At 37.6% G+C, this 72,089-nt stretch overlaps 6 protein-coding genes and 1 pseudogene across 6 annotated transcripts; 2 read left to right on the forward strand and 5 right to left on the reverse strand.

Moving 5' to 3' along the window:
- The first annotated feature begins 878 nt into the window (after window positions 1-878).
- Window positions 879-1,838, forward strand: LOC102962374 (olfactory receptor 51L1-like). The gene has a single exon (XM_007089394.2). The coding sequence runs from the start codon at window positions 879-881 to the stop codon at window positions 1,836-1,838; it is 960 nt and encodes a 319-aa protein (XP_007089456.2).
- Window positions 1,839-6,185: 4,347 nt separating this feature from the next.
- On the reverse strand, window positions 6,186-16,951 carry LOC102962081 (olfactory receptor 52Z1-like). The gene is made up of 2 exons (XM_007089393.1): window positions 16,771-16,951; window positions 6,186-7,144 (listed from the first exon to the last, which is right to left on the reverse strand). The coding sequence occupies exons 1-2, from the start codon at window positions 16,949-16,951 to the stop codon at window positions 6,186-6,188; spliced, it is 1,140 nt and encodes a 379-aa protein (XP_007089455.1).
- A 7,840-nt stretch (window positions 16,952-24,791) lies between these two features.
- LOC102961791 (olfactory receptor 51V1-like) lies at window positions 24,792-25,736 on the reverse strand. Its single transcript, XM_007089392.3, has one exon. It carries the CDS (start codon window positions 25,731-25,733, stop codon window positions 24,792-24,794), a length of 942 nt encoding a protein of 313 aa, XP_007089454.3. The 5' UTR covers window positions 25,734-25,736.
- A 6,164-nt stretch (window positions 25,737-31,900) lies between these two features.
- Window positions 31,901-32,832, reverse strand: LOC102961517 (annotated as a pseudogene).
- Window positions 32,833-42,372: 9,540 nt separating this feature from the next.
- Window positions 42,373-43,239, reverse strand: LOC102961226 (olfactory receptor 51G2-like). Its single transcript, XM_015540756.1, has one exon. It carries the CDS (start codon window positions 43,237-43,239, stop codon window positions 42,373-42,375), a length of 867 nt encoding a protein of 288 aa, XP_015396242.1.
- A 9,917-nt stretch (window positions 43,240-53,156) lies between these two features.
- Window positions 53,157-57,060, reverse strand: LOC102960941 (olfactory receptor 51G2-like). The gene is made up of 2 exons (XM_007089391.3): window positions 57,054-57,060; window positions 53,157-54,151 (listed from the first exon to the last, which is right to left on the reverse strand). Exons 1-2 carry the CDS (start codon window positions 57,058-57,060, stop codon window positions 53,157-53,159), a joined length of 1,002 nt encoding a protein of 333 aa, XP_007089453.3.
- Window positions 57,061-68,992: 11,932 nt separating this feature from the next.
- LOC102960654 (olfactory receptor 51I1-like) lies at window positions 68,993-69,948 on the forward strand. Its single transcript, XM_007089390.3, is given in 2 exon segments — window positions 68,993-69,476; window positions 69,479-69,948. Coding segments are annotated over 2 exon segments (954 nt in total).
- Window positions 69,949-72,089: the final 2,141 nt, after the last annotated feature.

Below are 72,089 nucleotides of genomic sequence, written 5' to 3' on the forward strand. Positions count from 1 at the left end.
CCTGCATTGGGCTCTGTGCTGACAGCTCAGACCCTGGAGCCTGCTTCAGATTCTGTCTCCCTCTTCCTCTGCCCTTCCCTGCTGGTCCTCTGTCTCTCAGTAATAAATAAACATTAAAATTTTTTTTTTAATTAAAAATCAGAGTCAGAAGCAGTTATACTTTGCTTAAATAACATATTTTATTACAATGAGAACATTATATGTAAAATTACATAGTTCATTATTACAACTTTTAAAATTAAAAATTATTTTAATTAAGTCAGTTTAACCCATGTTTAGTTCTTGGGAATCTAGTCTGAGACAAGGCCTGTGGCCTCAATTATATAACTGCAGTTATGTTAGTAAGACCTGCTTATGGTAATACATACTGTTGACCCATACTTGCTTGAATTCTGTAGACATCTCGCATGCCATTCTACTATTATTGAAAAAGCTCTGAAGCTTAGGCAGAAAAAGGCATTGTGTGTAAATCATAGCAGGAGTCATTAAAAAAAGATTAATATTAACATCAATAGCTCTTGCCAAGAAAATTCTGGAAGAAAAATATAAAATGAAAGATGTCATCCTGAACAGGTTGTGTGCGTGCTGCTGTAGGTAGTCTTTAGAAGATTGTCTGTATTTTAAGAGAAGGTCAACGAGTCTGCATCTGAGAGGCAGGAGGGAAAGAGTTGTTATACAGTATATATTTTACTTAACCAACAATACTCAGCAATGAAATGAAGAAAGAAAAATGTAGGGATGAATTTAAGAGTGCTTACAGGAAAGCGCTGCAGTTTTATTTGTTTTGCTTTGTTTTCCTGACTCAGATGCTGATCTTACCATTGCCCTCCCCACTGGAGTGTGATCCTGAAAGTGGATTGTGGTTAAAAGCGAGCTCTATGACAACCTTAAACTCCAGTAATACCCTGTCCTCCACATTCTATCTCTCAGGTATCCCTGGCTATGAGGAATTTCACCACTGGATATCCATTCCATTCTGTCTCCTGTACCTTGTTGGAATCATGGGTAACTGCACCATCCTGCATATTGTTCGGACAGACCCCAGGCTCCATCAGCCCATGTACTACTTTCTGGCCATGCTTTCTCTCACCGACATGGGCATGTCCATGCCCACCATGATATCACTCTTCAGGGTGTTGTGGTCCATTTCCAGGGAAATCCAGTTCAGTACCTGTGTGGTCCAAATGTTTTTCATTCACACTTTCTCCTTCACGGAATCATCTGTGCTCTTGGCCATGGCCTTTGACCGCTACGTGGCTATCTGCCACCCTCTACGATATGCTACCATTCTCACCCCAAGACTTATCATGAAAATTGGAATTGCAGCCCTGCTTAGGAGTGCCTGTGCCATGATTCCACTTCTGGCTCGGCTGGCCTTCTTTCCTTTCTGCCACTCTCACATCCTTTCTCATTCATATTGTCTGCACCAGGACATGATCCGCCTTGCCTGTGCTGACACCCTGTTTAATGTTATATATGGGTTGCTTCTTGTTGTTGTGCTGTGGGGAATGGACTCTCTGGGTATTTTTGTGTCTTATGTGTACATCCTTCACTCTATATTAAAAATTGCATCACGTGAAGGGCGGCTTAAGGCTCTCAACACGTGTGCGTCTCACATCTGTGTTGTACTCATTTTATATGTGCCTATGATGGGGCTATCCATTGTCCACCGTTTTGCCAAACACTCCTCCCCACTGATACATATCTTCATGGCTCACATCTACTTATTGGTTCCACCTGTGCTCAATCCAATCATCTATAGTATGAAGACCAAACAGATCCGCCAAGGAGTCCTCTACCTACTTCTCCGCACAAAAACCGGTTCTACTATGTCTTAAGGCATGACCTTAGACATTGATGGCATCAATCTAAATGATGTAAACATATACTTATTTGTCCACACTAGGTATGCTGGCATCACAGTTGTGAACAAAATAGAAAGAGGAGATATAGAATCCACAGAGTATCAGGAGAAGTGCTTAAAGGAGAAAGCTGGGGTCCTTGGGACTATACAACTTAACATGTGCTTCATAAATTACCTTTAAATATCAGTATATGTAGGTGTTGAGTGTTTTAGAAATCATTTCCATCTATTCCCTTCCATTTCTAATCCCAACCCTCCATGAGCACTTACCCATTAAGTTTTCATTAAATATATTAAAACCAGGGGTGCCTGTGTGGCTCAGTCGGTTAAGCTTCTGACTGTTGTTTTAGGCTCAGGTCATGATCTTCAGTTTGTGAGATTGAGCCCCATGTTGCGCTCTGCGCTGGCAGCATGGAGCCTTCTATGTTTTCTCTCTCTCTCCCTCTATCTCTGCTACTCCTCTGCTCTCTCTCCCTTTCTCTCACAGAAAATAAATAAATAAATAAATAAATAAATAAAACTCATGTTTCTTTGCTTCTTGATACTCTGTAGTTGTTTGGAAATCTTATATTGCCCTTCTTGTTATAACAATGTGTTTGTATATCTGCTATTCTTTCATTCTTCAAGATGGAAAACATTTTATCTTGATATAAGAGCATATTAGGGTTCAAAGCAGAACTTATCAATCCTTATTGTGAATCAGCATCATATTTTAAAGTTTATACACATGTCTGCCCTACTAAGAAATTTAGTTTGCTCAGGAATAGAAAAGGCCAACTGCATATTTTTTTATTCTCTTAATTTTTAGAAATAATTTTAATTTTATAAAAATTTGAGACTCAGTAATTTTTGAAATACCTCAGCTACCATGATATGATGTCAATGATTATAATCCATTGAGTAAAATGTATCTTAATAATAATTTAGGACATACTATTTCTTTAAGTGTAAAAAAGTACTGGGGTGCCTGGGTGGCTCAGTCGGTTGAGTGTCTGACTTCAGCTCAGGTCATGATCTCAAGGTCTGTGGGTTCAAGCCCCATATCCAGCTCTGTGCTGACAGAGCCTGCTTCAAATTTTGTGTCTTTCTCTCTGCCCCTCCCCTGCTCACTCTCTCTCTCTCTTTCTCTCTCTCTTTCTCTCTCAAAAATAATGAATAAACATTAAATTTTTTTTTAAATAAATGTAAAAAAGTACTATCCTTGGTATTCCTGGCTATGAGGTATTTCACTTATGTATCAATATAACTCACTAGGTGTAGCTACTTATAAATTTGTGGTAGCAGGAAACAGCTACAGATTCAGGTCTCTTAATTTTATCTAGAACTCCTTTCAATATACAAAACTATCTTTCCTTATAATTCTGAAATTAGCTAACAAATGGCTGTGCATAGGGCTGTGTAGAAAACTTGCAAATGTAATTGAATTTTCTAGTTTGTCTGGCTATACTTGTGCAAAGGCAAAAAGTAAGCAAAGGGTACAAATAAGATTTTAAAAAATGTGTTATAGTTCCCAGTATTCGTGTATTTGTGGAAGTCTTAATAATAATCTATTTTTACCTATCTTGTTCTACCTAGTATAGGAACTGTGCTTTGAAGAGTTTGTTACTTGTAAAAATGAATATATGCTTGGTATAAAAGTGACACCAAGTCTTTATTGAATGTAAATGATTAAATAAATGAATCAATCACTGATACTTTGGATATTAAAGAAAATCGAGGAAAAGATTTGACATGTCATGAACCCCCATGTCATCTAATAAAAGAGATCTTACTAACTTAAAATTAGTGTTTCAAATTTCAGTCATATGGAGCACATCTACAATTTATTTCTGCTCCCTGGTTTTCACTCAACTATGTCTGTTTGCCCTTTTATCCTGTTTCTTGATTCTAATTGCCAACTGCCCCTGTCCTTTTAGCATATTCACCTTGAATAAAAAATGTCAACTAAAAATAAAGCTATGTAAACATCAAAATTAGATAATATTTGTTGTAATAAATAATTAAATCAAACTGATAGGAAAAATTAAAATTTTGAGAATGAGCATTACCATCAGCCACACATTGTATATGTAACATTCAACTATTGCTAATCATCTTTAAAATTAGAACTTCAAATTCAAAATATATTTTGACCTTTCCTAGTCTTTGTGCTCTAAAAAACGAAGTCTTACTAGTTTTTATTTGCTAACGGAAATATGTTTAAACTATTGCATACTAAATTTTGCATTTTACATGCCAATAAAACTATTTTAAATGAACACCTACATAGATAATCTAAATTTTGAGTTTACAAATTATTATTTACTATACTCACTTCTTAAATTTATTATTAGTATTACATTATATTCATAAAATATATTTTACTCTAAACATTTAGAAACCAGATATATTCAAAATTAAAATATTTATTCTCAGTAAAATACAGTTGGTAGGGAGATAAGTGAATATAACAATGAATGAATGAGTGAACAAGGTTGTATTAGGAGTTGAGAACAGAAGCATTATCCTATTTTGGAACCTTAATGAAGGCAGGAATTTAGTCTTCTGGCAAGCATCTGGTGCTCCAAAAACAAGAAGGTCTCTTGTTCCTGCCTAGAATTGCAACAATACGACTAAAGCATCTTTCTCACTTGTACGTGGATTTATAAATTAGGATACACTATTACTCATATTATCTTGTTTGACAAAGTCTTGAGTGGTTATTTGCCTTTTGAAAGCATTCTCTGCCTTCTTGCAGAATCTGTAAGATAACCAGAAGCCAAAATAAAAATTCATTTGTGTATTTGAATCCCCTATCATCAGGCAAATATGCAATGCAATTATTTTCGTAATGTCAAATGTTATCTTATAAGTTATACATTAATTATCTTGATGCTGCAGAAGGCTCTTGGTGGCAAAACACAATGGCAAGAAAAAAATAGTAGAGAAGATCACTATCCCTTTTGTCATCTAAGTATCTGGCATTTTCTTCTATACAAAGCATTGCACTGCAAAATACTTCATTATCCCACTTAGCCATTCAGTTATTCAATCTGATATCTTAAATAATAAAAGCATAATTTCCTTATAAAACGTATATTATCATAATTACCTGGTTACACATAGAATCTAGAAACAGCCATATACATTTGTAAAGAGAATGATAACAATATAAATATTTTCAAGACACTCCATTCAATTAATTCAACCACTAGACCATTTATTATGCTCATGATGCAATTTTTTATTCTCTTATGCCAGGGGTAGATTTTAGGTCTTTTATTAATTGACAGGTGAATATTCTCTAGAGGAGAAAAGGGATTACACGCAGGAATTATGACAGATAGATTTATAGATGATAGTTTGTCCCAGCTACTATAGAATGAAATTAGTAGGAATGTTTGGTGTGCAAAAACCAATAAACTAGAAAAATTGCAGGTGCTTATATAAAAGAGCCAAATGAATCCAGTGAACATAATCTTGACCATTTGCCATGATTTATCTTTTTTGAGAATTTCCCTGACACAATTTCAACGCTGTTAATCAGAATATTAAGTGCTGTAACAGATTGATGCAGTTTTAACAATATGACCCAATATGGGGCAATTAGCCTGGCTGTGTCCTTCCTGAGTCACAGATATTTAAATTGCTTGAATGTATGCCATGCCTCATACTGTTTTTCTGTTTACTTAATCTAACCAAAGTAACTTTCATTTGTGTGTAACCAAAATAATCTTTATTACACCAAGGTATTAAAGGAGATAGCAACATTTTCTGAAAGATAAGGGAAAGTTTTTTAAGAGGAAAGGAAAGAAGTATTTAAAGTATAGGTCTTATTTAATACATAAGGACATAGTAGGGAGTTTGTTACATAAAATTATTAGCATTTGACTTTTGACTAGGTAATGCATTTACCTATTTAACAATATTTATTAATTTTTTTTTATATTCTAGGTTCTGTGGATGTAATGATGAAGCTGGAATCTGAACTAAGCCATGACTCACAGAGTTTACATTTTGTCCTGTCCATAGCAAATTGACATAAAGGAGGAATTGTGTATTTAAAAAGGATGTTTAAGTCCCCTGTGCTTACAGTGACATTCCACTGATTTTTACCTCATTATGTTGAGATATTCCTTGATGGTACTGAAGCAGTTCCCTATTAGCTTCCTGTTTACCCTACGTCGTCGGGAAGACAGCATTTAGAAATGTGACTATTTTAAGCTCTATTCAGAGGTTAAGTGTTTTGGGAATGGATCTGCCCAGGTTGATTCAGACTTGACATTTAAGCCTGATCCCCATCCTGGACTTACCTATTCCTTGTTGCTTCATAACCTTTGAGTCATTTTGGTTTGTTACAGAGCCCTAGTACATGCATCCTTATCTCCTTTGTCTTTACTCCATAAACAATGGGGTTCATAGTAGGTGGCACCAGTAAGTAGAGGTTTGCCAGGAGGATAAGGACATGCTTGGGTACATGATCTCCAAAGCGATGGGTAAAGAAGGAAAAGAAGGCCAGAGTATAAAATATCAAGATGACACATATATGAGCTCCACATGTTGCAAAGGCTTTTGTCCGGGCTTCCCTAGAAGGTAGTTGGAAGACTGTTCTCAGGATTAGCCAGTAGGACAGGGAGATGAGGACAAAGTCTAGCCCTGTGGTGAGGAGAGCAGCAGTGAGCCCATAAATGCTATTGAGGGCAATGCTATTACAGGCCAACTTGGCAATGCCCATGTTCTCACAGTAGGTATGGTGGATGATGTTTTCCCGGCAAAAGCGTAGCCGGAGAATGAGGAGGACACCAGGAGTGACCACAGCCACACTCCGAGTCACCAGAGCCAGACCCACCTTGCTAATGAGAGAACCTGTAAGAAAGGTTGCATAATGGAGTGGTGTACAGATAGCCACGTAACGATCAAAAGCCATGGCCAAGAGAACAGCAGATTCAGAGAGGAACAGAGCATGAACAAAAAACATCTGTGTGAGGCATGCAGGGAATGTTAATGGGGAAGGACCCTGCCAGAAGATAAGAAGCATTTGGGGCACTGTCACAGTACAAAGGAGAACATCATTGAGTGCCAGCATGGCCAGGAAGAGATACATGGGTTCATGGAGGTTCCTGTCCCCAACCACCACTGCCATAACCAGGCCATTGCCTATCACAGCCAGAAGGTACATGAAGCTGAAGGGGATGGAGATCCAGATTTGGAAGTCTTCTAATCCTGGGACTCCAGTCAGCAGAAAGGCAGTGAGGTGAGTGGATGTAGAATTGGATATTCTTGTAGACAGGTGGCCCAAGTCTGTTACATGAAAATTAGAGAGAAAATAGCTGGAGTAAATATTAATAGAAAACACATTCCTTCATCCTAGTTAAGATCTAACCATTAATTCTGGGATAAGGAAGTAGAAACAGAATAAAATCATCTGAAAAAAATTATTAAAAATCTGAATGAGGGTGCCTGGCTGGCTCAGGCAGTAGAGCATGTGACTTTTGATCTTGAGGTCTTGAGCCTGAGTTCAAGTCCCACTTTGGGCTTACAGCCTACTAAACACACACAAACACAACAAAAAAAAAAACAAAAAAAAACACCCCCCCCCAAACCTGAATGATTATGGGCAAACCACTTCCCTTTTATGGGGCATCTTGTTCTCTCTGAAAAAAAAATATGAATCAGAACACTAAGTGGTAAACCTTTATTTTTGTAAACTTAATTGTTACAAACACATGATTTATGTATATGTCTTTTGAACTTTCAACTGTGCTATGTATATAGTTTTTGCCTTTCTAACTTGATAATAATTTATTAAATACCAAAAAGTAATTTGTATTTATTTTTTCTATGTAACACTGAATAGAAGACTTTGTCAAACAATATTCCATTGTTTGACAAAGTTAACGGGAGGACGTGGGTTCGATGGTCAACTAATACATAATGAGTCAGCATGAAGATTCCAATTCTTATTTTCCATCCTGATGGTGTGAGTGATGTTTCCTTGGTTTACTTTTTCTACAGTAAAGAAAATGTTTTATTTTGCCTCTCATTTCAACTCTTGAAGACAATAGTTTAATTACCATGAAATTTAAACTGCTTTGCTAAAGTTGTAGTGTTATTCAGACCCTAACAAGCACAAACATTCAAGGATCATGAAATGAAGTCAAGGAAGACGAAGACAAATGAAACTCCAGAGTACAGAATGTTCTCATTCAGAGCAAGACAGTCACTGAAGATGTCAAGGCCCATGATTATTCAATTCCTATTATTGAAAGACCCAACCGCAGAGTAGAGTGACTAAAATGTTCACATTCACAAACAAAAGAATAAGATCACATTTTAGCAACTTTAAAAAAAAATTTAATGTTTACTTGTTTTTGAGAGAGAGAGAGACAGAGCAAGCGAGAATGGGGGAGGGGCAGAGAGAGAGAGAGGGAAGCACAGAATCCGAGGCAGGCTCCAGGCTCTGAGCTGTCAGCACAGAGCCTGAAGCAGGGGTTGAATCCACAAACCAGGAGATCACGACCTGAGCTGAAGTCAGATATTCAACTGACTGAGCCACTCAGGCGCCCCCACATTTTAGCAACTTTTTAAAGTAGCAGCAGTTCTTACTTTTCACATATCAAAAAAAATTTGAATAAAAATAGATTTTGTAAAAAAAAAAAAAAAAAACACCTCAAATATCTTTTCCCAGGGCTTATAAAACACAAATTCAATTAGTCAAGTTTGTAATCATATGCAATACTTCTGGTAAAGGTACCAAGTATGTTTATAAACACTTTTTGACTGCAAATCATGAGAGGTTTCAAAAAGATGGATAATAAATGCTGTTTTCACTAAAAAGAACCACCAAAATCTAGAATCTGCAAAGGATCCACTTTTCATGTTACACCACCACGAGGATGGAAAACTACACTGTAGTGCAAGATGTCTGTCATCCCTTTAATTGTTAATTGAAACCCTTTTCAGATTATCCCAACCCTTAACAAAGAAGTAGGACACATTATCACATGAGTTAATAGATATTTATTCTAGGGGTGCCTGGGTGGCTCAGTTGGTTGAGCGTCTGACTTTGGCTCAGGTCGTGATCTCGCAGTCTGTGAGTTCGAGCCTCGCATGGGGCTCTGTGCTGACAGCTCAGAGCCTGGAGCCAGCTTCTGTTTCTGTGTCTCCCTCTCTCTCTGCCTCTCCCCCATTCGCGTTCTGTCTCTCTCTGCCTTTCAAAAATGAATAAATGTTAAAAAAAAATACATATTTATTCTATTGTCCTTCACACTGTCCTCACTCTCTCTCTCTCTCTCTCTTCCTCTCTCTCTCTTTCTCTATTGAGATGATGAAGAAAAGACAAAATTTTTCATCAAAAGGCAAACACATAGAAGAGATGAAATGGTTTTTAATGCAAGTCCAAGAGAGAATTTTTGAATGGTTGTTTTGGAGGTATAACCACAACTTTAATTAGCCTGGTAAGATTGAGGCTTTGCTTCTTTTATCTGGTTGTTTCCCAGCAGTGCCTGGCTTTGCCATGTAGCAGTCACACAGAAAATGTCAGCATATTTAAATAGAAGACATATCACATTTCAGCACGGGGATGGGCAATATGGCAGTAATGGTAAAAATAATAATTATATAGATGTATTAATGCTTACCATGTGCTAAGCATTTTCTTAAAACTCATTCTAATCACTTTACATAGATTATCCATTTTTTAAAAAATTTTTTTTAACGTTTTATTTATTTTTGAGACAGGGAGAGACAGAGCATGAACAGGGGAGGGTCAGAGAGAGGGAGACACAGAATCTGAAACAGGATCCAGGCTCTGAGCTGTCAGCACAGAGCCCGACGCGGGGCTCAAACTCACGGACCGCGAGATCATGACCTGAGCCGGAGTAGGCCGCTTAACCGACTGAGCCACCCCGGTGCCCCTAGATTATCCATTTTAATGGTAACAACTACTATATGAATAACTATTGTTAGTATCTAATTTTACACAGAAGGGAACTCAGGTACTCAAGGACTTTCCCAAGGTCACATCACTAAGGAGTATGTAAATCCTGTTTCAAAATCAGGGATCTAATTGCCGCACCCACAGTATTAACCACTAAACTATGCTAACTTACCTTTTAGATGCATGAGTTTTCTAAATCATTGGGAACATAAAAATGCAGATCTTGAATTTCCTCTTAGCACTGTCCACAGTGGTATCCTTAGGTCTTAAGTAAAAAAGTCATGTCTAGCTTATAGAGATTCAGAGAACATGTGTATACATATATATACCACCTGCATTTTACATACATATCTATAACAACAATTGAAATCACCTCGGGGCCAAGAAGTCTTTTGGGTATTTTACCTGATGCGTGATTGTTTTTGCACCTGAGACCCATAGTTTGTATATGGATTAGCTGATTAAACCAACCTTTCACACTTGTGAAGTTATATTTCCCAATTTTGAAATGCATTGTGTAATTTTCCATCTCAAACCAAGTACCTGAGCAACATCTCTGCACTTTTTTGTTAGTTCAGTATGTAGTCCTTGAGGGATACTATTGCCTGACTATTCTGGAACAAGGAAATCTTTTTTGATAAAGACCAACTATTGAGGCTATTTTAATACATGTCCCTACATGGCTCGGTCTCCTTTAGTGAGATATTTTGAGGTTATTCCAAAGGAAAAGCACGTCAGAATATTTGAATGTTTGAAATATTCAAAATAATTGAAATATTTTAAACATTGAAGATTTAAATATATATATAATTACATATATATATATATATATTACTTATAAAGCAGTTTTAAGTTTATAGAAAAATTAATCAGAAAGTACAGAGTCCACACATAATCCTTTCACTACAACCCACCCGGTTTCTCCTGTTATTAACACATCACAAAGGTGTGATCCAACAGTTATAACTTATTAGCCAATATTGCCACATTGTTGTTAGTTAAAAACAATAGTTACATGTGACCTCACTCCTTAAGGTGTACATTTTATGGTTTTGACCTTGTCAAATGATGACATGTATCCCCTGTTACAGCATCATACACCACAGTTTCACTGCTCTACAAATCCCTTCTATTCTACATGTTTACCCATCCTCCTTCCAAGCCCTTTGACAACCACTAATCTGTCTCTATAGTTTTATTTTTTTCACACTGTCATATAGTTGGAAACATGCAGTATTGGTGCCCTTTCATATTGGGTTCTTTCCCTTAGCAATAAGCATTTAATTTCCTCTGTGCCTTTTCGTGGCTTAATAACTCATTTATTTTTACTGGTGAATAATATTCCATTGTATGGAAGTGCTACAGTTTATGCATTAACCTATTGAAGGACATCTTGGTTGCCTTCAAGTTTTGATCATTATAAGTAAAGCTTCTATAAATATGTTGGTACCAGTTTTTGTGTGTAAAATAAGTTTTCACCTCATCTAGGCCAATACAAAGGAGTGTCATCACTGGCGTGTATGGTAAGATTATATTTACTTTTGTAAGAGCAGCCAAATTGCCTTCCAAAGCGATTTTAGTGATACAGTAACTATCAAAACAAATATTCCTCCACCTGCATTTTAAGGGATGGAGGGCAGTCTGACAGGAAAATACTCAAGTGAAATCCACACTATGTCAGAAATAAGAGGCTTTTGGGATCAAAATTACCATAGTTTATTTGTTCCCAAGGATACATGATCTGGGACCCATTTTCTCCATCTTCTGGCTGGCCATCAACTTTTATGTCACAAACTGGCCCCATACATTGAGGGCAGGAAAAAAAGAAAGAGGGAGCCCACTCTAGACAGGTAAGTGGCAGGTTTAATAAGCAAGGGAACTTACTTATGAGGCTTATCTTGGGTGGCCACAAGATGAGTAACTCCATACACCAGCCCACAAGAATCTTAAAAGTTCATATAGAGGCCCTTGTGGAATTTGGTCATGTATAGCCTCCAGGCGGTCTCAGCAACATGTGACTCTCTCAAGGCTATGTCCTTGGAACCGGTCCTAGTCTGAAATGGTGGGCAGAATGTATATTCCAAAGACAGTGGAGTGGGTGAGAAGCCAGCAATTGCTTGGGTCTAGCTTGTGGGTTAACCAGCCCTCAAGTTCTCTTGATGACCTCCTTCAAAAATATGAACACAACATTGATAATAAAACAACTATGTGTTTCATCTTCCTTGAACTACATCTTCCAGAATTTTTCTATATCATTTCATTATGTTTCAATAAATATTACATGTGGTTTATCTATCAAAAAAAGCCTCCCCTAGATTATTTACAAACATGCCTGAATCCTACATTCTTGTCTTGTGCATTTAGGCATATTTTTATGCAGCTTCCTAAGAAAGGGAAGACTAGAGGAAGAACAAGATTGTGGAGATTGGAGTTCAAGAATTCTGATTTAGAAGTATTAAGTTGAAATTCATATTAGATACTATATGGAGATGTCAAGTTGTATGAGTAAAGAAATATAGGGCAGGGATGGTGATATGCACTTGGAAATTATCCGCACATATTGTTTGTGGTCATAGGAATAAATGTGGTCATAGAAGGAAAGACTATAAATATGTAGAAGGTAAAGGCAGAACAAGAAATAGGGGCCCTACAGATCAGGAGAAAATGGGAAGATATGTAAGGAGGTAGATGATATGAAGTATCTCCACTGATTCCCTTTTTCCTACCTTCTACATTCATTTCAACAGACAGCTTTATTTATTCTACCTTTAATTGATCTCAAATTTCATTTTTAAGTTTATTTTGAGAGAGAGTGAAAGAGTGTACATATGTGTGCATGTGTGTGTGTGTGTGTGTGTATACATAAGCTGGGGAGGGGCAGAGAGAAAGGGAGAGAGAAAATCCCAGGCAGACTACCCCCTGTCAGTGCAGAGCTAGATGCAGGGCTCGATCTCACAACTGTAAGATCATGACCTGAGTTGAAATCCAGAGTTGGCAGATAAGTGATTAAGCCACACAGGAACCCCCTGAAATATTATTTTGAATTTGTTTATTGTTGATTTCTTCCCCTTCAACAGATGTTTCTCACATCATGGGCTTTGTCTGCTTTGTTTATTACACTGCCATTTGTTAGAATATTCCCCTATTACCTAGTGCTAAAAAATAGTTGATTTAATGAATGAAGGAGCTGATTTAATGAGTAAATGCAAGAATGTGAAAAAAGTCCATGTGCATGGTGGTGGAATAAGAGATCTTAAAACTTCTTTGCAGGGTAGTGTTCAGAGCAGTAGATATGTGTAGTTTTGTCTTTCTTTTTTCTATATTTCTGATATATTCCTATCATATTTTCATAAAGAATTGATCTTCTTCATATCTTTTCCTAATCAGTATAACAATAAAAATAAGACATATATCTAAGAACTGGAAAATGGTTAAATGAAGTATAAAACATGAAATTAATGAACTGTTTTGCGACCCTTAATATTGTAATTCCAAAAACTGTAGCATTAAAAGCAGTCTTTACTACATAATATTTTCTCATTGGAAATCAGGAATTATGAATGTGCAACCATGTAAAAAATTATTATGTAAAGCCAATGTGATTACAAATTTGAAAGAATTTAGTGTGAGAAACAGATCTGTAAAGTATTTTTGACCAACAAATACACCCCCACTGAAAATAGTTTTATTGGGAGACAAATTCTACTAAAGAAGTCATCTGTTTTCTTTCCCTTTTCATGGGCCATTAATAAAAATAGTGGGAGAATAACTCTGAGGATTTGGTGCTATCTTCTGTTCAAGAGTCTCTGCTCCAGCATAGTTGGGTTCCACAGGGAATGCATGCACAGCTGGGCCACTTTCTTGGCTTCCCTGAGGCAGTTCTAGAACTATTAATATAGTTGTGGTTAGCTGAAAAGGCAGTAGATTATAATAAAGTCAGGTCAGCAGCTTCTGATGATACAGGACAAGTAAGATCAAGGATAACACAACCACTTCAGTGTCTCACTTTATCACTAAAAGTATGGAACATGAGACACCGAACACTTCATCAATGTCAGCAGGGTCAGAGAACAAAATAGCATTGAAGATTCAAATGTTCTCTAAGGCAATAGGAGGGAGGAAATAATGGGATGCTGATTAGTATCTTCTGTGAAGGAAATTCCTCATAAAATTGACAAGATGCCATAAAATTGTGGGGTTTTTTGTTTTGTTTGTTTTGTTTGTTTGTTTGTTTTGTATCTTTCTCCTTATTCTATCAATTCAGGTCCCGAGTGCCACAACACCTTACCTCTCTTTAGAATTCTCCTTTTCTCCAGCAGCTTTACACTATTCCCATCTGATCTTGTATCTAGGAAAGGCAGGCAACCCACCTGAGGTTTTCTGAGGGTAAATAATGGCAGTGAAAACAAAAGACATAAAAGTAGCAGCCCCTTGACCTCCTATTTAGTCAAATCCTAGGGCAAAGCACAGACATCAACATTGTTATGTACAACAGAATCAAGGATAACCCAAGTTATTTAAATATTTTTTAATCAAAGATCTGATAATGAAGAATTCTAGGCTGTGATACAGAAACACCTGGAAAGAGAGGGGTTGTATCAGTTTACTCTCTTTATCCAATTCTGTATCCTCAGGAAGGCTACCTGCATATGTCATATCTGCAGTGCATAATTATTGTTGAAGTGAGAAGCAGGGACTTTGTGATCTACTGAAAAAAAGTCAGTTCCTATAGTGCCACAGTGACACAGAGAAAACAATTCCAAGCAAGTATTGTACCATGTTTAATTTCATGCTAAATATTTTAATTGCTACTTTGCATTTGTAAATTTGCTTAATTATCCATTTAGTTTTTCTTAACTTTGATAGAATCTTAACAGATTTTGCCCTGTTTTAAATAGTATGTTCTTATTTTTTTTAACTGTCCTGCCAGATTCCACTTTTTAAAAACTTTCATTATTTTCTTATTCCTATTTCTCTAGAGATTATTGTTGGTGTTATTTTGAAATTCTCAATTTAATACTTCTTTATTTATTTCTCTTTTTTATCATTTATGTAATAAAACCAAAGAAGTCTATGATTTTACTACAAACTAAGAATCGGAATTTGCCATCCAGATGACAATGTTCTCATATTTTACAATTTCATAGGACTGTATTTTGAACTTGATTTACTCTTTCATTGAAGAGCTGCTCTGAAAAGCAAATTTAATTGCACAATGATGGGTGTGCTTTACTTACCCTTTACATACTTCTGTCTCCTTTCTAAACTATTGTATTTGCTGAAGTAAAACTAATATTCAAAATACATATTGAACTGTATATATTCAGCCAATTTCCAATTTCATTACCAAGTAATTTGAGATTTCCTTTTTTGTCTGTTGTCTTATGCATTCTCAGAGAGAAAGATCAGCCTATTCTCAGTAGTTGCTAACTCCAAAATTGAGTGATATATTTATTGTCCCCCCACCCCTCTCTTTCTGCCATCCTCCAGGCTACTAGGGTCTAATGACAAAACTATTTTGGACATTATTAGGAATAATATAGATCTTAGAGAAACCATAATCTTTATATTATATACCCACAGTGACTTATCCTACCTGATATTCCATACAAATGTGAATCATTGAACTTCCAAATTGTTTTTAATTCTATGCTTTAACTTTTCAAGCTCCTCATAAGTTAACACCAGGGGAACCTAATCGCATGCAGGGCATTTTTTTTTTAAATGTCAGAATTATTTTCTGAAATTGCTACAGTCAATATCTCCATTTTACCACTAAGGAAACTGAGGCAGAGAAGCGCCATAATCTGAGGGGCAACACAGATTGTAAGTGGCTGTTTTAGGATTCAAAACTGAGCAGTACGACTTGAGAGTAGTTGTCTTAAACGGTACCATTTATCACCTGTCTTAGAATTTTCCATATGCAAGGATATTCCATCTGCACCAAGACAGTGTGACATATAGGACAATAAAATACATTTAGACAATCGGAAATATGAGCAAACAGTTAACATGGTGCTTTCAAAGGAGAAGGTACAAAATCACATGTCAGCCAACAAAGTGTGGTCATGTAGTTCCTGACACCTGATAACCCACTTGTTTAGAAAACAGAAATAAAACAACCAAGGGAAAAATTCTCATGATCCTGAATAACTTCACATTGAGAGAGGTACTCTAGCTGCAGAAGAACTTGATAAAAGGCAGAGAGGGACGAAAAAGAAAAAGGACTCAGTTTTATAACAAGGCAGGTTTCCTGTAGCTGTCTTGGAAAGTAACCCGGGGCTATAGCACAGCTTCACAATTGCTTTGTGCCATGAGTCAAACTGCAGGCCCCGTGAAGCTAGGCATTGGTGAAGTCCAAGTTGTCCTAGTGCAAGAAACACTCATGTTTAGGGGGAAAATAGTTCCTTCTATTCTTGAGCCACTCCTTTTCTGGCTCTGGCCTCGTCTGTGTTGTCACTCTCTTGTCCTTACCTGTTGCAGTCACTCCCACCTTTTCCTTTCACGTCTGTGCCAGCCTCCTGTCTCTCCAGAAACTCTTTCTGGCCACCATTCTTAGAGGTCTTTCTCCTGCCAGGAGCCTCCTGTTGTTCCCTTTCCCGACCTTACTTCATTGTCTATAGTCCCCAGTAAAGAGAGGAGGAGTCCCGGGAGAGTTGACGGTGTTTGGACTCTCCTTTTAGTAGAGTACGAAAGGATTTCCCCCAAAGCAGTCCTTTGATGAGCTATTCCCCCCAGCTATGGCCCCTTTTATTTCCACAGGCCTTGGGCTGTCAGCTTGCTTTCCAAGACCTTCCTTACACTCTCTCAGCAAAAATACAATGTTACAGTATTTATGTTGAGGGTCAATAAGGAAACTTACTATGCTATGTTTATGCAAGGCATTGAACATCTCTAAAACAGGTGATAGAAAATGGGAGCCATGGAGGATAAGCAGTATGAGTTGCACGTTCGTGCCCCCCAATGAGGTGTTAGTGTGCCAGCACACCCTCAGTCCTGGGTGTGGTGGGGATCTGCTCTGTGAAGCCAGCCTGAGGAGAAGTGGTTGAGCTTTGGGAGCTACATGCCTGAGGCCTGTGGACTCCAACTCTGTTCGTGGTCTTTCCCTGTGGTTCACAGTCTAGCAAGGACCTAGCATGTGCAGCAGCAGCATTTACTGCAGGCAACATTCTCCAACCTGCAAGAGACCACCTGCCCTTCCTACTCATCCCATCCAACTGGGATCTTCTTCCTCTAGCTTGCTGTACTTTAGACCATTAGGATTTACCACGTTTCAGTAAGTTCTACTACTGAGGCTGATGCATTTTTAGGAATCTTAGATGAGTTGGCAAAGGTTCACATTTAAATATGCTAATTACTGGACGGTGTAGAGAGTGGGTTAGAAGGGTTTGTCAGATGGTCTGGGTTGCTGGGATCCTTGTTCACTTTTTCATGTATTTTTGTTTTTTTAGTAGTAGAGAAACAAGGTTTCTAGCTTATGCTTTCCCTTACCCACTTATTGAAATATATATTTTTTATGTTTATCTCCTTTGAGAGAGGAGAGAGAACTCACATGAGTGAGGGAGGGCCAGAGAGAGAAGAAGAGAGAGAAAATCTCAAACAGGTTCTGTACTGTCAGTGCAAAGCCCAGTGCAGGGCTGGAATCCATGAACCATGAGATCATGACCAAGATTTCAATATTCAGCATGGCTTGACATGAACCATGAGATCATGTCAAGGTTTCAATATTCAACCAACCGAGTCACCCAGGCACCCGTTAATGAAATAATGTACTGAATATGTTCCTTTGTCTTCCCTCCACAATAAGTCACTGAGAGTCTTAAGAAGGTATTTTGCCCGTAATATCAAGGAGAAAATTCTCTCTTCCCATGTACTTTATTTTGGAAACAGACACAATTTTCTTATTCATCTAAAGAAACTTCTGAGCTGATCTGGAAATGAATATAAATAGTAATTCTTAGGCAAATAAAAATAAACAAAATATTAACATTTTTTTTTGTTGTTATTTTACTTGACCCTGGTAGGTACAGAGATACAGAACACCAGCCCATGGAACAAAATGTGACTATTTGGCCAGACTACCTATGATTCCCCAAATTCTGTGAGATCAAGAAAATTATGTGGTCCATCCCAGTTCATTATAAGATGGGAATCATTTACCTTGGATCAGGGACAAGTGGGGCCAGAAGACACAAGCACAAGCCAGTGTTCCAGGTCGCCACATCGACTATCACTCCTAATACCTCCACTTCTCCCTCAAGTCACATCTATTGTCCCATTGTTGCATCCACACGACTCCTGAAACAGAATGCTACAGGCACCAGTGACAGTCACAACAAAGTTTATTACAATGAGAGGCAAGGCCGACCGATCGGGACCAACACTCTTGATAAGAGTGCGGCCCCGAACAGCCGGGGTACAGAGTTTTTATAACCGATCACATCGTTTTATCATCACCTGGGAACAGAACAAAGAAACAATTTCCAGATGAGTTAGAAACAGTTGCCTAATGAGGTGTTTACTTTAGACTTTCTGCCTCTAAGTTGCAACCAGTGGATCTCCTTGACCCTGCCTCTGATGCTCTTTTCTTTGAACTTTTGCTTCCTTAATTGGTGAAGCCTAATTTACAAGAGTATGAGGCGTAATTTATAAGAGTAAAGCAAGGCTGTTATCTCTTAACCTTCAATGTCAACACAAAGCTGTTATTTTTCAAGCTAAGCATTAGCCCTACACTACAATTTAACCCTTACACCATAATAGTTACTTATGACCAGCTAAGGAGAAAGAAATAAGTCTAGACTGATTGAGTAAAATAGACTGCCTCTACACTACAGTAGCACTCAGGAGTGTCCTTGGCAGATAAAAGTGAAGGGAAACGCACCTGAGATTTGGAAGTTCCAGCAAAGGCAAATGTGCCCAATAGTTACAGCTTCAGGAGGTGTACCCGATCATCCTTTGGTGTTTAAAAAGAAGTGACCTGCGGTAAGAATATATGTAGACTCCCAGAAATTTGTGAAAGACTAATTGGTCAGGAGGTTGGACAGAGAAGTAATGAAACACTGGACAAAAGCGTTCCGTAGAAGAGACATACAGCTGACCCAAAGCAGAGGACACCCGAGTAAAGGTGTTTGTGTTTACAGTTAATATCCACCAGAGAGCTTCAAGCATGGAAGGAGCTTGAAACAACCAGTTAGGCAGAATGGTGTGGCCAGAAGCCTTCCTGTCATCGGTCACCCTCAGTGTTGGAACAAGTGTGAAACGTATGCAGTAGACATGAGGGTAGAGATGGAAGTTGTGCATGAATCCAACTGTGTGGGTCCCCACTGTCATCGATGCTGCTGAATGTGCAGACTTCCAGAAACAGAGCTGATGTGGACACCAACCAGCCACTTAGTGTCAGGTTAATTACAATGGACCTCTTTTGCCCTGAAAGAATCAGCAATTCATCATGATTGGAGTTGATTGTATTCAGTCAGTTACTTTATGGAATTGCCTTCTGTTTTTAGGACCTCAGCAAACAAAAGTAACTGAAGGTTTACAAAGCAATTGATCCTCCCAGATAGGATCTCATCCAACTTTGTAGCCTGGAGGTGCAACTCTGGGCTAGTGGTCATGGCACCTGTTAGTCTTCTTACATATCACATGACCCAGATGCTGTAGGCCTACAAGGGATGGAACAGCCTTGGAAGGTGCTGCTGAATTGCTAGTTTGGAGGTGATACCAGCGGAGATTGGGTGGCTTCCTCCAGGAGACGGCAAATGCCTTAAATCAGCCGATGGAGGTCTGTAGTGCCCCCAGATCAGGTCGGATTTTTTTTTTTTTTTTTTTTTGCTTTTGAACGAAACGTTCTTTTCTTGCCTCAAAATATCCTTTCCTTTGCGCCGAATATGCGGTCATATAAGAGGCAGAATCAGGCACTTGTGAAGTTACATTTTATTAACTTCAAAAATGGTTTCATTCTTAGCCATATCTTGATATGCTAAATATACTAATGATCTCAAAAGTCATACTTTTAGGTTTAATTATTAAATCTACCTTGTAAAACTTCTAAATAACTATTTCTAAAGTTATTTTTATTGTTTTGGTTTCATCTATTTTTATCAGCATTTTTTCCTTCTCTAACTTTTAACGTCTTGAAATCTGGTATTGTATTTTTATTTCTTCTTTTAAAAAAAGTTTAGGTACTTAAGACCATAATTCTGACTGGGAAAAATATATCTAATTGAAAGCCATATATATTCACATGTAAATTTAAGTTTCATGAAACACATTAATTGATCTTTGCTTTTCCAAATATATGAGGAAGCAGATTCCAAGCTCCGACCTGTCAACACAGAGCCCGATTCAGAGCTCAACTCATGAACTGGGAGATCATGACCTGAACCAAAATCAGATGCTTAACGGACTGAGCCACCCAGGCACCCCGGGAATTTTATTTTTTAATAGATATGTAGAAAAAAGAAAACATGCCTGGGTTGGGCACTAATCTAAGAAAAATTTACTCATTAGTTTCAGCATGTTTCTGTGTAAAAATAATGAACTCTATAATGGAGAAACAGGTGTGATATTCATAACTCTTTGCTTAAGAACTAATAGTCCTTTGAGACTTAATGTCCTCTTAGCTAAATTGGGAATGATAAACCATATCTATTTGGGGCCATATTTAAGCAAGATAATGAATCTAAAACACTTAGCAAAGTGAGCTATTGCATCTTAGGCACTTAGCACAATGCAACTTTGTGTTTTCTAACCCTCCCCTATATCCTAGGAAGCTGTGTTTCTTTGTCCTTGGGGCTTGGTAACCTCATAGCAGGCAGTTAAGTCAAGGCATGTGCTTCAGATTCTGTGTCTCCCCCACTCTCTGTTCTTCTATTGCTTGCACTCTGTCTCTCTCTTTCAAAAAAATAAATAAAAACTTAAAAATTTCAGAAAAAAAGGGGTGCCTGGGTGGCCTGTAGGCCAAGCATCAGACTTCGGTTCAGGTCATGATCTTGCAGTTCATGAGTTCAAGTCCTGCATCGGGCTCTGTGCTGACAGCTCAGGGCCTGGAGCCAGCCTCGGATTCTGTGTGTGTGTCTCTCTCTGGCCCTCTTCTGCTCACACTTTGTCTCTCTCTCTCTCTCTCTCTCTCTCTCTCTCTCTCTGTCAAAAATAAATAAACATAAAAAAAAAGAAGGCAGGGCAGTAGTGGACTTTGTAAAAGGACAAATGATGACCCTACTATGGAAAGAGATCTTTGCCAGGATATTTGGAAGAACCTCAGATAGAAGCTTGCCTTTGCGAACTATGCACAATTTGTCCTTGACCACAAACCATCTCAGAGGCTTTTATTTGTTGGTTGAGGTGATGATCCCAGTTACTGTGTTCATTCAGAGCAGAGCAAAAGGAAAAGGTTCCTTTGCTATTGACACTTAATTCCAAGGTATTTTCCAAATTCAATTTAATGTAACATTAATAATGTAGTGATTTTGCCCATTTTTTAAAAATATTGTTTAAGTTTATTTATTTATTGTTGAGGGAGATAGTGCAAGTGGGGGAGGGGCAGAGAGAGAGAGAGAAAGAGAGAGAGAGAGAGAGAGAGAGAGAGAGAGAGAGAATTCCAAGCCGGTCCTGCACTGTCAGTGTACAGCCTGATGCAGGGCTCGAACCCACAACTGTGAGATCATGAACTGAGCCAAAATCAGGAGTCCGATGCTTAACCTACTGAGACACCCAGGTGCCCCTGATTTTGCCCATTTTATTCACATTGCTCTATCCCAGTGTTTTTACTGTGTCTGGTGGTAAGAGGTGAATAAATATTGAATGAGAGTTATTAATTTGCATAATATAAAATGAATTAGTTTCTCCTTTATTTGAAGATCTTGCAGTAAAGGTCATGTAGAACAATTTTACATCTGAAGAAAGACATAGCACAAGTTCAATTTTAATGAAATTCAGGATGAGTTCTTACCATTGCTATTGGAGAATTAATAGAATTTGTTCAGTGGTAGGTATCTTTATTTACAATCAGATTGTTAATCTTTTAAGACATTGGCTTTTTGAATTATTGATTCTATAGCACAGTATATATAGACATACTTCCTCTTCCAGATTTTCTTCTTATATTTTATTGTTTGGCCTTTTGGATTAAAATTGAAAATAAATCTGCAGTCTAATTTTTGTATATGATGCGATGTTGGCATTAAGATACACTTAGGAGTATTTTTCCTCCATACAAATATCCAGTTTACTCAACAACATATGTTAAAAATAGCATTATTCTCTATTGCACTGTGTGGCACTTTGACATATCTAGACAGTTGTCCATTCTAGATTTCGTGTTTATCACATTGGCCATTTTCAGAATCTTTGCATCAAAACCACTTTGACAAAATGGATACAGACTTTTGCGTGAAGCACAGTGAAGCCTAGTAAGAGTACAGAGGTTGGCTTTAGTCATTTGAGGACCTGGAGGTATATTACAGAGTAAGGGAATAACTATGTACAAAACAAATGTCCTCATACTGAAAACACAGAACACTTGCTTCAATTAAAAATCTCCTAAAGACATGACATAATTTATATTAGTGTGTCTGTTCTTCTTAGTTGCTACAACTCATCAGGGGTCTTTATTGGCATCCTCTGTGTAATCTCTGTTTGAGAAGTTCAGAGAAGATAGAATTTACACCTAGGACTAAGTGTTTCTTTATGGGGAGTCATGGAACATTCTGGCTAACATGATTGTCTTCAATTTGCTTATATTACTGTTGTAAAGTTAATTGCATTTCAAAGGGATTTTTGGAGATATGATAATGTTCTACAACCCTTTGAACACTGACCAGAGTTATAGATTGACCTGGCAAAGTGGCTGGCTTAGAGGAAGAAATCAGATGAATAAATTTAGGGCAAGAACATTCCAGTTCTAGAAGGTTAAAGCATCATGGAACCTGCTTGGGATTCTCTATATCCCTCTCAAAAACAAATAAATAAACTTAACAAAAAACAAAACACTTTTCCATTTGGATTCATTGACATCATACTTCCTTAATCCTTTTATTGCTTCCTTTTCAGGCTATTTTTGGGGATTCAACTGCACCCTGTTTTAATGTTCAGGGTTTTTATTTAGCATACTTATATTATTTCCTTTACTTACTCAAGTTGTCTGCTCTCATAATCTCAAACACCATGTTTATGACCTTGATTTGCAAATTCAGTATCCAGCTCTACTCTTCTCATCTGATACCTGATACCTATATCAAACCCCAGGCTGGATATCTCTCCTTAAATGTACCTTGGGCAGATCACACACGTAAAAAAGAATATTTCTAACACAAATGCCATTCACCCACACCTTCCTTATAACAGGACATTGCTATAGGATCTCTGTAGTTTCTCATTCCAAAAACCTCAACATGATTGCCACTTCCATTTCTCTTATCCCTGACAATCACCAACCTTATGACCCCATCCATTAAACACATTTTATATACACTCACTTCTTGCAACTCCTGGAACTGACCCTTGCTCAGTCACTACTCTATCCTTTTATTGAGACTCTTTTATCTTGTCTTCTGCTGTCAAGTCTTGGCCTTCTCATTATTTGGTACAGGACTGATGTTCCTAACATAAATGATTGATGATCTCACCATTCTAATTGCAATACATTTGTAGTCACATGTTGCCCTAAGTATTAAAACTAAATTACAATCTCATCTTTTCTAACCTCGTATCTGTCTGCTATTCAGTTTTTACAGCTGAATCTCTTAGCCATTTATTCACCTGTTTTTCGTACAGTCCAGTGTATTCACAATTTGGTTTTTCTCTTTGTTTTGCCTGAAAATTCTTTTTCTTATATTCCTCAGGTTATTTATCATCAATCTTCAAGCCTCAATTACATATTACTTCCTCAGGGGAGTCATTACTCAAGTCCTTGTATTAGATTACCATCCCCTGTCAGGCTGCCTGTGCACTCTTCATTTCTGAATAGCATTTCTCAGGATGTTAATGTCAAAGTTTGCTTAATAATTTTTGTCTGTGTCACCTGTTAAACTGAAGGCGAATTGCTGATTTTGCTCCCCACTGTTTTCCTGTACCTGAGCAGTGTCGTGTCTAGCATTGTGTATGTGACATTTGGGAGTACTTACTAAACTCAGTATTTTCAATGGATATTTATCAAAGTTCCAGAGATACCTCAAATGCAGTGTGTTCAACATAGCTTCCACCATCTTATCACATAAATAATATTCTTTCTTTGTCACCATCTCATTGTACAACACACCATTGACTTGACTTCACAATCCAGAAACTTGAGCATCAACTATGAAACCACTCTGGTCGCCAAGCCATAAACAATTATTAGGTATGCTCATAGATCCTAAATATTCTCATACCCCTTATCATATTTCAGTTCTCACAGGCACCATCAGTTCTTAGTTGTGCTTTTGCTATAGTTTCTAAACTGTTCTCTTACAGATTTATAAAGAATTTAAAATGCCATGAAGAAATGCTAATGATAGAATGGTACAAAACAATGTAAAATGAAAAGTTTATATGCACTAAGGTCATGTCTTCATGGCACGGACAGACTCTAAGAAATAAACATTTGGAATAGAGGGATTATATATCTTTTAATTCCAAAATTCTTTAATGGGCTTGCAGTAAGTCACTAATGGGGAAAAAATAATAAAAGTGGGGGAAGGCTCAGCATCATAGTTTTAGATATTCCTCAGGTCACCTTTAGGAATGAAGAAAGTCCAATTTCATTGTGTCCTGTATTTTGATATAATGACCAATTGACAGAATAAACTAAACAATAGTCATGATTCCAAAATTTTAGGTAGACACGTGTCTAAATGGATGGACATGTGTCTAATGCATTAGAAAGCCTCTTGAGTTCTTTAATAATCAGGTATCATAAAAGACCATAAAGTTATAACATTATTATTCAACTTGTAAGTTGTTGCACACATGGGAAGTAGCATTACTCTTCTGATCTTAAAACATTCTTGCTGGTCAAACCCAAGGGTTTTACTACATTTTCAGGGAACACCACTTCTTCATCCTGCTTCGGATCTGCTGGGTCTTTACACTGTAGATGATTGGATTCATCAGGGGTGGAAAGAGAATATAGATATTGCCCATGAGGACATGGACTGAAGGGGTGAGATGCTTTCCAAAGCGGTGCACCATGGTGAGACCAATGATGGGGATGTAAAAGACCAGGACAGCACAGATGTGGGACACACAGGTCTGCAAGGACTTGAGCCTCTCCTCGCGGGATGCAATTGCCAGCACTGTGTGCAAGATGAAAACGTAGGAGATGAGAATAAGCACAGCGTCTAACAACAAGGTACAGATCACCAGAGCCAGGGCATAGAGGCTGTTAAAGCGGATGTCAGAGCAGGCGAGCCGGAGCAGGTCCTGGTGCAGGCAGAAAGAGTGGGAGAGGATGTGAGGGCGGCAGTAATGGAAGAACTTCAGGCGAATGATGACGGGGAGAATGGACAAAGCTGCCCTCATCAAAATGGCCACCATGAAGTGAATGACTCTACTGTTAGTCAGGAGGGATGTGTATCTCAGAGGATTGCAGATTGCAGTGAAGCGATCAAAGGCCATGGCAAGAAGGACCCCAGACTCTATGGAGGACAGACCGTGGATAAAGTAAGTTTGGGCAATGCAAGCATCTCGACTAACTTCTTGGTTGAGCCCCCACAGGACCCCCAGCACCGTGTGCACTGTGGACAGCCCCATGCACAGGTCAGTGAGGGCCAGCATGGCCAGAAAGTAGAACATGGGCTGGTGCAGGCTGGGCTCTGTCCGGATCACATGCAGCACCATGCAGTTTCCCAGGAAAACCAAGGTATAGATGGAGGAGAAGGGAATGGAAAACCAGGGATGGTACTGGTCCAGGCCAGGGAACCCCGTGAGAATGAATATTGAGGTATTGATAATGGAAGCAGAAGAAACAGGCATGATTATTTGAAGGTAATGTTCAAGACGAGATCAATATTTACTGACAGTTTTGTCAAACTGTCTGCTGTGTGGGGGCAGTTGAGTCTAACACAGGTCCTCACACTGTAGCACAGGTCAAGCTAACGTAGACGCCAGGGAAGCCCCCTCTCCGGGAGGAGCTACAGCACAGGACGGTCTCACAGGGAAGCTCCTTGGTATCAGGTCTCAGGTTATGGGAGCAAATCAATGTCCTGACCATTGTGGGCGAATCAGATCATGCCCTTCATTTGCTTTTAGTCCCTCTGAGCCGCTTGCAGGACACACAGCAGGTGACAGTGGCAAAGCTATTGAGAACATAGGGCTGCTCCTGCTCTGCTGTCCCGAGGAAGCCTCTGCACGCTGTCCTGTGGCCAGTGCTTGTGGCACAAGGAGTCAGAAGGCTCCGGTTTATGAGGAAGGAATGAGAGGATTGTGTGGACCGGGTGGACCCAGGCTCCTGGGAGGCACTCTTCCCTCTTGGTGGCTGATGCAAGTGGAAGATTCCACCTGGTCACTGCAGGCTAGTGGCTCCCTGGGATTGAGAGGACTGGGTAAATGGCAGAATTTTCCAGATCTTTGTCAGGGAGAGAGATTCACTGGGTCGACTGAAAATTCAGTACCTACTCTAAAGGAGATGGAACGAGGTAAACAGGGAGAAAGGGTGTATCAGTATACCAAATAATTTTGAGTCTCCATATCTATCTGAATCAATAAAAATGTTTATATAAGGCTTATTTATTTCTTCCCCAAATTTCACCTTTATTTTTCACTGAATCCTTAGTAAACATTTCTCCATTTTCTGAGCCCCTCAGAAAGGGTAACAATTGTGAAATATACCTAGAGGACTCTGTATAACATAGACCAATGATTTTGAGGAAAAAGACTGCCTCAACCTTATCCCAATTGAGGGAAAGGAATACTCTTTGGTCCAGCTGTCTCAGAATTCCTGTCTCACCTAAGGACAACAGGGACCACCATTCAAAGATTGTGCATTCTAAGCCAGAGAGGGGAAAAAAAGGAGCCTGGTGGTGGTAGAGGGGGAGGAAGACCACTGTGGAAATCCTTGTGGAGGTCACTCCTCTGAGAAACAGACCCAGTAAAATCTCAGATGCACTAAGATGTAGTTAGAAGATTATTGTATGCTTGCCTTCTCCATCTAAGGTCCCTTATCAGCAACCCAACAGTGGCCCAATGAAATAACAATTGATCACAGCTAAAAGATCTGAAAAATACAGATTTTCTCTAAGGAGGAATACATTGGAAAAATTAACGTCACAAGGGGTACGAAGAATGGGGACAATAGCTTCTCTATAGCTACAATAAACACAGCTCAGCTTCTAGCTGCTACAAACCTTCAGTTTGTAAAACACACATTACCTGCAAAGTACAATCAAGAGAAGTACAATAAAAAGAGGTATGCCTGCATATTGGTCTATATTATCCTTTTCTTGTAATGTCTTTGTCTGGCTTTGGTAGAAGGGTAATGCCTTTTCATAGAATGAGTAATAAAGTGTGCCCTCCTCTTCAGTGTTTGAAGAGTTTGAAAGGATTGGGCAATATAATTTTTAAGAGTATCAAATTCGGTTTCAAACTGACCTCATTACAAATCCCAGTTGTGCCACTTTCTAACAATGTGATCAATTACTAAATATCTCTAAGCTTCAGTTTTCACCTAAGAATAAAAAGTATTAGATTTTCATCATTTGAAAAATATAAGAAATATTTATAAATTACTTGGTATATTTTTGCCATTTATTTAATTGCTCAATAATTGATTAGTTGTCAGAATTTTGTCATGCAATTCATGTGACAGGCAATTCAGAAATATACCACTCATTATTTAATTTATCACCTCAACAATTTGTTCCTAATTTTTTATATTCCAAGCACAGGGAATGGAGCAATGGCCATGTTCTTAATATATCTTCTCTAACCCTTCTGTTCCATCTAATTAAAATTAAAAAATATATATTTATGTTGAATGTTTTCTCTGTCCATTTAAGCACAATTTGGGTCATTAGTCAACTAAATATGCTTAATTAAGTTTTAAAATAATTGCTTTTTAAATAATTTTTTAAAAAATTTCTAACAAGCAAATATGTCTTCAGTCACCTTACATACTTGCTTTTCTGAGTTTAGTTATTATCCTCAGCTTTCTAATATTTTATGCCTAAGAATGCTTCATGGCTCTTACCATATGAAATTTAACACTTGTCCTGTGCCCATATGAAAGTGGAGGAAAGGAGAAGTATAAAAGTTTTGCAAAGCAACTATTATTTTTTGGGGAAGATAGCCAGTTTGTCTCAGACTAAAGAGAGATAAGTATTATCCTCTTGTCTGGTACTTCTGTAGAGCTCCTTTCTTCTCTCATTCTCTATCTGCTTTCTTACAAAGGGTGGCTCATGGCACACCTTCCTGAAGGAAAACTCAAAAAGTCTCAGCAATTTCCTCACTTGGTGAGTTTAGGTAGCTTTTATCAGTGTGCCTTGGGCTCCTTTTGGTACTTTTTTAATGTATTCAGAGACAAAGAGAATATATGCTAATTCTTAATCTACCTGGAGGGAATTATCTGAAAACTTTTTGCAATATACCTTTGAGGGAAATCTAAATATCTGCACCATATAGGTCTACTGTTCTTGTTATAGAGATTTGGGAAGGGAATTTTTATTTCCATACACTCTGACTTCAATTACAGAATGACTATTATTACATTGTGTTTTCTTATATCTGTCCATCTATCATCTATCATCTATCTATCTATCTATCTATCTATCAAACAGATCCTTCTGTTCCTCACATGAATCTCACTTCTCTGCCTCCCATTTTCAGTTTCAATAGTGACTAATCACCCCAGATCAGAGTCCATGACATGGAAGGGTGCTTTGCTATTGGGTGATTTCCAGTTATAATCAACTATTTGAGCCAGGAATATTGTTCCAATGGTCTCCGCATTGTCCAGCTATTTGACTGTAGAAAATTAGTTTCTGAGACTTTTTCTGCATGGCTAAGCAGACACTTAGCTATTGGACCAACAATGAGGCCCTTACGGCAGCAAGGGACCATTCTATGGACAGGATTCTGTAATTCAGGGTGGTGTGCTGATAGGAACATATACCCGCATTAGCATGACTACTACTACTTTTGCATTTGAAGTAGTAGAACTGAGCTTACCTTATTGAAACTATCTGTTGTGAGACTTGTGAAGGAACAATCTTTTCACTCCCTTATCCTTCTTGGAGTCCATTAAAAGCTAAATACTTTCTCATTGACTTAATCTTGATTTCTTCAGTGTTTTATTCTCTGGCCACTGCTTATTCTTGCTTCCCTTGAAATCCTTGGGCAATAAAGTCCTTGTCATTGTTTTAGCTATCACCTGTATACTAATTATTAACACATACGTATTTGAAGTTCTGACCCTTTCCTGAGCTCTAGTTCAGAGCTATATATTTAGCTATTTTCTGTATATAATTGTTTAATTACCTGCAGAAAACTCACATTAAACAATGCAGAATAGAACTCTTCATCTTTTTTTTTTTTTAATTTATTCACTCTGTGCATGGGGGGGGGAGTGCATTATTTACTTTGTGGGGAGGGGGTGAGACAGAGTACATGGGAGGGGCAGAGAGAGAGGGAGGGAGAGAATCTCAAGCAGGCTCCACTCAATACAGAGCAATGAGGGGCTAGAACTCACAAACCATGAGATCATGACCTGAATCAAAATCGAGTCCGATGCTTAACTGACTGAGCCACCCAGGTGCCCCTGAACTCTTCATCTTCTCATCCATCTTTATTTATAGTGCCAGTAAAATATGCTATCATCTATGGTGAGGAAGCATAAGGCAAGCTGACACCCTGCAATCCACTCCCCACCCCCAGGTGGGATAAGTGTGATATTCCTCAGGCACTCCTGGCTGCCCAAGAACAAAGGAAATGACAAAAACAAATGGTTAAACTGATAAAGTCTCCATCAGTTTACAAATATTTTAGTAAATTACAAGAAAAAGGCGATCTTATCAATAGCCTAATCTCCGGAATCTCTCTACTGCTAGAGAGAAAAACAACCTTAGCTTGACAATAGCTAGGCCTCCAGTAATCTGTGAGTCTTCTTTAATGGAAATCCCTTTAAGAAACATCCTCTTGGGGCACCTGGTGGCTCAGTCAACTAAGTGTCCCACTTCACATCAGGTCGTGATCTCATGGCTGGGCTTGAGAGTTAGAGCCCTGCCTTGGACTCTGTGCTGACAGCTCAGAGCCTGGAGCCTACTTCAGATTCTGTTATCCCTCTCTCTACGCTCCCCCCCCCCCGCCCCCCCCACTCACGCACTGTCTCTCTCTCTCTCTCTGTCTGTGTCTCTCTCTCAAATAAAATAAACATTAAAAAAAGAAAAGAAACATCCTCTTGACTTCACTTCCTCCAACTCCAGGGCATATAAACAGTCACTCTTCACAACCCCAGTGCAGCTCTTTCTGCCCAAAATTATAATTTTGTTGTTTTGTATTTTGTGTTGTAACATCCATCCACTTACTACTTCCATCCCCCACTGTATCTCTAAGTTGCCCTCTTAATCTATTGTCAGTGCAAAAGCTAAAAGGGAAGGTTTTACAAAGTATGCACAAAGAAGTAGCCACAGCATTCAGTGCACAAGCTATAGCAATGAAATTCACATGTTTTATTTTCAAAGCATCCTTCATTTACAGTTACGTTCAAAACTGATGAGATTTTTAGAAAAAGCCTACAGAGAAGATCATTTTGCTTGAAATTTTTTTCATTCTTGGTATTTAAAAATATGTGTTGAAAAAAATATGTGTTGGTAACTGTGACCAGTTTAAGAGTTGGATAACCTTACCATTCTTGAAATTTCTATTGAGATGAGAAAAACAGCAAAATCCTAAAATTCCCTAAAAGCAAAATTAAGAAGTCCTCATAGGTTTGATTCTCACATACCTGGAATTACATTCATTGCCTGTGAACATTTCACCCTTGCAAGTGATACAGGCTGGCTTCGTCGGAGGACTCAGAGAGTGGGTCCCACAGTACCAGCCAAAAGGGTCATTGGCTTTGCACAGGATAGAAATCAAATGTGAGCTGGTAGGAAGTGAGAGCAGTTTATTGAAGACAGAGAGAGTGCAGATACAGACAGAACTTCTGGGAGACTCAAAAAGGAAAGGAAAGTGAGTCTCCTTTTTGCTTCGGGTGTGGGTTTTTATTGAGGGCTGTGCTTTGGTGCACGTGTCTTCTCAGGCATCTGGAGTGTTTAGGGGTTCTCCATAAATCATTTATGCCCTGGAGCCAGGCATCTTGGTGAATCAGTTTTCTTGGAAAACGTTCATGACAACCCACCTGGTCACCCCTTCGATGTCATCTATTGTGCTGGAAGCCTCCAAAGAAATCATTAACTCCTCCTTTACAAGGAGGATCTACATTATCTGTTTCATAAAGTGTGTGTAAAGTCGGGGTATAGGTCCTAGCAAGAACAGAAGCAGGAAAGGTAGCAAAAAAGCAATTTTTGTGGAGTCCTTTTGGTTTGCCTGTTTCACAAATGTAGCCCCCCTCCCCCCCGCAATCATTCATTTATTCAGCAAATACTAACCAAGTACCTAATGTATAGGAAAGGGCTACCTTAAGGAAAAGGGATGCAATCTTTAGCAAGAGAGAATGAATGCCTTTCTTCATGGGGATTATTTTTAGTGGGGATTTTCCAGAATGCTTCTAATATAACTGAATTCCAAATATACCCATCACTCTACTTGTCAAAAATTCTTTCTCCTAAACTCTGAGGCAAAGCCCTCATGTGCATTTTTATGCATTTGTAAAGTTCCTAAGTTGTTCTTTCAAACGTTTTCTATTTAAATTGGTAGTCCCCTTCGAGTCTTAGATATCATGAGGTTTTCCTCTAAAACAGTGGCTGTATCTTAAGTTTCATTTGTATTTCCAAGGTCAACAATAGTGTATTTTACAGAGTAGGTGCTCAGTGAATTTTTGTTTTATTAGAAATAAGTAAAGGAGAATGTGGTTATTTTTTTCCCATGCGTGAGAACTTCATAAAAAGACTGTGCTGTCTCCTTGTTACATTCTTCTCCTCACAATGGTATTTTATATTAAATGGTTCATTACACAACAACGATGACTTTCCCTCTCTACCAAAGATTTAATGAGCTTGAGGGTCTCTGATGCCAGCCCCACCCAGCCAGAAGAGGCTTAGCATCCTCAGCCAGATCTGCTTGGTCTTAATGATGAAAACCGCTGGATTGACACCGAAGGTGTGAGAAAATGAAGATAAGAGAGCAGCACACGGCTGGAAGGGGAAGCCCCCTTCCCAAATCTGGATCACGGACAGGCCAATCATAGGCGTGTAGAAGAGCAACACAGCACAGACGTGGGAGACACAAGCGTTGAGGACTTTGAGGTGCTCAACATTGGAAGCAATGGATAGCATTGTTTGAAGATCAGCCCATAGTAGAGCACAATGAGCACCACAAAGAGACCATAGGCACTGTTGATGTGGGTGTCCGCACAGGCCAGCTTCATGACATCTGGGTGTAGGCAGTAAGAGGAGGAAAGCAGGTGATTCTGGCAGTAAGGCAGCTCCTTCAGCATGATGGGGGCCGGGACGTGGAGCCCGATGCTGTGCACCACACTGGCCAGGCCCAAGATGGCAATGTGGGAGCTGGTGAGCATGGTGCTGTAACGCAGGGGGTTGCTAATGGCCACAAAACGGTCAAAGGCCATGGTCAGCAGCACAGAGGACTCCATGATGGAGAAAGTGTGGATGAAGAAGAGCTAGGCCAGGCACATATCCACCACCACCTGTCTGAGACCCAGCATGTAGAAGGGGAGCATGGTGGAGGGGAGCGTGGAGGCAGACAGGCCCAGGTCAGTCGCTGCCAGCATCGACAGGAAGTAGTACATGGGCTGGTGCAGAGTGGGCTCTGACTTCACCACCTACAGGATCAGGCTGTTCCCTGCCAGAGAGGCTACATACATGGCACACAGAGGGATGGAGAGCCAGCTGTGCACAGCCTCAAGGCCTGGGAGCCCTGCTAGGAGGAAGGAACTACCAGTGTGGTTGGAGTCTGACATGGTGACCCAGCAGGCAGAGTTCCAGGCAGAAATGCCACTACAGGCCCTGAAATCAGAGGAGTTGCTGCGTCAGAACCTCCACCATGAACCAAGACCTTGCAGTGACTCCCCAGAGTGTTTCCCTGACAACCCTGGCCTTGTGATTTCTGAGGTCTTTCCCCCAATTCCTAGATAAGGGCCCTTAAGCAAAGGTGAGTTTGAATTATAAAAGGAAATCTTATAATCATGGTGAGCCTGGCTCGGGAACCACACAGCAAAATTTACCACAAAAATCAGAGTTTGAAACATGGATCTAGAAAGGGTCTGAGACAATATTGGTCTCAACTCTTCACTATATACATCCTGGGATGTGAACTCTAGATCCCTATGTAGTTAGTGTGTCTGATCTGGGAGCAGAGTACAGGTCCCTCACTTCCTGTCAAGTTCTCCTTCACACTGTCTTTAAATAGGTACTTCAGGGTGGTGAATATCCCAATCTTGCAGACTGACATCTTGTTTTAAAATTAAAACAATTCAAAATAATTCCCTTTCACATGTTAGCCCACCTGTGTGAGCACACAAATACAACTTTATCACCCACATGGTTTAAAGTGTCAAGCTATGGCAAAAATTCTAGATATTTTTCCAAATATGAGTCATTCTCCAATCGACCTGTGTCTGGGGAACATTAAATAGTATGATCTCTAACTCATAGAAAATTAAAACTACCTTGAAGCTTATCTGTAATTTTTTCAGCATTATATTGATGAGCATATAGAAATCAGAAAAAGATATTATGTGTGGAGGAATCAGAACTTAGATCCACTGATAAAGTGATTTCTGGAAAAATACAATAATGGGGGACTACATTTTCTGTCTTTGCTGTGTTCACTCCCATGTGCTTTAGCTCCTGTTTCATTCCCTGCCAGTTGGGCTCCCTCTTATTCCATCCATCATGATTTCCATTTTCTGAGAAAGCACTCAAAGGACTGTCTAAAAGCTTTTGCCTTTCCTCCTAATCATAAACAAAGGAGGGAGATTTCTGGAGTATCCCAGGAGTACAAAACTGAAGAATAATAGCCAACAAGGACAACTTAATTTTTAGGAATCTTAATCATACATTCAGAGATTTGTTATGTTTGGTCTTTTTCCAATGATATGATTTTTCATTTTATTGCTTTTTCTCTCATGTATTTGAGAATAATCTAGTATTTGTTCCCCTTTCTAGGATTTCCACATAATAATGAATTATGTCACTTTTTCTTCAGCAGGTAAAAATGTGCAAGTGTAATTTATTGCTTCCATATTTCACCTAAAGTAATTTACAGAATGTTCTCTGATATTTGATTATAAAGCATCTCAACCCTTAGAAGTTAGATCAGTTTTTCCAGATTAAGAAACTTAATCCTTAAGAATTCAAGTGTATAACTTTACTCAAGTCCCATCAATTGTAAAGGAGAATCTAGGACTGGAAAAAATTCTCTCTGACTCAGTATCTTTTACTCTGGATATTATTGTTTGAATGTAAAGACAAATGCCAGCTATTAACAAACATATCAAGACATTCACAAACCTTATCCTTACATCTAAGGAAATAAAAAATTCCCATGAATTTCTGTGCTTAAAAATTTCTTATTAGGTGGCCATTTCTGGTTTTCCTCTTAAAAATTTCTTATTAGGTGGCCATTTCTGGTTTTCCTCTTAAAAATTTCCTATGTGATGGCCATTTCTGGTTTTCTTCTTCTAGTTTACTTTATTTCCTCCAGATTAAATGCCCTCATTTTCATTTAATAATTAAACCATCTAAGGAACTGTTCTAGACACAGATATTAATAAGATCCCAATAATAAGGGAAGCATGAATCAATATTTGAAGTATGTGAAGAAAATAAAACAGTGTGGAAAGAGAAGGGCATATGATTTTCAATAGTGAGTTTAGGTGAAAGCTCTCTGAAGAAGGGAGAATTGTAGACAGGGCAAAACAGAAAGAGGGAGCAAGACTGTACCTGTCCGGGTGAGTGAGTTCTGATTGGCAGGGAATGTATGAAGGTACATCACTAGAAACCTGAAGTTGTTAGCACACAAGGTAGCTATGAGATAGGTATTTGTTAAAGCTGGAATTGTGATAGAAATAGGAGAAGTTAAGATAATAGAGATAACCTTCCAGAACCAACACGATTACTTAAGAAAACTGCATTTCACTTGACTGGGAGTGGGGAGGTATTTTCTTCCGTGCTTCAGCACATACACCTAGTGGCTCTGACAGTGTGGACTCTGGGCTGGTGGCATCAGCAGCACAGGACAGCTTGTAATAAATACAAATCATTAGGTTCCACCCCCAACCTACATGCCCATCAGGATATCTCCAGTTGAAGTCCAGCATTTGGTGTTTTAACAAACTCTCCAGGTGATTCTGATGCAAACCAAAGCCTGAGAATCACTGAGGCACATCGTTAGTTATAGTATTTTTTTTGTAAGCAGATGAGTGCTGTCGGAAAAGCAAGGAAGCAGGAGAGAAGCAGAGGTTATGAATTAACAGAAAAGGGACATTCGTAGACAAAGAAAGAAACCTTGTTCCCCAGTGCTAAGAAAATCTGCAGTCTGCTAAATTCTGCTGCTGTTGGAAGCTGAACAGGCTGTTTTAGCTCTCTCTATACAGATGTATGAATTCCTAGTCAGTTACTGACAGAGGAGCGAGCGTGAAATAAGACGGAGATTTTTGAGGACACTGGGAAGAATTGTGTGTTCAAATTAAATGTTTGAATGCCACGTATGAATTCTTCATCCTGTGTTCATGCTGCACTGTTTCTTAAATTAGAAAACGATCTTTAAGATTTTTTTTTTAACAGACTGAGAGTTCTCTCCCTTAACCCATAGATTTCAAATGTGGAGATAGAAACAAAATGAATGGACATAGTTTAAGCATAGTCATAACTTCTGGACATTGTTTCACTTAGCATTTGAGAAAATGGACTTATTAGAAAAGGCCCTGAGGTGCTCATATATGTGGAACATATTATTTTTGTATACTGCATTAAGCTGACTGTGCAGAAGAAGAAGAGTTTGGTGAATTCGTGTGTGTGTGTGTGTGTGTGTGTGTGTGTGTGTGTGTGTTGTGTGTGTGATAGTTTTTCTTAATTTTTAAGAAATACTTGTGGAATGAAAGGATTTTGTGGTAAGAAACAGAAAAATATAGGTGAAAAGGCAGGGCAACTGGTTTCTTGTCCTGGCTTCAGCACGAAACACTGGAAAACAAAAACCAAACAAACTTGAGCAAACTTAGACTTAAGCAACAGCTATTTATCCAAAAGTAAGAATGCACTACGAGAGGGGTGCTAGGGTGGCTTGTCCGTTAAGCGTCTGACTCTTGATTTTGCCTCAAGTCATGATCTCACAGTTCATGAGATCAAGCCCTGTGTGGGGCTGTGTGATGACAGTACAGAGCCTGCTTGGGATTCTCTCTCTCCCTCTCTCTGTCTCTACCCCTCCCCTGCTCCTGCACACATGCTGTCTCTCAAAATAAGTAAATAAACTTGGGGAAAAAAAAGACTGTGCTGTGACCTCCTTTACAGAAACTGTTCCTTTTGGCTTGCCAGCAGATTTTCAATCAGGTATCAACCTGCAGCATCATGGAATAAAGTGGGGAACTATGGAATAAAGTGGTGGTTCCTAACACCAATGTGTTTTCTTCTGGGGTCACATTTGGATTCAGATTAATACTAAGTGTTAACAGCCAATATTCTGCAACGCCATTAATAAGAAATAAGAGAATAGATGTACACAAAGGATTCTCCTCTCATACCATATATCTACACTTACATATACAGTGCTGATTTCACTTTTCCTATTGTCTAAATAATGGAATAGGGTGAATTGTACCAATTCTCACAGCATACCAATCTCGTAGGTTTCTCTGATGATAAACTAAGACTGGGTGGATGAGTTCCTAGTATTCTGTACAGCACTTAGAAAATAAATAATCATTGTTAATATGTGTGTGTTCTTTAGTTTTTCCTACCTTTACTTACCATGCTCAGAATTCAAGGAGCTTTTCCAAATAGGATTCTTCAAAGATTTAGAAGTAATTGCAATTAACCTTGATCACTCTGGATTTGTCTGTTCACATCATCATTCTGTTACCTTCCATCATACAAATAGAAACAGACTGCCTTTTCAAACTGTCTTCACAAACGAGGAAATTTCCATTCCTTTCTGCTCCTCAAACTTTTCCTCATCTCAGCATGTCTCCCTTAAGGGGCATAGAATCCATCTGCCTAAAGTCTTAGGAAAACATAAATCAAGCTGTATTTAAGGCATTGAAGATATATGCTCGTTACCAGCTCATCTCCTAATTTTCAGCCGATCTCCTAATTTCCCATTTATTTGGTTTTATCTATTGTGACAGCACATTTGAGGAAACTTATCCAGTAGCTCCCAGATGGTACCCAAAGATAAAGAATATTTTTTCTCCATCTAAATCTTTAATACTGTACTTTTTCAGGGTCTTAAAACATATTAACTCTATTCTTAGATGAGCACTAATAAGGAACCTTGGCAAATGGCTATACCCCTTTCCTCCCAAGCCCGGTGTTCCTGGCTCACCCAAAAGGAGGACATAAGAGCTGAAGACATTTCTCACCCTCCCCCAGGGTACATTCCTCCATATCATCCCTTGATGAACACAGTGGGCAGCATGGGCTTTGGGGCGCAAATACCTTTAACCATGTCACTGCCAAAGAAGTTTTGCATTGTCTGTAAAGAAACTCCATCGTGATTGGAAACTCTTTGGTCCTGTCCAAGTCTGTCTCAGTTTCTGACTCTACTTGTATTGTGATTAAAAAGTAATTAGCTGCTCGAGAGTGCAGGCTTCAACATCAGAAAGACCTGAATTGAACCTCTCAGTTTCCTTACCTGTGAAATTGAAATAGTGAAAGAAACTAATGTACAATGTTGTTGTGAGGGTTAAATCAGGTACTCCCTTAGAAAACTTACAACAATGTTTCTCAATACTCAAATAATTACCTATTATTTTATCATTATTTTTCCATAATAACATTGTGGGTATTTAATATGATAGTATATGCGAACCATCCGCTATCATTCCTAGAAAAAACAAAACAAAAAACAAAAAAACCGCACATTAAGCACTTGATAAATGTGGTGATGCTGATGTTGATGTACATACAAATACAACAAAGAAACTTTCTCTTGTTGCCACAGAAATAATAAGAGTTGAATGCAATGAAGGACTTTCTATCTTTGAGGAAAATAGAAATAGAAAATAGAAATAAACAGAACAGAAACAGGTTTAGCCACAGCATTGCAAACCAAGGCAGACAATTCATACTTGCCCCAAAAAATGTTTTGTAAAATTCTTTGTTTCACGATACAAGTGCAAAACAAAAAATTGCAGCTCGTTGTGAACACATTTGTCAAACCTTTGAGGATGAATGAAAGAAAATTGTGAGGTTCCCAAAGCTTTCAAACTCAACGTTATAGGTCATAAAGAAGAACTGGATGTTGAACATATTCCAACAAATAAACAACTGTAACTCTGGGCAAGATATATAAAATATGTCAGGCATTGTAAAACAGACAGTGTAGAGCTGTGGTTCCTTGTGATAAAGGAAACAGGAAGTGAGCTAGATATCCATGCAGGTTCTCTGCCAGATGGTGCTTTATAAGCTCAGCCAAGGAAGTTGAATGCAAATTGAGGGCAGCTCTCTACCTACTGGAGGGAGAAGACCAAAGTGATTTTAGAGAGTGTGAGGGGTCAAAATTTGGGGCACCTACTGGATATAAAGAAGTTGAAGAAGGAAGGAGTCCTAGAAATCTACTTAGGTATCCGTTTGAGGTTTTCACCAAGTACAAAGCTGCAAATTCATGGGTCAAGATTCCAAAAAGCTTGGCAGAGAACATCTCTGAGACAGAGTGGGCTGTAAGTTGCATGGAAATTCTGGAGGTCATTCAGTATTGGGACAACTGGAGTTCCAAAAAGGGAGAGTGGACAGAGCTCTTTGAACACCTTGGACATTGACATGAAATCCTAGAAGGGCCATACCATAGGAATAGGAGTATATGGTATGGTTTCTGATTTCATGAAATTGATTCAATATCATGTGCTCCTTTGACATCTGAAACTGGGAGTGCATCTAAAAGCCTAACAATAGCTGCCCTGCTCTTCCCAGATATGCCCCACATCCAGTGGACAAGGGTCCCCTCCCAGCTCGTTCCCCTAACAATCAAACATGCTGCACTCCAACTAATGGCTTTCACTTGCCTGTAAACCCATTAAATTATTCAAACAAACCACTCACATTCTCCTTTGGGAATGAGAGGAGTAGCCCCATCTAGCTGTTACTACCGAGCCTGCCTCTCATGGCACTTTGTTTGTTTGCTTTGTCCCCAAGTGTAACCCAGGTGTGCCCCTTGCCTGGTGTGCAGTTTCCTCCTTCCCCCAGTCTATGAGTATGTCTAATAAACTGCTATCAATCCTATCTTTCCAGCATCAAGTACCATGCTTTCATCTATTTCCATAACCCTACAGTAGAAATCCCTTTCTCACCAACAAGGCGAATAGCAGGAAATTAGGAGAGAATACTGTAACCAAAGAGTGAGGGCTAATTAGCATCAACCCTAATAAGGCATACAGTCAAGATGCAAAAACGTTAACATGATCCTGCCTGCCAGCTCAAATCAGATTCTCTTTATATAGGATAATATGACCCACATTCTCAATAACATAGCATTTGCAATGCCTATGGGCACATTAAAAAAAGGCAAATAAAAAGCAGAAAGATAATCAGAATAAAGTAATACAGCTAATAAGAAGAGATTCAGGATGAAAAGAGATTCTAGAATTAGGAGAAAAGAGCCTTAATAATTTTGAAACTAAATTTATGTATATGAGGGATGAAATGATGAAAAAAATAAATTATAGATAATGGTATCCAGATTTCTCACTGCCAGAGAAAGAAATTAACAAATAAGAAATCATATTTTTAAAGTCATATACGAAAAAAAATCCTTGAAATTTCCAATTCTAATCTAGTAAAATTTTAGAGCTAAATATTAAACATTTTCAGGCTGAAAGGAAATGATGACAGGTATAAATTTGCACATATGCTAAGGGATACAGAGTATTACATGTGGCAAATGCGAAGGGAAGTATATGCAAATTGTGGTATATCCACAGTGAAATATTATTCAGCAATAAAATGGAATAATATAAAAACTACTCAAATGGAACTCAATATACTTATGCGGAGAGAAAAAAGCCAGACTGCTAGCAAAAAAGCATATACTTTATGAATACATTGATGTAAAATTTTAGAAAGATGTACACTAATCTGTAATAACAAAATCATCTCAACCTTTGATGGGTTGAGTGGAAAAATGTACCACGGAAGAAGAACAACAGGAAACTTGGGAGTAGTGTGTATGTTCATTATCTTGAGTTTGATGATGATTTCATGGGTGTGTATGTATATTAAATTTATCAAATTGTATACTGTAAATATGTGCAATTTCTTATATGTCAATTATTCCTCAATAAAGACATGCATGCGATATTAATAGATTTTGAGGAGGGTTACCCAACATAACAGAAAATGTGGTGGTATGCTAACAAAAGGCATCTTCAGGGGCGCCTGGGTGGGTCAGTTTGTTGAGCATTAGACTCTTGAGTTCTGCTCAGGTCATGATCTCAGGGTCATGGGATTAAGCCCTGAGTTGGGCTCGCTGCTGTGCATGGGACCTACTTAATATTCTCTCTCTCTCTCTCTCTCTCTCTCTCTCTCTCTCTCTCTCCCCCCCCCCCCACCTCTGCCTCTGCCACCCCTCTCTACCATTCACTCTCTCTCAAATTAAGGAAAAAAAAAGTGTCTTCAGTACCTTGACAATAGAGCTACATGTGTGGGGTGGGAGCAGTAGAGTGGTAGCAGAAGAGGAAGAGCATTGGATGTTGCCATTAGAGTTATAAAATGAAGTAACAGTCAGATGCCAGGAATGCCAAGTGTTCATTAGGCGCTTCAACTTTTATTGTGTTTCTGGAATGCAGGATCTGTTGAGAGATGAAGTCAAATCACAAGGGCTTTGTATGTTGTGCTTATATATTTCATCTTTCCAGTCCCCACTTAAAATTCATAAGTTCAAAGAAGTATCCTGAAATTTCCATCATTCAAATGGACCCATCCTTCTTGTGTCCTTACCGGAAGCTGTGCTGTCTGTTGTCAGAGCACCTGTGACTCACTGGGGAATTATATGCTTACAATTCAATTTTCCCTGATAATCTAAACTTTTCACACTGAGCTAGAAATATTCTATTTTGTTTTCTTTATATTTTGAATAAGAAGTGGCCTAGTATAGATGAATAAATAATATTGAAATGAATGACTCTGTAGGAGAGAAATAAAATACTGGTAGTATGCTTCTTTTCTTTTCATCTCAACATTATAAATAACTTTACAAGGTGTTCTGATCCTAAATACTAGCACTTAGGTAAAAGTCTTAGTTGACTTAGCACTGGTTATGTTTTTAACAGGGCAATTCTATCAGAGAGGTTAGCTGAAGATTTAATCCAGAAAGAAAAAGACCATGATAAAGAGAACAAATCAGTTTCTCTAGCTTTGACTTGTTTGTGAAAGCCTAGTCAGTTCTTTTAAGAATCATCTTCCAGGAGGTCTACTTTGCTTATTTTTTCTAATATTCCCTGAAATATTGAGAAAAAAATTAAGTTCTACATGACACCTATCATTCAAAAATTATAGCATGCCATGGTAAGTTTATGAGAGCACAGAATATCTCTTGTATTTATTAGGAAGTGAGGAACAGCTTTCACTTCATTCAGAGAGCTGAAGAATATTGGAAGCTGTGTCCGCCTTTCATGTATCATGGAGCTTAAAAAAAACCTGAACTGCCAAATAGTCACATTGTAATACATTTTATTATGGTAATTCAGGTATTTGTTTCTTTAAATGTATTTAAAAGTTCTGTAGTTCATTTGGTGTGTATTTTCCAGTGTAACCCACATCTAAAGTTATTACATAATTCATAAAAAAACATATTTTGATTTTAATATTTGTCAAATTTTCAGAAAATATACAAAGTAAAGCCCTCTTGAGCTAAAGTTTATAAACCTCTAGATTTTTAGTTGGAGGATATTTTAGATGTCTTTGAATTTCACTCTTCTAATCTGCTTGCTTTTTCATGTAAATGATACTCTTTCAAGTGGCTGACAGTTTCCTCTGTAATAATCTGAGTCTTTCACAGGCTGATATTGATTTTTGCAGAATGAGCAACATGTTTTTTCTCGTTAAATAGGTACTGTTTTAAATGGTATATATTTAAATACATAATATATTTCAGTCAGTTTTTTTAATAATTAATCAACATCAGATGGAAGCTGTATACTCTGTTTCCTCTCAGAGATGTGTTCAGTCAGCAGGCTGATTATCAAAACCAGTATTTTATCTCTGTGATTCAGAGTTTTTTTAGGTGGACATCTTCAGAATGCATGCCCGAATCTCTTTGGTTTTAACACTGTAGACAATTGGGTTGAACATTAGAGGAACAAGAAAGTGTAGATAGGCGAGAAACATGTATATACCTGAGCTGGTAGCTTCTTTTTCCCAAAGTGATGGATCATAGACAGGCTGACCAGTGGGGTATAAAATAGTAATACAGCACAGCTGTGGGAAATGCAGGTGTTAAAGGCTTTGAGCCCCTCAGTGTTAGAAGAAATGCTCAATACTGTCCTCAAGATTAGCATGTAGGAGAGGAGAATGAGTACAGCATCCAAAGCCAGTGTGGAGAGCATGACAAAGAGCCCAAAGCCACTGTTCACAAGAGTGCTAGAACTGGCTAGCCTTAAAACATCAGGATGAACACAATATGAATGAGACAGAGCATTCATAGGCTGAAATTGCCGTCTTCCAAGGATCAAGGACAGGGGCAGATGGAGAGCAGCACTACGTATCACAATGGCCAGCCCAATGGCCCCAATGCGCTTGATTGTGAGAATGGTGGCATAGCATAAAAGCTCTCGAATACCCACATGGTAGTCAAAAGCCATGGCCAAGAGCACAGATGATTCAATAACTGAGAAAGTATGGATGAAGAAGAGTTGTGTAAAGCAGGTTGCAGCTCCCACCTCTCTCTGGCCCAGGAGAAAGACAGCTGTCATTGAAGGCAATGTAGAAGCTGAGAGGCCCAGGTCTGCCATTGAAAGCATGGACAGGAAGAGGTACCTAGGTGTGTGGAGGCTAGGGACAGGCTTGACAATGTACATTATGGTGATGTTGCCCAGCAAAGACACAACATAGATAGAGCAGATAAGAATAGCTGTCCAGCAATGAGAGATCTCCAGTCCTGGGAGTTCCATCAGTATGAAGATGAAGTTGCTGGCATTATTGTTGTTAAGAACTGCCATAACTTTGGGAAGAGCTTGCCCTGGAAAAATTATGGAGAAGGCAAAAAGTTATTCTTTCACAGCATTTTCCTAGCATCTCATCCCACAACGCCCATGACCCATGCTTGCAGAGTAATATCACTCTCCTCCTCTTTTTACAGCTCTGAATCCCATTCCTTTAGAAGTTCCTCTAGAGTACAATGCTGGCTCTTTTCTTGGCTGCCACGAAGCCTAGTTTTCAGAGGCTTTTTGTGCCTTTCATAGACAGAAAATTCCTTCCTCATTTGAAGATATGTCAAGTTTTGAAAAATGGAAAGGGAAACTCTGTGGTGAGAGTGCGCGGTACAGATGCATAAACTAGATTAGTTTTAATACCAGAAAATCGGGCTCTAAAGAAACCTAGGTAAGGATAATTGTATTTAATGGCTGCCTGGGAGTTAGAAAATAAAGTTTAAGAATGTTAATACTGACTCTGAACTCCTGATGTCACCAGAAATATCTTTTTCTCTGAAAGGGATTCAAAAGTAATATATGTGACAAGAAGACAAGCCCAAGGGTTTGGGCTTGATGTGTATGTCTACTGGGTTAAATCCCTTCTCAATTTTTGTTATCACTCTCTGAAAAAGTGTTTGGATAGCTGGTTCAGGTGTATGAGACGAAGAAGATGAAGACTAGATAATATTTGCAGCTTTTTAGCTGCATGCATTTTTATACATGTATTCTCAATGGCATCACACATTTACTGAGCTCCTACTACTTCATTTAAATAATATAATGACAGGCAATCTATAACTTATGCCTTTGAAGGTCTAGTAATCCACTGGTCAACACAGAACACATCCATGAGGGCAATGACCATGGGACAGATAAAACATCCCCGCTGGGAATCTACATTACGCTCTCCACAACTCACCTTTTTCATTTGTTTTTTTAAACTTTATTCAGTTTTGAGAGACAGAGAGAGACAGAGCATGAGCAGGAAAGGGGCAGAGAGAGGGAGACGCAGAATCCGAAGCAGGCTCCAGGCTCCGAGCTGTCAGCACAGAGCCGGACGCTGGGCTTGAACTCACGAACTGTGATATCATGACAAGAGCCAAAGTTGGACGCTCAACTGACTGAGCCATGCAGGCGCCCCAACCACAACTCACCTTTTTAAAGAATGATCCTGGTACTTTCAAAGACAAAGAAAGGAATACAGTGTGAAAACTGAGTACATAGAGTTCAAAAGAAACCTTGGTCACATATATGAAGTTCACACTGAATGATGATTTTCTTTGCTAATACCTTAGGAAAATTCTCTTAACAAGGGAATTTTCAACATGCTCTGGACAGTCATGACCAGTAGGGGGCAGCCGTGACCAGTAGAACAATCATTGTATTCCACTTTTTCATACGCTAATTATAATGTTGCCCATAAAGTCATGAAGAATACTTTCAACATACTAACCATTAGTCTAAGGAAAACCTAGAGAAGAAATTCTGTGAAGAGTGAACAACGTGTCAGAATCAAAACAACATGGCATTTGAACAGTAAACAAATATTGGCAATTATTATAGGGCAAGTTGTGGAGGAGGAAGAAGAGTATAACCACGCATAAGAAAGGCAAAAAGCAGAGGCAGGCCTATCAGATTTGAGAAAGGATCTGCAATGGAAAGAGGAGGACTGAGTTTCTGAGTGTTTATGCCCATGGAGAAGTAAGGGTAGCTGAGTACTAGTAGTCATCTTTGTTCTAGTAAAAACTCCCTCTGGTTCCAGAGGGCAAGGTGTGCAATGCATACACTTGGTATTCATTAACTTGCCTCAACAGTTTTTCTTATAAGCTGTTAATCTCAGTGTATTTTCAAAAGAAAAGAAAAGCATCCCCCTCCCAAAGTCATATACTAAAATTCTCATGAATGCAGAGAAGTTATAATTATTAATCAAAATAAAACATCTGGGATTCAGCATTAATATTCCTGGGAGAATATTTAACAAGCTGCTATAAATAAAACAGCAAATCCATTACTGAACCATGACGAGTAGGAAAGAGGACAATTTTATATCCAGAAGACTAGATAGTATGTGACTAACCAGTGATCAATTCACAAGTAGGAAAAGTCTCAGGGGCTACTTGGAAGTCTTTGCCTTGACTCTACCTTCTAAGAATGTCGGGAAAGAAAGGCTGCTACTATCAGGCTCTAAAGCATGGTGTATGGATTCTATCTATGTGTCTCATTCTGTCCAGAATAGGTATTGAGCTGTGTAGGAACCAGTCATGTCAGGAATGCAAGCTTCCACCCTCCAAGGATTGTGGATCCTCACCAAATATAAAGCTGAATGGGAAGAATCAAGGACACTAGGGATTTGGGGAATTGCCTGAGACAGGAAAGCAGAGAAAGAAAATAGTACCAGACACTCTATTCTGTGAATAGTATGAAGTAATTGTTTTCAGTATATTTCGATGTGTATTATGTGTCAGGCACATTACTGGACTTTGCAGAGAGGTAATGGTGTATATAAAACCTAGTTCTGATAGAGAATAATTATCCAAAGAGCATCATTTCATCTGAAATAGTTGTGGCAATCAGTGAGGAGAAGAGGGAGAGGTGTTTCTGACAGGCCCAGTCATGATGCCAAATGTTTAAGGACCAAGGAGATATAATCAAGCAGAAGTTAGAAGCATGTATTTCTCTGCTTATTTCTCCTCGCTGTCCACTTCTGAGTATGAGCATATGGGAGAATTAACCCTCCCACATGAACATTTGACAGGATGTTTATGGTCACAAAGTGAGCAGCAAAAATGCTATCTTCTTTATTTGAGCTTTACCAGGAAAAAGAAAAAAGAGAGAGAGAGAAATTTTGAAGATTTTTCAAAGTCATCTTGTCCAATTCCTACTAAATTGTTACTGCAATATCCATAAAATAAATGTGAAACTCTGTCTCAGAAAGTAATCCATTCTATAGTGGTATTTAAGTAACTCACAAAAGACATCTTTCTGTGCTGCCTTTTGTGCGAATTGGAGACGTGTTCTAAGCCCTTACTTAGTAATTGACAGTCTAGATTGTACCCGATGAAATGAGCCACCTGGATTTCCTTTACTCCCATAGTCTGAAAGGATTTCTGTATGTTTAATATTTAGTAAGGAGTAACTATAAAATGTTGTTATTCTTTTACTCATAGAGAAGGGGTGCATATACAACTCCCTGGATTTGGACTCACAAAGAAATGCTAAAATAACAGGAATTAACAAGGAGTGGAAGGCAGGACACCTCTGGATAAAGGCTATGACTTGCAGTGAAAGCCAATGTTATGCTTGTCTCTTTTTTTATTTTTTTTTGTTTTATTTTTTACAGTTTAGTTATTTTGAAAGGGAGGAGGGGCAGAGAGAAAGAAAGAGAGAGAGACAGAGAGAGAGAGAGAGAGAGAGAGAGAGAGAATCCCAAGCAGACTCCACACTGTCAACATGGAGCCTGACTTGGACTTGAACCCACAAACCATGAGATCATGCTTTGAGCCAAACTTGGACACTTAACCGACTGAGCCACCCAGGCTCCCCTATTATGCTTCTCTCTGGACACAATTCACTCCTCAGTTTCTTCCCTAAGTGTCTCATCATTATAAACTGAGGGGCGTTGACATTTTGTTGAATAGTGCCTAATATTCGTAGAAGATAGTGGAAATTTGAATTCCAAAAATCTTATCTCAAAAATATACAACTTTCTGAGAAACACTGCTGTATTGCCCATACCCTATGGGGCTCTTTGGCTTTACAGACTTTCAAGTTGTTAATGCTGCTTCAAAGCACTAGATGGACAAAGATGGAGTCCTGGAACTGTTTGCACCTGCCCTTGGAAACACTACATGAACTAAGTCACATCAGTTCTTCAGGGAGGAAAACCAAGAAACAGACTCTTAACCACAGAGAACAAACTGATAGTTACCAGAGGGGAGGTGGGGGGGGGGGATGGGTGAAACAGGTGTTAGGGATTAAGGAGGGCACTTTCGATGAGGACCTGGTGATGTATGGAAAGGTTGAAACTATAAATATTGTACCCATGAAACTAATATTACACTGTGTGTTAAGTGGAATTTCAATAAAAACTTAAAACACCCCAGCATGAATGCAGAGTCATTATGCTTTTTAAAAAAATCTCATAACCTAGGTTCCCTTTTATCAATCCTTTAAATCATTTCTTTTAAGACAAGAACTCTACATAGCTTTTCATCCTGGGAGATTTATTAGTAAATATTTGGTGTTGCCTCTGTTATAATATTGTGTGAGAATTATGAATCATATTTTCAGATTTCCAGTTTCCCTCCTTCCCCCCTTTGCTTACCTCTTCCCTCTTGTCTTTCTTACCTAAATTATTTATCAATTATCTAATATGTGCCTTACATAAATGATGTTTGGGTTGGTGGTTGATCTTAAACTTTACGGGAAATAATTGAGTGGTTGTTGGGTAAGGAAAGGGGGCCAGGGATTATTCCCCAAAACTATAGAATATATCATATAAGAGGATTAGAGGCACTGTATACCTCCAGTAAATGTTTTTCTTGTCTCAGAGATCCTCACACCGAGTTTACAACCATATCTAGGATAGCCCATGACTTTTCTTGACTTCCATCCCAAGTATGCATACAACATGATTTAAGGTAAGCTAATGTCGTTCGAGGAGTTTCTATCACTCACCAGACCCCAGGGCAGGGACACAAGCTCTGTGGATTGTCATGCAGCTGGGGGCTCATGAGGTCCCCTGCCTTGAGCATAGTGCCAAGTAAGCAAGTTTATAAAGCATTGGTTCTGGAGGCTCACAACCAATCCCAGTGAGACTCACACCCAATCCTTGTGGTATAGGATCTCAACAAGCATCAGATGTTCATGTGCTAATCTTAGTGTGTCTTTGCCAGGCCTCTAGGTGAGGTATGATTATACACTTAGAACATGGAGCCAGTCCTTCTTTGAACTTCCTTTCTTCTTTTCCCACTCTAAGACATCCTTAGCCCCTTATAAGATATTTTTTTAATGTTTATTTTTGAGAGAGACAGAGAGAGACAGAGCATGAGATGGGGAGGAGCACAGAGAGAGAGAGAGGAAGACACAGAATCAAAACAGGCTCCAAGCTCTGTGTTGTCAGAACAGAGCCCAATGTGGGGCTTGAACTCACCAACTGAACCGTGAGATCATGACCTGAGCCAAAGTCGATCGCTCAACTGACTGAGCCACCCATGTGTCTTAGCCCCTAAGAAGTAGAAGTTATCACATTGATCCTAGCTTTTTTGGGTCCTGGAAACATCTTGCATCATATTCTGATCTCCAGGACATACAATCTTTATATCCTCCCTGATCCCCCAATTCAGCAGGTTTTTTTCCCCTTCAATTGTATATATCTTGGGTGGTGAGAGTTGAATATCTGCAGCACTATTTTCATGAATGATAACATGACCAAGATTATTTTGCACTGATCGGTCTTTGTTACAATAACATACAGCTAACTTTTCCCTAGTGCTGCCCCCTTTCCTCCTCCCTACTTCCTCAAAGTGAGTTTTCAAACTTACTGAGGAATAGGTGAAGGAGATTAAAAAGGATTCACCAGGAACATATGAAAGGGTCCTGGATTTTGTTTTGAAGGTAAAAAGAAGAGTGATATAAGATGCAAAGTTTGGTCATAGTAGGCATGGAGCTGGGCAGGAGTGGCCTGGGAAATTGAACAAACTGGGCATGAGGCAGAGGAAACATCTAGGGGTACCACAACCACTTGCTAGTTCAGTGGTTCACCAAAGCACTCATACAATTCAACAGAAAGTTATACTCACGGCTAAGATTTGACACAGCAAAGGACACTGTGCAGGAACAACAGGAAAAAGGTGTCCATTGTGATGTCAAGAGAGGCCACATACAGGCTTCCAACTGTTTCTTCTCTTTCTGCAAGGGTCACTGTAGCCACAAACCTCAGGGACACATGAGAGATGCCTCTATCCAGAGAAGCCTGCTTGAGTTATGGAGTCAGTGTTATTAAAGCAAGCCAGTTACATAGGTACATATCTGTTGCATGACCAGTGTGTGTAGACCTCAAACCAGGCAACAGGTACACATAATAAATTCTATATTTGTCTAACATATGCTACCAACCTGGTTCATATTGAACTACTGCTTGGGCATACATAATAACACTACTACTCAGTAACTATGTGAACATTCCAGAGAATTATTTTTAGAGTTTGGTCAAGGACCATTCATCAACATGTCTACAGAAATATGCAAGAACTGAGTAAAATGGATCTGTTGCATTAACTCTTTTCTTGGAGGTATCTTCTGTGCATTTGCAGGAGTATGTCGTGACCATGACCACACTGAACATGGGTTGGAAATGTTTTCACTCAGCATGTGTGAAATATGAGTAACTTTTAATGTGACCTAAACATAATTCTAATCCTAGACAAAATACAAAAAAGACTAGAAATATTAAATCAAAACTAGGTGGATTCCCATTGTGGATCCTTAAGTGACAAGGAGAATATTTAAGGAAGAGAATATAGCTGGAACAATTGTAATAATTTGCTAGAGAGACAGCAGGTGGTTAAGTAAGAAGGTCATTTATTTTAGGGCATGGAGCATATAATCAGCGACAAAAATTTTGAGCTAGAAAATTATCAAAAAATAATAGTGGTAGCTGTGAGTAAAGACTAACCTGCAAGTGAAGAGGAGCAATGGAAAAGTTTAAATGAGTGTGCAACATAATCTTTAGATTTTGAGAGCTATTTTCAGTTCTGCTTGGAGTTGTTTGAGAATGAAGACAGGGCAGCCAACTAGCAGGATCGCTAAATGATCTACTTAATCATTAAGGTCTAAACTGAGGCAGGAGGAGTGGAAATGTAAAAGTGGTGAAAAATATTAAGAGAGTGAAATCTACAATATTGATAAGGGATTGGAAATTACAAGTGAGGGAAAGTGAGAACCATGTGTGGCACTTGGTCTGCATTTTTGGCTAGAGTGAGGGAGTAAAGGGAAATGCCACCTACATACATGGAGAACACAAAAGTGGAAGCAGGAAGAAGTAGCAATCGAGGTTGGAGCAGAATGAGTAAGTTCTTCTTTGGCCTTGTTGAGTTTAAGATTTCCATGTAGCATACAAAGGGAATTATCCCAGAGTGACATGTGAACGTATCTGAAATTCAGGAGGGACGCTGAGTTTGAGATTGATATGGCAACATTCATATTCAGGGGGTTAGCAAAAGAAGTGAAAACAGAAAATGCAAGGAGTCAAATTATTCCCAGAGATCAGAGACTAAGCAGAAATGAGGGGTGTTAGAGAAGCCAAAAAGTACAGATATTGAATAACAAGTGAGTGGCCAACAGTGTCAATAATTGATGAGAGGTCCAGGGCTGAAAAGACAGATTTGAAATACGTTATTTGATTTGTTATTTAGATTTCTTGATGACTTTTGCCCAAGCAATTTCAATAGAACTGTAGAGGCAAAATTTTGTCATAATGGCGATGAAGAGGAAATGATTTCTACTTCAGTTAAATTGTTGGCAACTATGTTGTTTGAGGATGCATACTTAAATAGCCCCACTATAAAGAAAAACAATGAAATGAACAGTACAAAAGTCAGCATACTGGTTTAATGCCCTGACAGTGGTGAGGTTATGTTCAGGAAAGGCTGCAGAGAAAATTTAGGTGTTGAAAATTTATTATTTCATTCCTTAGGTGATATTTATACAGATGCTCATTTAATAAAAATTTATTGAATTGCACATTTATTTCAATGCAACTTTCTGTATGTACTTTATATTCCACCATAAAATATATTTAAATTTGACAAGGGGGAGAAAATTAAGGCAATTAATGCATATTTTTTCAAGTAGCTTATTTATGCCAAAAAAATTTTATTGAAGTGAATTTTATTGAAGTGAATTTTATTGAATGGAAGTCAAGGGATGAGATAAGAGTCTTATATAAATAAGGATAGCATGTATAATGAAATTACCCCAGAAGGTTTCTTACAGAGATTGGGGTTGAGTCTGACAATGTTATGGAGATGGGAAGTATTTGCAGAATTCTAGAAACCCCTGCAATACTATTAATGATAATATGTAGGTAAAGCAAGAGGCAGAATTACCTGGAGGAACTGAACCTCTGGAGCTCCCTTTTATCTCCTAAACAACACAGGAATCTTTACATCAGTGAAAATAAATGTATCCAAATAACATGTATCTATATGGGCAAATCTCAAAAGCATACATTTGTGACAAAGAATAGTGATTTTTTTTTTTTGGAGAACATTTAAAACAGTGCTATAAAGCACATACATGCTTATTGCATACACTTTTGTGTATGCTTGTTATATACACACACATCCATTTAACATAATAAAACATGGAAAAGAAAGATAAGGAACAGAGTAAAATTGTATGATTACTTTTGGATATTGAATTTAACATCTATGATTTAGAGAGATGGAAAGAAATTTTGCCTTTATTGTAATTTGTTTTACTTAAAAAATTCTGACTCAATTGAGGCAAAATATTATAATTCAATAGAACCATATAGAAATTGTATGGCTTCTGTATGTTTTTTGTATTATTGTTTGAATCTTTTCATCCTTGAAGCATTTCATAATAATCATAATCATAATATAAACAAAAGGGGAAAAGAGAGTAAGGTGGATGGCAAAATGGAGTGTCTCAGATAATATTAAAAGAAACACATTTAGAGATGGACATGTTCGACCATCTTTGAATAAAAGAGATTACATTCTTTTTCTAATATTGGAAGGAAGAATTTTGATGGCATTTCTAGATATAGATTCTTTTATGTATGTGAAAGTGAAGAAAGGGTCTGGTGTGAAGCATAAGTGACTGGAAGAAAGTTGCAGGTATTTGAAATGGCAAGTGTGGATCATGAAAAATGTCACCGAGGGTTTCAAAAATATGCATCCAGACACTGAAAAACCAAATGAATTGAAGATCATTAATTTGTAGCCATTACAGTATGAAAACTCTAGTGTTATTCTTAGGGAGAACTCAAAAGCACAGATGTAAGACTAGAAAATACAAAATATTTAAATTGATTCCAAAGTTAAGTTTACAGTTGAAAAGTATTAAAAGAAAAAAAATGAGTGCTGATGGAGCTTTTCCTGGAATATGTGTGGTCCATAGTGAATAGGAAGTCAATGATAAAATGATGGCTGTCCTGGACTTAGAGAAGGTGAGATATTTGGGACTAAAGATCTCAAGCCCAAAGTCCAAATGCAGTGAAGTCAAGGAGTGAACATTCTTGAAAGACAGAATATGATACTACAGATTGACATACTGGATTTAAACATTATACTTTTTCCAAATGATGATGATTTTTAGATTTATTTTAGAGTGTGGCAAGAGAAGTTTCATACGTCCAATATAGGTAGAGATTGTTGGTATTGTAAATTTCATGATTTTATAGTTTTTTTTAATAGCAATATTAGATATTCACTTGTTTGCTTCTTTCCTTTACTCCCTACTTCAACAACAATATCATCAATAAAACAAAGCACTATGCAAGCAAGAACTTTGCTTAATTCATATTATATCTTCAGCTCCTCAAAAAGTCAAGGATAAAGTAGGTATTCACTAAAAAGTTAACACCATGTCAAGGTATATATACAGATGATAAGATGAAGTACTTTGTTCACTCTGTCCAAGATGAATTATAAGACTATAAACTTCTCTAAGATATATGAACCAGTGGACAAAGAAATAATGCAAATAGTTCATTATTTCAGATTTTTATTTCCTGAATAAATTTTATTGTTCAATGTACATTTGTCCAAATCATAGAATAGAAACAGTTTTAAAAGTTACCCAAACCAACATACTGTATAATTCAGAAGAGTCAAACAGAATCTTTGTGGGCTTTTAGAATATCAGCAGCTCTTTGCTTTCATGAAGCATTCTTTCTCTTTTAGGATCGTGCTCATTTATGTTATAAATGTGACTTGGGATTCTCCTGGTCTTCTTTTGGTGAAGAGTTTCTGAATTTTATCTCGTATCTGCTTGGTTTTCGCTACATACACAACAGGGTTCATCACAGGGGGAATGAGAAAATGCATGTTAGCCATGGTCATGTAGATACATGAGGGAAGTTTGGGGCCACAGCGGTGCAGTATGGACAGGCAGATCATGGGTGTGAAAAAGAGAATCACAGCACAGATGTGGGAAATGCAGGTGTTGAAAGCCTTGAGACGGCCACCATAGGATGCAATGCTCAGTACAGTTTTCAGTATCAGGACATATGAAAAGAGGATGAAGAGAAAATCAAGTCCCATAGTGGATAGCACCACAAACAGTCCAAAGATGCTATTGATCCTGGTGTTGGAACAAGAGAGCTTTATGATATCAGGATGCAGGCAGTAGGAATGAGATAGTACATTGGAATCACAGAAGCACAGCGTGCTCAAGAGGATGGGGAGAGGCACCTGCACAGTGAATGTTCGCACTATAATGGCCAAACCTATCCTGGAAATTACACCGTTGGTGAGAATGGAAGAATAGTGCAATGGACGCGAAATGGCCACATAGCGGTCAAAGGCCATTGCCAGTATGATAGCTGACTCAAAATCCTGGAAGGTGTGAATAAAAAACATTTGGGTGAAGCAAGCAGAGAAGGTGAGCTCTCGAGCATCCAGCCAGAAGATCCCCAGCATTGTGGGGAAAGTGAAGAGGGACAGACCCAGATCAGAGACAGCTAGCATGGCCAGGAAGAGATACATAGGCACGTGGAGGGTCTGGTCCTTGCAGATAACTGTCATGATGGTCATGTTGCTCACCAAGGTAATGAAGAACATGGCACATAAGGGTATGGAGATCCAGATGTGCACAGCCTCTAGTCCAGGTATGCCTGTCACCACAAAGGTGGAGACTATGGATGTGGTGCTATTGGTGGGCAATATAATGCCAAAGGTGCATGCCTTTCCTAGAACAAAATTTATTGACTCAGTCACAGATGTTAAAATTTGACTTGAACCTTTGACAACTCATAATACACCTTACTTTAAATTGACCCTGAGTTGTCTCTAATATGAGATTAAATGCTGTTTCCCGACACAGAGCATCTAAGCCTCTAGACTAACAAACAAGACCTGTTTTTTTTATCAAATTCCCTAGATATTGTAGCTTTATGAAGGAAAAATGAGGAAAAAAAAGTATCATTGGTATTTAGTTTATCTAAGTACTTTAACTGATATAATTGTTATAAATAAATAAATAATAAAAAATCCAAAGTATATGATATGTTCAAGTAAATTCTTTTAAACATCCATGAAAATTCATACTTGTTACTGTAATTACAGTGGTACATCATTCCTGGGTATTTCTTACTGCCTTAGACTACCTTGATCCATATTAGACAAAGCTACTTAAACTGTAGTTCTTGGCACATTTTGATATCCTATTATTTCTCCAGTGAGATGAGTGCAGAAATTTAAATAAACCTTTGATTTAAAGGTTTAATTTAAAGCCTGGGTGGCTCAGTCAGTTAAGCATCTGACTTCAACTCAGGTCATGATCTCTCAGTTTGTGAGTTCGAGCGCTGCAGTGGGCTCTGTGCTGACAGCTCAGAGCTTGGAGCCTGCTTTGGATTCTGTGTCTCCCTCTCTCTCTGCCTCTCCCTGCTCCCTATCTGTGTCAAAAATAAATAATAATTTAAAAAAATTAAAAATAATAAAAAAGTAAAATAAATCTTTAGAAACTTGTATTAATTGACATAATGTATCTATGCTTTAATTTAAATAATTTAATGTAATAATATTAATTATTATTAGTATATAATCACAGGGTTATTATTGCATGTATTTTTCATTTAATTTCCATTAAACATAATTTTAGTTATATTTATGAAAGTATTTGGTGATTGAAAAATTTTAAGTATACCTTCACTCCATAGGTTATGAAGCACTGTTTCATGATAATTCATTGTTGAATATAAATGTGTTTTTTTTCAATTGAACATGAACAAAAACAGCAAGAATTTAGTTCTATATATTTAAAAATACTAAAATTTTGAACAAATTGTTTAATTTTTTAAATGTTTATTTATTTTTGAGAGAGAGACAGAGTGCAATCCGGGGTGGGGCAGAGAGAGAGAGGGAGAAACAGAATCTGAAGCAGGCTCCAGGCTCTGAGCTGTCAGCACAGAGCCTGATGAGGGGCTTGAACTCACGAACTGTGACATCATAACCTGAGCCGAAGTCGAAGTGATTGAGCCACCCTGGTGCCCTTAGATTGCTTAATTAAAAAAAAAATCATGTTCATGGTTATGTTTGACCATGTTTGACCAAAGTATTAAAATATTTTGAATTTTAATTAAAAAGATCTAGAGATATTTTGCATAGTTACTATGTACTTGTGTAAGCAAACAGTTCATTTTTAATGATGATAACAAAATGTTATACAATGCCTATTTTATTGACTTAATTCAATATGGGTATGGTTATTTATTCATCCAAATATTCAATAAATATCAATTATTTTTCTCCATATTCTTATTGGCTCTAAGCTTGAATATTATAACAAAGATCTGGGAAAGTAAAATTAGCAAATTCTTTGAAGAAGTGACAAGCTTATTTAATAATCAACAAAATGCACAGTATGTCAGAGATGAGACCGTTTTCATAGTCTTCATTACCAAAACTTATTTATTTAAATAAAACAATGAATCTTGTGATACACTGAATCTCTTTCCCACAGACAGCAAAGTACACATTTTTATGAGCTCACCTCTCACCGGATTCTGTTTTTATGGAACTACATAGACATTGCATTTATACTTATATACCCTTCCTATCGTAGCAGTCATCTCACAATGACAATAAGCCATACAAATATTTGCACGTATGCCTTTTCCAACCCCTCATCTACCCTCACTCACCAATGTCATCCTTGGTATCATCTGTGGGCCTTTGTAGAGATGTGCACTTCTAAATCACCATTCCCTGGGTGGAGCTGATGGGCCTTAGCTGTGGTGGCTGAGTATTTCCCAGCTGTTCCTATTTGAATTCTCCCTTAAGTCTAATCTTTGGTCAGATTAAGAGTCTCAGATAATAATGGTTTTTTAAAAAGTTTTTCTATAAAGTCTGACTACCTAACTTGGTTGGCATTGTGGATAAGAAGCTGGAAGATCCAGCCCTTTTGTCTCTGCTTCCATTTGACAGGTTAGTGAATTTTTCAAAATCTCAATTCAAGTCAATTTGGATCAGAAGTTTAGAAATACTAACAAGGGATTCACTAGATTTCTATGCATTGTGTTTAAAAATTACAATAATTGGAATTATCTTCAAGAGGTTTTATTAGTATTTTTTTTAATCTGGAGTTTTGTTGTAAAAGATAGAGAATGGAGGTAGAATGGCTAGAAAACTCACTCTTTGTTGGATAAAACTTATTCTGCTTAGTCAAATCATTGCACCTTCCAACATTAAGGGTCTGGTGCCATGTTTATTCACAATGCCTTTTATTATGCATGGGTTTTGCAAAGCATTTTCAGAATCCAGAGTCTACACTTGTTGTTTTCAAAGGATGTCCATGTTTAGATATGAGGCTGAATCTCATGGTCGGTGTAAACACAGGCATGGGTAGTTGTGCACTTCTCTAGTTCAGGAATACGTTAAACCTATTCACTTTTCTTTGGCTCAATAGCATTGTCCAACTGTTTCAGGTTCTTGAGGGAAAACAAATTAGAGATACTTTCACAGAAAGAAACACCTCTAGATTCCTGTAGTTCTTCATATTACAGGCTAGAGTGTATGTACTCACTAATTTATCCATAGTCTCTTTGTTCTTAGTCTTTTCCAAATGCAAATAAACAATATCTTCTCTCTTACCTGACATCTCAAGGTAGAGTGTTTGCTAAAGTCCTGCAGGGGCAGCTTTCTCTTCCATGTCCAAAATCAAGAGTCCTATGACCTGGTTTGAGCTTCTTTATTATTCATGCAGCTATCTCACGAGGATATAATCTCCTAGGAAGCCCCAGTCTCTTCTTGATTTATTTATTTTGAAAGTTTTAATTTATTTATTTTAAGAGAGAGGGAGCACGCACACATGGGAAGTGCAGAGAGAGAGACGGAGAGAGAAAATCCAAAGCAGGCTCCACACTGTCAGCACAGAGCCCGATGCAGGGCTTGAACCCACGAAATGTGAGATCATGATCTGAGCCATAATCAAGAGTCTGACAGTCAGTTGACTGAGCCACCAGGTGCCACTTTTCTTGATTTAAAGTCCATTCTTCATTGTTTCCTGGGGAAGCTCCAGAAATAGCCCAAGTACCGGGTACTTTTTTTACATCAGGTTAATTGAAAGCCTCTCATTAAGTCTTGGTGTCATCTCATTTCACTCTGAAGCGAATTGTTTTAATGTAGTATCTACATCTTGGGATTGTTCATGTCTTCTACAATATATTTTGAGATTTCTCAAAATTTAATTGCTTCACAGACATCTGTTTGAATTCTGCTATTGTTCCATTTATACTATATGTTTCAGAAACCCTATAGAATATATGTAGAAATTACCTTGGAATTCTGAAATTATAAACTATATAAACTTTCCCATCATCATTCCACACTGTACCCCTACACACACCATGCACCTTACACATAACTGCATGTCAAGGACCTTTTTTTGTCATGTAGTTTCACATAAACATATGGACTTTCAGGCTAGCAGAATGCACAGATTCAATGGTATTCAACAGGAGTAGTCAAATTTCCACAAATTCCACAAAATAGCATTAGACCCTCCTTGTGATGAATCATGTTAAGGAATTAAAAAAAACACTTTTATGTGTCTTTTATTATTTACTTTCTCACATAAAAAGCCATATATTCTCATCATTTCAATTAGCAAATCATGTTCAGTTTGAACAAGCTGAAATTCAAATATATTAATTTATCAACCCCCCCCGTCAGACAACTAATATGTAGCCAATCTAGGATTCAAAGGTAATTCATGGTCCCCAGCATGTTCTCCCTTTATCAAAATATACTTCAAAAATAACATCAAAGTTATAATTTTTATAAACCTGACTTGTATTGATAAAGTACCTTTCTCTGATGAAAAATGTTTATTTCCCCTTCTATGGAGGAAAAGCAATCATAATGGAAATCACTTAAGTGCAAAATTGGTTGATCAGCTATTTCCACGGATTCTTCTTGTCCTGAGGCTTTCTATATTCATAATAATGCTGTGAATTGAAGCCACTAATATATATAAATAAAATACCACTGAGAATGATATATTACCCAAAGTAGCTTCCTATTTCCCTGGGTGTTTTTGTCATTATTATTTTTTTAATTTAAAGATAGAAATATTGAAATATAGATCATAATTAATAATCCTTTACTCATTAAAATTTTTTGTGTGACTTAGATTAAAGTAAAGTAGGTATTTTCGTGTCTACTCAAAGTTGTGAAGACCTATGACCTTTGAGAAAAAGTATAAGTTAAATGTGGGACTGGGAACCAGAGAAAGAGGTCTTGCATAAATGATTCCTAACATGTGAGGACAGATTCTTAGATGAGGTGTTCAAACTGAAAGTTAAGTCACCTCCAGGAAAAAGAATATTTCTTTTTTTGTATTCTCCTGTTGATTTATCAGATATATCAAGGCCCAACACAGAGAAGGTGTTACATAAATGTTACATTAGTATTAACAGATCCAGCAATATGCTATTTATTGAAGATATGCATTGAACAACTTTGTGTGTTAATGTGTTAATGACGGTAGCTGTATTCTTGAGATATAGCTGTGAGAAATGACTATATAAAATGTCGTTATGGAATTCATCAATTTAACCTCTCAGGAGCCTTTGAGAATAACTAAAGATAATACATAAAGATGTGTAGAATCTCAGAGTACTAGGTAGTATACACCATTTAACTCCAGCTTTACTAAATGTAAAAATTCCTACTATTCCTATCAGTGAAATGGCAAACAGAACCAAGAACACCTGAATAAACACAGAACATATCCAGACTGTGAACTGAGAATACTTATGTCAACTCTCTTACTTGTGCAGGAACACTTTTGCACAAGGAATTAAAGATGTAAAACAGCAAATAAACCCATCCTTTGTTTTATTAAATTCCTGAAAATAAATTTATTCAAATAATCAATAGGCAATCTGGGCAAATGGAAATTATTTGAGAGAAATAGATTGCTCACATAGAAAAACAGCTTAGGTCCTTTATCGAACAACAGTTTATTTATCAAGATGGCTTTCACTTTCCATACCACATTATTTCTACCCTAAACTATTATGCCATAAGATTTATATATTACCATTCAGTTCCAACCTTCAAAAAGATATCTCAGATCTTGGGTCCGGATCCGAAAACCCTAGAAATATCCCAACCTGACCACTTTCTTCTGAAGTACTACTAGAAATATGTCAAAGTAGTGTTCTCTATTAGTTCAATTAGTAAGTTATGGATCTAGTTTATACTTGGTGTCCTACCATGGCTTAAGACCCCATAACTCATGAATCTCCTGCTTGGAGATATCCAAGATGCAACATGAGGTAAACCTCATGTTGTGCCTGGTCTCCAACTTCTTAATACCAAGTTTCAAATTACTGAGATTATATTTCATCATGAATAAAGAGCACTTGCTTTTATGCAGTCCTTTCACATTTGCTTCCGTTGGTGCAAATTTGCCTTATTAATAGACATGCTTTTGTTTGTCTTTCTGTTGTATTGCCAATTTGTGTGTTTAAGAAGTTTCACATGGGTGAAGGCAAATCCACAACTGATAAGTCTGTCCTTGAGATGGCTCCAAGGACTGATGAAGACAGAAGGCCTCCACAGTACAGCAGACTTAAAGGAGCAATTTTGCCTTGAGTGACCAAAAGGATTAGAAGAACTTGTCTCAGCTCTTTTCCTATTTACCATGGGAATCTGGTTGGGGGAGACAGAGCTCTTCTCTTAATGTTCTATCTGCCAGGAATTGCATATTTATTAAATCTGCAGTTTAGATAGCCAGTAACTAAGGACCCAAGACACCAGGTGCATGAACAATTTAATTTCCCAAGTATTATCAGGCATGTATTGATTTGTCACATTCCAAGTGTTTTCCTCTCCATGACAGATTATGCATCTTAACTGTAGCTGTGCTAAAACTCTCATTAGTGCGCCTGTCTTTTCAAATGGCATATTTCTACCAAATATAATTTATAATGACTTTGGCCTCTTTGGGAAAGTCTCATTGTGAAGAATTGTCTATTTGAGAAGTGCCCTAAAATAAAAAAGAAGTAAAATGTGAACTTGTGACTTGTTTAAGGAAGCTTCCAAAAGGAATTCAGGCAGGATTGTTAGACTAGGTTACTAGCATAAATAAGTAGACAAAATTTTACAGAGAACTTTAGTTTATGAAAATATGATCTAGTACTCCCATATACATCAATCAGTTGATATATTGGTAGAAATTACAGTTGAGAAATTTGATTTTGAAAAATTTGAGTTTTACTATCTAATATTACCCAGAATAATCTTAGATGCAAATATTTTGACACAGTGAAGGCAGAATCACAGTGGAGGTAGGACAAGGATATAAAGACATGAAAAGGTTTTGAGGGTGACTCTGAATGGGGTCCTGGTTTAGAAATTTGGATTTAATGATGTTCCCCAATCAAGTGCCTACATGGACTCAAATTTTCTGAAAAATAGTTTGCCTTTATTTTAAATATAAAGATAGAACTGAGATAATAGGGACTCTAAAAGTATCTATTTGAATATTTTGAAATATGAATTTAAGTAATTTACCAAAGAATTTGCACACATGTCCAATAATACATAACAAAGATCATACCTTACTAATAATCAATATAACAATACAAATTAAGGGAATAACAATACACTTTTTTTTCCCATCTGGTCTAGTATGTTAGGAAATTTAAGAGATTAGCAAGTGTGAAGGAAAAGAAGTCAAATCTTTATACTTCTCTGGATGTATATTTATTTAACATTTTTGAAAGGAAGCTAAACAGGAATTAAATATGTACTAAGATGGTATAATTATTCATATTTGTGAAACATAAGCAGTCTAAAAATCAGAGAGGTGCTTAATATATTACATTCTTATTGTGCAGTATTAAGTATCATTTATTTATTTTTTAAGGAGGCTTCATGCCCAGCATGGAACCCAGTGTAGGGCTTAAACTCATGACCCTGAGATCAAGACTTGAGCTGAGATCAAGAGTGTGACATTTAACCTACTGAGCCACCCAAGGTCCCCAATATGAACTATCTTTTAAAACTCAGAGGGACATTTTTTGTACTGTCATGGAAATATGCCTTTGATAAATCCTTGAGAAAAAAAACCCACAAGATATAGAAAGATACAGTCTGAAGTCATGTACTAAATAACTTTAATATATTTTCTTTTTTTAATGTTTCTTTTCTTTTTTTAATGTTTATTTATTTTTGAGAGAGAGAGAGAGAACTTGCCCATGTGAGCACACAAGTGGAGAAGGGGCAGAAAGAGATTGGGCAGAGGACCCGAAGCAGAAGACTGATGCGGGGCTCGTGAACTTAGAAATCATTACCTGAGTTTAACTTGGATATTTAACTGACTGAGACACCCAGGTATCCCAAAATTTTTTTATTTTTTATGCAGAAAGATAAAGTTAGACAGTTTTGTTTTGTTAACTCTGGGGAAAATAGTTGTTGCAATAAATTACATGGAAAAAAGTTTTGACAGCATGCAAGTATTTATTTGTATTAAATACTTTTTTTAAAAAAAAATAAAGTTTATTTATTTATTTTGAGAAAGAGATAGAGAAAGGTAGAGAGAGAGAAGGAGAGAGGGAAGGGAGAGAATCCCAAGCAGGCTCCATGCTGTCAGTGCAGAGCCTGAGGTGGGGCTCAGGAACCCATGAACTGTGAGGTCATGACCTGAGTCAAAATCAAGAGTCAGATGCTGAACTGACTGAGCCACCCAGGAGCCTCTGTATTAAATACTTTTAAGTAGTTATTATTCTATTTGCTAAGAAGCTTAACATTTCCTAAACAGCTGATCTTGTTTAAACATAGTTCTGGTTTACATGTTCTCACTCCAGCTTGCTTTTCATATAACAAAGGAAGAAATTGCTCAGATCCACTGTGTTCAAATAAAAATGAAAGCTTTTGGTTTCTCCAGTACAAAAAGATGCTCTATGGTGTACAATATCTGAAAGATGCTTCCTCCTTTCTCAGATCCCTTGGGGTGAAAATAAATTTAAGCTTCTTAGCTAGGGGTTGGGAGCCCACAGTGCCTTTTAAATCTCAGCAGAGCTTTCTGGGTACTTGGGAGACCTTCTCTTGTTGGCCTGTAAGCTACCATTAAACGACCAAGCCTTTGAAGTAAAACTGCTTCCGCACACAGAGCTGTGGGGTTTTGTGTCTTCCAGGGAGGGACAGTCCTGCCAACAGACACATGGGAAAGTGAAAAGGCCATTCGCCGTGTAGTAAGTGAAGTATTTCAGAGATAAATAATAGCAACTACCATTGTAAATGTCCTTTCAAGTAAATTGGTTATAATGTTCTTTCAAGTAAACTTATATAATAATAACCAGTTTTCCAGGGTAAAGGGACCCATAGGAATGGCTAGTGTTGAGTTAGGGTATGTGAGATTTGGGGATTAAATTGTTCAGAGAATCCTGCGTTTGATAAACTATACATTTTAAAGTTAAATGTAAAGTTAAAGTTACATGCTTGTTTGAATTTCATCTGTATTTTTTTCTGAGTACTAATTGGTGTAGTCATGATCAATTTAAAGAGTATCTGTTAATGCTACCTGTGCATATTGTGGTTACACAGCTAGTATTAGATTCCCAAATTACATGGACTGCATTTCTTGATTTGATAGCTTTCCCTGGAATCCTGAAACCTGTGCCTCAGGAATGTATTTTGCAACATGAGTTAGATTTGACTCAATCAGCATGTTCTGTTTTTAGGTGCTGTTTTTAGGTTCATGGAGAGATCAAATGCTTTTGCAAATTTTGGGACTTTTCTCCCCACCTTGTTTAGCAAAAGTGCTTTTCCCAATATAAATGTTGAGTTCATGCCTACTAGTAATAATAGTCATCTTCTTTACAAGTTTCAAGATGAAGATTTGTGTTTTGGGGAAATGACAATTTAAAACCAAACTTAGGTGTTCAGATAAAATATAAACTTGACCTGGGTGAAGAGCTGTTCTGCTAATATTTAGAGACTTGTCGGTCTGCAAAGTCAATGCTGTATTGATAATACTAAGCTGCCATAATATTCCTGATCTCAGTTCTCTGTAAAGCCACTGTAATTTTGCAGAATTACACAAGGAATGTTGTTCCTTTGCACAGGAAACATATTTGCTTTTACCCAACTGATGCTTCTTTAGAATCCTCCTTAAATTCAACTGATCATTGGAACCATCTGCAATATCCCTAAGTTAAAATTTATACAGAGTGAAGTAGATATGGGTATAAATTTGATATATACCTCTCAATCAGACCTCAACACAGTACTACACAGTGACTTTTGCAAGTTTTGTTTTTCAATTCTGTCAGCATTATAATAACCTCTTTTACTGTTTTCTGTTTAATCTTTCTAAATACCCGTTAAGAGGTATGATTACCCATATCTTGACTGCAAGGAATATTAGTTCTTCGAAAGGTAAAATGACCATTGTGATTACATAGGAGGGAAAAGACAAAGCCAGTTTTTAAACCATAATAATTTAGTTTCTTTCATAATGCTGTTTTACTTTAATGCTTTACTTGAATGCTTTACTCCAATGCTTGGAATGATACCTGACAAACAACATTCTTGTTAAAATGTGCATAATTGATATAAGGTAGTATGACATGACATGACATGACATGATGTGACATGACATAAAATGACATAGTGTAACTTCAAAGGGGAAGCAAGTAAAATAAAATTTTCCTTTCAGCAGCTGATAGAAGAATGGATTTAGAGCTAGATCTTTTCTTATTTTAAGTTTGTTTATTTTTTGAGAGAGAGAGAAATCATGAGCTGGGGAGAGGCAGAGAGAGAGAGGGAGAGAGAATACCAAGCAGCACAGAGCCCCATGCGGAGCTTGAACCCATGAACCATGCGATCATGACCAGAACTGAAATCAAGAGTCGGACTCGGTTTAACTGACTGAGACACCCAGGCACCCCAAGCCATATCATTTCTTTAACCAAAAAGATGTTTATTATATTCATATATAACATATTATAATATGTAATGTATAGTTACATTATAAATGCATTTATATTTAAGTATATATTTGAATAATTATTTATATTATATAATTACCTGTGTAAAATATTATAAATAATATTTACATATATGATATATTTATATGTAAAAATAATAATCAAAGAAACAGGGCTAATGGGATGGAATAGAATGAATTATATTCAATTTGTTGTTTGAAGCTGGAGTTATAGTAAAACAAGAAGCTTTTATGCTAGTAACTAAGATGTATTCATAACAGATACATGTATGTGAATGACTATGTTTATGTATGTGTAAGTGCAGGATATTTTTATAATCAGATGTGTTATGTGTTTTTAGCTCACTGCTACCAGGGGCATTTCTCATTTATACATGTTTAAGATAGAGCCTTTAGTAAATCAAAGTGAAACTTTTTTAGAAATTTGTGTAAGAACATAGGTTTTGGTTGGATTTTGAAGGAAAAATACCCACACGCACACATACACACACACACATATATATATAACACACTCAATATCCATATATTATTTTGGTGAATTAATATTTATATTAATTAGTTTGTTTTCTTATAGAAATTCAAGTACTAGGATCCAGGAAATGTATATTGACTTCACCACTAGTATTTGAAGATGGGCCAGGTATCAGCTATTCTTTAATTAATTTTTTCTAGAATTCTCTTTCTTTTATTCTTTCCTCCCTCTCTTCCTCTTTTTCTCTTCCCTTCTTCTTTCCTTCTGTACCACTGTCTTTTTCTGCCTTTCCATCTCTGTTTCTCTTGCCTCTTTTCTTTCTCCAACACATATTTAAGTTCCTCATTCACCTGGAATATTGGTTTGATCAACTTGACCTTACTTTTTTTTATATAATGTATTCAAAAATATAAATAACACATGGGAGAGGTTTGATAGACACACTAGATAGATACTCTGACCTATATGTATATATAACAGTTTATATATACACATCACTTCTCTCATATACTTTGATTTTTAATAAAATCCATTCATGGTTTTAATATGAAATCTCAGAGTAAAAGAATGTGAGAGTATATTATTTTGTAGAAATATTTTAATATTTCCTAACAATCAGTGTGTGTCCTAGCAAAGTTAATAAGGATTTTTATAATGTTTGCAATTCACTTAGACATACATTTGTATTGAATTGAGTATGATAAAGGCCAAGAAACAAATGTTGATTGGTAAGGTTTTAGGCAGTGAGTGTGCAGTGTGCTTTTGCTCTGTCTCATACATTTAATCCTCACAGAATTACTTAATAAAGTATCATTAATACAAATTTACTGAAAAAAACCCTGAAATTTAGTGAAATTAGTGAAATCAAGCAATTTACCTCAATCCTTATTAATCAAGTCAGCCATTTACCTATACAAATTGTTTATCATAATATATAAGGTTTTTCAGGAAAAAAAATCTCATTTAGAGAAATAACCTGTAATCTCAAGTACTTGCAGATTAGTCGACAGGGCAGAAAAATAATAAAAAATTCAAAAGTTTATGGGTGTAATGATAGGAGCATTAAAAGGTACCAAAGAAGGAAGTTTGTTCAATTATTTTGAAAGGGGTTAGGGAATACTTTTTGGACAAGATAAATTTGAGATTTATTTTTAAGACTGAAGAGAAGTTCATGAGGTATGTAAGAAAGAGGGATATTTCTGGAGAAAGCACAAGAAAAAGTTGTAAGCATCGATAAGGGTTAAATTAGCCCTTATGCTTAGGGTACACATTTGAATTTCCTTTGAAGCATATGGGTAGAGATATCTATGAGTCAGCTGAATATATATTCAGAAAAGGTATGTGGGTTGGATATGGAAATTTGGGAGTTAACTAAAGTCTTGAGAGTACTCAAGTTGCTCATAAATTTTATATAAATCAGAAGAGAAGAAGATAAGTAAATCAATTTGAACTAGAGAAGCCATGCCTTTTGTTCAAAGCCACCTTTAGATTTCTAAGGGATATGATGCATGTAGGGTGTTATAATTCTTTAAAATGGAGAAAAAATGAAAGACACTGTTGACAAAAATATTAAAAGAGGACATAGGGATTTTTTTTTCAGTGTGGATGTGCACCATTTAGATCAGAGTCAAATAGGTAAATGTGTAAAAAAATATAACTTGGCACTCATCCTAGATACAATAAATTTCTAGTAGTGGGGTCAAGTAATTTCACAAACTACAGTGACATTTTCTTTATGAATGAGTTGAAAGGAAGGATTTGCAGAAGATATCCTGAAGAGATACATTTTGATGAACTACAGATTTAGAATAATTAAAAAGCTATTTCTTAGACAAAAATCTTATATTTTTGATTAGCTTTATGGAGGTGAAAACTACCTAGAATAAAATTTACCCGTTTTAATAGTACAATATGATGAATTAAATATATATATATATATATATATATATATATATATGCCATTCAATCAGTACATTAGCCATGGTATGGGCATTTTCTTTAAAAAAATTTTTTTAAATGTTTATTCATTTTTGAGAGAGAGAGAGACAGACAGACAGACAGAGCAGGGGAGGGGCAAAGAGAGGAGACACAGAATCTGAAGCAGGATCCAGGCTCTGAGCTGTCAACACAGAGACTGACATGGGGCTCAAACTCACGAACCGTGAGATTATGACCTGAGATGAAGTCGGACGCTCAACTGACTGAGCCACCCAGGCACCCCAGTATGGGATGTTTTCATCTCCCAGAAAGATAGTTCTGCCTGTTTGCAGCCAATCTCTTCATACTCCCTGTTCATCTCTCAAACCTCTGAGCAAATATCACTATGACATTGTGTTTTCTAGAATTTCATATAAACGAGGTCATACATCTTTGATCTTTTATTTTTGCCTTCTTTCACATAGCATTAGTGATCCATTCATTCTGTTGCATCTATCAGTAATCTCTTGCTTTTTTAAAAAGAGTTTATTTATGTATTTATTTTGAGAGAGAGAGAAGGAGAGAGAGGGTGAGAGAGAATCCCAACTAGGCTCTGCACTGTCAGTGCAGAGCCTGACACAGGGCTCGAATTCACGAACCACAGGATCATGACCAAAATCAAGAGTCAGATACTCAACTGACTGAGCCACTCAGGCACCCCCCTCTTTGATTTGAATTGTGTGGATTTGTCACAGTTTGTTTACTCATTCAACAGTGGTTGTATATTTTTTTTTTCTGGGTTTTTTGCTAGTATGAATAAAAATATTATGGATAAATGTGTACAAGTCTTTGTGTGAACACGAGTTTTCATTTCTCTTGGCCCAAATTTTTTTTTAATTTTATTTTTTTAATTTAAACCCAAATTAGTTAGCATATAGTGCAACAATGATTTCAAGAGTAGATTCCCTAATGCCCCCTACCCATTTAGCCCATTCCCCCTCCCCACAACCATTCCAGTAACCCTCTGTTTGTTCTTCATATTTAAGAGTCTCTTATGTTTTGTCCCCCTCCCTGTTTTTATATTATTTTTGCTTCCCTTCCCTTATGTTCATCTATTTTGTGTCTTAAAGCCCTCATACGAGTGAAGTCATATGATATTTGTCTTCTCTAATTTCACTTAGCATAATACCCTCTGGTTCCATCCATTGTTGCAAATGGCAAGATTTCATTCATTTTGATTGCTGAATACTCCATTGTATATATGTACCACATCTTCTTTATCCATTCATCCATCGATGGACATTTGGGCTCTTTCCATACCCTGGCTATTGTTAATAGTGCTGCTATAAACATGGGGGTGCATGTGTCCCTTCGAAACAGCATACCTGTACCCCTTGGATAAATACCTAGTAGTGCAATTGCTGGGTCATAGGGTAGTTCTATTTTTAACTTTTTGAGGAACCTCCGTACTGTTTTCCAGAGTGGCTGCACCAGCTTGCATTCTCACCAGCAGTGCAAGAGATCCTCTTTCTCTGCATCCTCGCCAATATCTGTTGTAGCCTGAGTTGTTAATGTTAGCCATTCTGACAGGTGTAAAGTGGTATCTCATTGTGGTTTTGATTTGTATTTCCCTGATGATGAATGACGTTGAGAATTTTTTCATATGTTGGTTGGCCATCTGGATGTCTTCTTTGGAGAAGCATCTATTCATGTCTTTTGACTCTTGGGCCAACTTTTAAGAGTGAAATTTCTGGGTAATGCTAACTGTATGATAAATGTATGTATAACTTTATAAGAAACTGCCAAACTGTGTTCCAAAGAAGTTGTACCACTTACATTCCAGGAGAGAGAGTTCCAGCTGTTCATATCCTCATCAACACATGGCATTTTCAGTCTTTTTAATTCTAGCCATTCTAATGGTATCCTATTGTATTTATTTACATTCACCTAATAAATAATTATGTTCTACATCTTTTCATGTACTTAGTTGCCATCCACATATGAAAATAGTTATGAAGCTAAAAATAGAAACTCAATTTTTCAGTTCTCCATATTTTAATTTTATATTCTGTGCATCAATAACCTATTTACTTTAAATTTGGCTTTCACATTTCCTGACACATGATTTCTCTTTTATAGGTTTGCAAGTATCCTGAACTACAGTCCTATGTGCATCTTACTATGTTGGCTTTTAATAACACTTTCTTTAATTGGCCCACTTTCTCCTTCATTGGTATTCCTGGTCTGGAGGCTGCACATATATGGATCTCCATCCCCTTCTGTGTCCTGTACCTCATAGCCCTTGTGGGTAATGCCATTCTTCTTATCCTAGTTAGAGCAGAGAAGAACCTTCATGAACCTCAGTTCTATTTTTTGGCTATGCTAGCCCTTACTGATCTAGGCCTTTCATTGTCAACAATGCCTAGTGTCTTGGCTATCTTCTGGTTTGATGTCCGCAACATTGGCCTTAATGCCTGCCTAACTCAGATGTTCTTCATCCACACCTTCTCCTCAGTAGAATCAGGTGTCCTGGTGGCCATGGCTTTTGATTGTTTGGTAGCTATCTGTGCTCCATTAAACTATACCAAGATCCTTACCCACTACACCGTTGCCTGCCTTAGTGGAGCTGCCCTCATACGAGGTGCCACTCTGCTGGCTCCTCTGCCTTTTTCCTTAGGACTTTTCCTTTCTGTGGGGCCAATATCCTCTCACACTCCTATTGCTACTACCCAGATATGCTGAACTTAGCCTGTGGGGACATTACCTTCAGCAGTGCCTATGGATTGGTTTTTGTTCTCTGCACATTTGCAGTGGATGTTGTTTTCATCTTAGCTTCATACATGAAGATCTTGGACACTATTATGAAGCTGGAGACTCAAGACAGAAACTGGAGGTCACTGCACACCTGTGCCTGTCACCTATGCACGGTGCTTGTGCTCTACCTGCCCCTAATCAGTTTGGCAGTGCTGCATCGTTATACCCAGGACACTTCCTCAATTCTGTATACCACCATGAGTAATGCCTACCTCCTCATGACACCACTGCTTAACCCTCTCGTCTATAGTCTCAAATCCCGGCAGATCCAGGCTGCCCTGCGCAAGCGATTTTGGGTGCAACGTGTCATTGCTGGGGAATGATATTTTCTCTATATTAGAAGAGATAACCAATTTAAAAACTGCTATTCAGGATCTACTGTGTGCCAAGTAATATGTTAGGCACCATGAATTCAAAACAATAAAATACTTAGGTGTTCTCAAGAAATGTTTAATCTAACTAATGAGGGAAAGAGAGGCAGAACGCTTAGATAAAAGATCATAACTGTGATCATGAATGATGACTTTGGTAGTGGTAGGGAGAAATGACAACAGGAAGCCAAGCTCAATGTGTTTGGTGTGTGAGTTGGAGGAAAATCACATTGCCCCACGTGCTAAACTGAGGAGTCCAACTCTGGATTGTAAAAGATCAATGAGGGATTAATTTTATAGAGAAAACAAAATGTCTCCTAATTCTTGATTGGCAATGTTGTTTAAGCTGAAGCACGAAAATTCAAAATTGATGATAAATTTATGACTGTATGTTTATTATTTCTGACTACTTCTTATAGTTGGATATTAACTAATGTCTGAACCTTCTGACTTTTAACAAAAAGTAAAGGAGCTTTCTGAAAAGAATAATATATAAGGATCTGATAAATAGTTATTCTTACTCATTTTGCTACTTCATTCAGAATTCATGCTTTATTTGGATATTGTTTTATTTCACATTCCATACTGAGGGTAGATAGGGTTATATTCTGACTGTTAAAGCAAGGCTACATCTTTTTTTTTTTTTCGCCTAAATTTCCAAGAGGAAAAACAAATTAGTTTATTCTCTTCTAGGGTCAACTCTTGAAGTTAGAGTAAGCAAAGGAAGAATTGTCCTGCTAGGATCAGCATAGGAAGCAAGTAAAGAGAGAGACTTAGTTGTCCATGGGAATGAATAAACATGCAGTTATCATTAGCAAGAATTTCAAACAACTTTAAGAGAGATTTGAATGAATTTCTAAAGGATAGCTCAAGCAATCAACTGGAAAATATTTTAATGTATGTTTGACATATTTGGTAGACACCAGAATCATATAAAAGACCTAGATTTAATATTCGTATAGCTTACATTCTACCCATGGAAATCAGGAAATAGCAGCAAAACCATGTTACAGAATGTAATTAGTAAGGCTGAGGCTTGCTTTGAATTGTTAATATGAATTCAGAGGAAAGTAAGCTAGTGAGGACTGGGGTTGCCAAGATCTTCTGCCTGCAAGACAGAGAAGATCAAGAGAATAAGTATTATGGAAGCTGGAAATCTATCTCAATTCCAAAAGCATTCAGTAAGCTCTATCTGTTAGGTATTAACAACATAAAGGGAGTTATTTTTTTTTTAAGTATGGTCTTTACCTTTATGGAGAGATTATTTGAGAAGTATAATTAAGACGCTGAAAAAATTAAATAAAATTCTAACTCTTAAACTGTTTCTTCATCTTTTAAGGCCTAATTTAATCATTTTCTTTATTGTGAGTCTGGCCAAAAGCCTCCTAACTCTGACTTCCCTGAGCATGAGTAGAAGGAACTGGGGATCATTTTTCAGCAACTGTTTCATTGTCTTAAAACACTGCACAATTTTCCTTTGAGGAAATCCTTACTTGTCTGTAGAGTTTGAATGAGACCAATAATAACAAAATTCTACCATATCCCTCCCCTGATCTTTCAGCTATAGATATTAAAAACTGAGGAAAGAAAATCTCCTTCATGTTTTATGCTAGAGTTAGTGTGAAAGAGTCTCCTTTCTGGAAGGCGATCACATCATACGTGGTCATCATGCTCCATAGCTTTGTGGAAGCAATACCTGTCTACATTAGGAGAGCATGAGTATGGAGGAGAAAATAAGCAGATATAAGAGGATGCCCCAGAGAGGAAAAGTGACATGACAGTGTTGAGTCCTTAAGCTTGAGTCCCTGAGATCCTTCCTTTAAATCTGTGACCTATCCTGATAATTTTGTTTTACATTTCTTCACTTATAAATTAAATGATGAGGTAACTTAATGGCATATTCTGTCTGTTATGAAGTGGATTGGATACTTTATTTGATTCTGTCTTAAAGTATGCCAATGTATTCCTGTCTTGTCTCACTTACTAAGTGGTACTTCCCTAAATGATGGCATTTTTGTCTGATTCATCTGTCCCATACAGTGTGGTATATAGTGAACCCCAGAATGGTTGTGTGAAGATGTAAAATAAGGAGT

Source organism: Panthera tigris, chromosome D1, assembly GCF_018350195.1.
Source record: "Panthera tigris isolate Pti1 chromosome D1, P.tigris_Pti1_mat1.1, whole genome shotgun sequence".
Classification (NCBI taxonomy): Eukaryota; Metazoa; Chordata; class Mammalia; order Carnivora; family Felidae; genus Panthera; species Panthera tigris.

What these genes read in the sequence shown, in the direction of transcription:
- LOC102962374 (XM_007089394.2), top strand. Translation starts at nt 879, where the DNA reads ATGACAACCTTAAACTCCAGTAATACCCTGTCCTCCACATTCTATCTC.
- LOC102962081 (XM_007089393.1), bottom strand. Translation starts at nt 16,951, where the DNA reads ATGTTGCCTGCAGTAAATGCTGCTGCTGCACATGCTAGGTCCTTGCTA. An exon ending in CACCACACCCAGGACTGAGG is followed by an intron (nt 7,145 to 16,770) that starts GTGTGCTGGCAC and finishes TTCATGTAACAG; the next exon opens with ACTTGGGCCACCTGTCTACA.
- LOC102961791 (XM_007089392.3), bottom strand. Translation starts at nt 25,733, where the DNA reads ATGCCTGTTTCTTCTGCTTCCATTATCAATACCTCAATATTCATTCTC.
- LOC102961226 (XM_015540756.1), bottom strand. Translation starts at nt 43,239, where the DNA reads ATGGCAGTTCTTAACAACAATAATGCCAGCAACTTCATCTTCATACTG.